The 62,059-nt window shown below is 32.5% G+C and overlaps 3 protein-coding genes, 1 long non-coding RNA gene and 1 pseudogene across 4 annotated transcripts; 3 read left to right on the top strand and 2 right to left on the bottom strand.

The window, feature by feature from the left end:
* Positions 1-1,363: 1,363 nt before the first annotated feature.
* Positions 1,364-32,888, bottom strand: LOC134681307 (noelin-like). Its single transcript, XM_063540876.1, has 2 exons — positions 31,991-32,888; positions 1,364-3,044 (listed from the first exon to the last, which is right to left on the bottom strand). The coding sequence occupies exons 1-2, from the start codon at positions 32,640-32,642 to the stop codon at positions 2,194-2,196; spliced, it is 1,503 nt and encodes a 500-aa protein (XP_063396946.1). The 5' UTR covers positions 32,643-32,888; the 3' UTR covers positions 1,364-2,193.
* On the top strand, positions 24,292-26,028 carry LOC134681308 (uncharacterized). The gene is made up of 2 exons (XR_010100604.1): positions 24,292-24,377; positions 24,928-26,028. It is a non-coding gene; the product is annotated as an uncharacterized LOC134681308 (long non-coding RNA).
* A 10,321-nt stretch (positions 32,889-43,209) lies between the features above and the next one.
* LOC134681306 (uncharacterized) lies at positions 43,210-47,231 on the bottom strand. The gene is made up of 2 exons (XM_063540875.1): positions 47,190-47,231; positions 43,210-45,102 (listed from the first exon to the last, which is right to left on the bottom strand). Exons 1-2 carry the CDS (start codon positions 47,198-47,200, stop codon positions 43,413-43,415), a joined length of 1,701 nt encoding a protein of 566 aa, XP_063396945.1. The 5' UTR covers positions 47,201-47,231; the 3' UTR covers positions 43,210-43,412.
* Positions 47,232-53,604: 6,373 nt separating this feature from the next.
* Positions 53,605-54,677, top strand: LOC134682074 (CAP-Gly domain-containing linker protein 1-like; annotated as a pseudogene).
* Positions 54,678-55,508: 831 nt separating this feature from the next.
* Positions 55,509-58,370, top strand: LOC134682073 (uncharacterized). The gene is made up of 2 exons (XM_063541677.1): positions 55,509-56,859; positions 58,246-58,370. The coding sequence occupies exon 1, from the start codon at positions 55,519-55,521 to the stop codon at positions 56,542-56,544; it is 1,026 nt and encodes a 341-aa protein (XP_063397747.1). The 5' UTR covers positions 55,509-55,518; the 3' UTR covers positions 56,545-56,859; positions 58,246-58,370.
* The last annotated feature ends 3,689 nt before the right edge of the window (positions 58,371-62,059 follow it).

The raw sequence follows: 62,059 nt of genomic DNA, 5'->3' as shown, positions 1-62,059 counted from the left end.
AAATATTAAACGGAGAGCTGATATTTGTCCTTGCATTTGCGTTTCCGGTTTTTACTATAATTTTAGTTTTTGTATTACTAGTAGTATAGGAATTCGCAACCTTTCTTTGATATTTCGAATTTTAAATGTTTTGGTCTTGACCATTACTGGAGGGACACTAATGGTCAAAATGCACATCTTGCTCTTATTATGGCGCCCTTCTAGTTGTTCTCAGATTGCTAATATCGTTACTCTACTTGGGTCAAGATGTGCAAGTCGTAGTCGGCAGTGGTAGACTTTTCCTATCTAGCATTTCATTTTTGTATCACTAAACTTGAACAAAGGTCTACAGAAAAAAAAACCATTATTTTATATTATATTGCGTTCTACACTTGTTATGTCATAACAATGAATCATTATTAGAAACATGGCTATCAATGCTACTCGTTTAGCAGCTTGGACGTTTTCACGTATGTAGTTGAATATTTTTGGAGCACGAAATGATATTAGTTTTTTGCATTCATTTATCAACTTCATGTAGTTTCTACACTTTACACCTTTATTACACGACGGGTGCCACATGTGGAGCAGGATCTGCTTACCCTTCCTGAGCATCTGAGATCGACCCTAGTTTTTGGTGGGGTTCGTGTTGTTTATTCTTTGGTTGTCTATGTTGTGTCATGTGTACTATTGTTTGTCTTTTTCATTTTTAGCCATGACGTTGTCAGTTTGTTTTAGATTTATGAGTTTGACTGTCCCTTTGCTACCTTTCGTCCCTCTTTTACATGTCCTCTGCTCTTCAAATTAGGATAAATTGGTAAGTTCAGTTTCTTGTTATAAATTAAAACATGTTTACACTATTGTTTCAGATAAGGGTGAAGGTTTGGTAACATTAAAACGTTTAAAACCGGTGCAATTGTTTGCAACTGTCCTATATCAGAAATTTAATGTTCAGTATTTGTCGTTTGTTGCTGTGGTTCATGAGTGTTTCTCGTTTTTCGTTTTTTTTTTCATGTAGATAAGATCGATGGTTTTTCCGTTTGAATGGTTTAACACTAGTATTTTTTGGGGCCCTTTATAGCTTATTATTCGGCGTCACAGTGAGCCAAGGCTCCGTGTCGAATATCGTACCTTGACCTATCATGAGTATGGTTTACTTTTGTAAATTGTGACTTGGATGGAGAGTAATCTCATTGTCACTCATACCACATCTTCTTATATCTATCACTATCACTGCACAATTAATTCTTTGTTGACAAACTATTTTTGAGTTCTAAAATTTGTGGTGCATTTGTTATATTGATCCGCTAGTGGTGCATGTTATGTTTTCCGTGTGAAGTACAAATACAGTATTTATTTTCCCTTTTAATATCAAAACTTTATCAAATAATGCAACAAGTTGAATATCAATTAAAGATAAATATATACAAATTCGAATAGTAATTAATAATGCGTGAAATATAAACAAATATGAATTATCATCTGGGAAATAAATGAAAAAGACTAGCAACAATAATCCATTATTATACAAATATATATATAAAAAAAGAATTCAATCGACAATACTAAACGATGTTTATCAAACCCAATTCCGTACCCTTTACTGAATCTATACTACATGAGGGTATTATGGAATAGGGAGATTCTCCAATTAATTCTTTTTGTAAGCTATTTTCAAAAATTTTGCCCATTATTCTCTTTTCTTTTATTGTATACCTAATTATTCTCTGTTTTACACTATATCACCGAATTACTTATTCTCTATCCCTTGTATTTTATCACGCCATTATTCTTTATCCCCCCTTATATTTTAATTATTGGACAAGTATTCAGTACTTTTGATCCATTTTTTTTTCGTCCAGACCCTCCTAATAAAGTGATTAGTACAAATTATTGATAAATTGTTTGACTAACGCGAAATATTTCCAACAGTTGATTGGAGTGAAATATGTAATAACAATGATGGACAAAAACGTTTTCTTTTGATATATTCAATTGTGGAACAATAATAAACAAGATAATTTGATATCATGTACAATAAAAGGAAGTGCTCCTTCCAATTTCGTTCTATTACTTTAAATAAATATCAACTTCATACCAATTACATTCCTAACACGTGAAAACTCCATCGGCAAAACAATTGTTCGTGTTCAACACTGTTTATAGTTTTCCTTTCAAAGAATAATCTACAAAAACGTAAAACTCTTTCGGGAATCAATTTCTTTTCCTTTTCTTTCGAGAATTTCGTCGTTTAACGCGGTTTGCACCTACTTGAAACGGGTAATAAGATTTAGAAGACACAGAATAAACTTCCACACGACCATGATTCCAAGCATAAAGCTTCTTCTGAATTGGATTGTAGTCCAACATGTAGTTCTTAGCAAATTTATCATCAATAGTGTTTGGAAATATTATTTCATTGTCTTTTAGAACCTTGCTACCGCCGTTGTTTGTATTAAATGAATATTTGATAAAAGTCGGGATATTTTCGTACGAATCTGTTGCATACATAACTCCGCAAATCATAAATGCATTTCCAACTTTTGTTTTCGGTATATTCGTAACCCACGTCTCCAAAATCTCTAGTGTGTCGTCATTAAGTTTTACTATAACAATATTTCCGTTGGAATATGTCGTAGCGTAAATTACCCATAATCCTTTTTCGTCTACGGCAAAATCAATGTCTGAAAATTTCCCACTCTGGTATGGGTATTTGTTATGGACGCCTGCGTTGTCCAAGGCTACTTCTTTCTCCCACTTTTTCTGAAGTAGGTTAAATTTAACAATTTTGTTGCTCATTCCCTTATGACAATATAAAGAGTTTTTATAAACCACATGTCCTGTTCCTTCGCAAAAGAACGGGAGTTTGTGCGTTCCTTTTTCGACGTCATATTTAAGTAATTCCAAAGATTTGTATTGGAAGATTTCGTTGATGTCACTGTAACCATAAGTTACCCATATTTGTCCACCTGGTATCGGGTCTACTGCAAAGCTGCCTTGTGCTATCCCAACAGGAATTTCGATGTTATCGCTTCTGATTGATACCAGTTCTTGTGGACAGAAATCTACGAAAATAAATTTGATGTATTACGCCATGATAATACATGTAAGAAAAAAAAAGAACTAAATAACTCATCAATAATTCCAAGCTTATAACTTTGAACGGCGGATGTGCGTTACTTCTAATTTCTTCTTTATATTAAAAAAAAATCTGTTTTCTTCGAATTTCGAAGGGTAATTGAAATTAGAAAGATAGTAACATACTTCACGAGTCGAAAAGATGACGCGCTCTTTAAAGATTCGTTGTTACAACCGTGTACGTACTTACACTAACACTATTTTGTTTGTACTTATTTGCATAGAAAAAAAATGTACAAATTATTTTTAATTTCTTTTGCAAAAATTCTCACAAGATTGTTTCCAACTGTAACGGTGAAAGTAAAAACTAACGAACAACTGCGCCATGAGCACTTGATATTTTTATAAATTTCCTGTCTACAAAAGTTTGAATTTTTCGAAATCCGAAGGATTTTCTTATCCCAGGCATAGACTACCTTAGCTGTATTTGGCACAACATTTTGGAATTTTGGGTCCTCAATGCTCTGTACTTGTTTGGCTTTAAAATTATTTTGATATGAGCGTCACTGATGAGTCTTATGAAGACGAAACGCGCGTCTGGCGTATTAAATTATAAGCCTGGTACCTTTGATAACTATTGATGTCCCGTCCCATTTTCAAAGAATAAAGTTCAATGACTTTTCAATGTCATATCAGAAATTCATGAAAAAATGAATGGAGGTTATCTTAATAGATATAAACAAGTCACCAAAGTTTCATGATAACTGCTCAAAGCATTGTTCAAAACCTGAAAAATCCCCTTATAGATAAATAAAATCGCAAAACTCCAATATGTAAAATCTAAAATGAAACAAATTTCAAAGGGAGCTTATGTTATTAGATATAAACAATTCACCAAAAATCCACGAAAAACTGCTGAAAGCATTTTTGAATTATTGTCGGAAAACTGCCCCCCCCTTTTTCAATTATCAATTTATAAATCGGAAACACAGAATCTTAAATTTATCAAAATCGAAAGGGAGCTCATGTCAATAGATAAACAATTCACCAAAGTTTCAGGGCAATTGGGTCAAGTGTTTTTGAGTTATTTTCCGACATGTTGACGACGGATATACGGACGGACGGACATTGGTATACCATAATACGTCCCGTAAACAGGCGTATAAAACAAATAAATATCGAGCTTTTTACCAAATCTACAACAGAAATTGAGGCCAGGGAAATTATCTTACATTGGCCGAGTTCATTTGAAACTCTCGAGTTAACTTTACTTACTCGGGTTTCAACAATACGATTTTACTTGAACCACTCGAGTTAACCCCGCGTTCCTGGTTCAAACCCTCGTTGAGCCAGGGTTAAACTCGAGAAACTCTTGAATGACGTCAAACCAATGAGAATATTTTATTGTTTATGCTTGATCAGGGCCTTACCCTAGAGTTACAAAATGTACTTAGATTTGTTTCGAATATCAACTCTGGTGCGTTCACGTGATAATCTATTAACTCTGAAGTCGATTGTAGAGTTTCAAGTGAACTCGGCCATTGAGTATTAAAAACAGCCTAAATATATCGTATAATTACGACTGTAATGACCTAAAAACAGAGGTTGGTCATTTTGTTTTTATTTGCAGTGAAAAAAAATCTGTGCACATTTTTGAGACTTCACATTCAATAACAAAAATAATCAACAGATTTTTACTGTGTAGCATTAAATTTTCTCTGTTTTCATTTTTTATGAGTAAATGAATAGCTCCATTGTTAAACATATGTCTGTATTTTCTAAATAAAGAATCAAAAAGGTCGTCACAAGTATTAATGTAAAAGAATGTATGGCGGCATCAGTAGGGAATAAAATTATAACATCGAATACAAACATAATTATTTTATGTTCGATAACGCAAATTTAAAGTATGTAAAGCGGGGGAAAGAATAAGTGAGAATACATATAACAAGACAGCAACACACCGACACAAAAAATGAAAATATATCTACAGGTCAATGTTCATGCATGCGAAACAAGAGCATAACCCATAATGCACCCACATTTTAACAGGGCTCACATATTTTGTCATTCTTGTTATATTTATATTTTACTTTAAAGTCATAAGAAACCTCAAATTAAAAAAAAATATGTTTATGTTTTTTTATAACTCAATGGATAGTTTTCATTATAAAACTTATGTACATATACTTTTTTCTGATGAAAATTCTTTAATATATTCATATTTAAAAGAAGATTACTTTATCTTAATTCCAGGAAGCAATTCCCCCCGACATATTTTCCGTATGCAAAGTGACCTCAGTATGACCCATCCCGTAAAAATCCGATGATCGCAATACGCATGGATGTCCTTGAAATAAACTATTTTAAATTCTCCCTCATGAGTTCGTCCGAATTTAAAACATTTCTATACTAAATACATGGCTAAATAAGAGACAAGTCATAATTTAGGTTTGTTTGCTCGCAGTAACTTTCTTATTTTCTCAGCGAAACAACATTTAATATCTTGTAAACATTTTACAAATTACAAAAATATACCACAATTCCATCTATATACATTCACAATGTCCTTTAAATACATATCAATACAAACATAACTGTAATATATTATGCAGAGCTTAACGTTAACTTCGTCTATCAAAGTTACTCGAGCACATCGATAATAATCAAACGTAATCAGGACTTATATATGCCTATAAAACCCCACCCGTACTACCGCCCTCGAAATACACTGGGGTAAAGCTGATGACCGTAACTGCATTCACGGTCATCCCAAGATGTCGGATGAAAAATTAGGTCAGTTTTTTTATTGTCTGTTAAGGTGTTTCTACATCATTTTCTTTACAAAGCATACTTTGATACGATGTAAATTTATAAAAGATTCACACGGAAGTCACAAATCTCTACCGAGGAACGTGTATAAAACGGGAATTTGGATTTGAAAAATTCGCAAGGATGACCGTAAATCGTAATCGAGATGACCGTAACAGGATTAGCGATTCATAACAAGGCTGGCCGTAATTGGTTAAAAGATAACCGTAAATTGTTAAGGATGACCGTAACTTTTAAAGGATGACCGTCAATTCTTAGAAATATTCATATTTGTATTCATAACTGTATGTCGAGTTTGTCTCAATAGGGGTTCGTTTAGCGGTTATAAATACGTTTTATCAATTTCTTTTCAACCATTTGCCGCATTTAGAGTTTATGACAATGATAGTAAATTGCATTTTTCTCGTAAATAGTTAGATATTTAAAGAATGACTGTAATATTTTTTTTCTGTCTATAAAGAAATAACATAAAAAAAAAATATATTTATTGATAACAACGATAAAATTGGAATACAAATCAAATATTTTATTTTTCCAATCAGGGTCCCAAAGCGGGCATTTATACAATTACCAATAATGAATGTATATGCAACAAACATTGAAAATTATATAACGTGACAGATATTATAATAGACAAATGACAATAAATTTGTGCATCTGTATAGGAGACACCAATTTAAGGGACGGTGCTGTAGAATATACTGTTGATTGCGATAGGCAATAACAGCAATCCTCCTCGTGTCAGAAGCAGATGAATACAAATAAATAGAGAAACTGAATCCTGTCACTTAATTTTTTTTTTAAATAACAACAATAACTAAATCTGCTATATTTGCAGTGTTTAACTAAGAATATACACAACTCTTTTCATACAGTTGAGTTCTCACAAGACAGCAGCCGTAGCAATTTCTCTTGGGAATTTTTAAAAGTTAATGAAATTGGAACATGATTCAGATGTGATATAAATAGTTTCTGTCTTCGTTATATTTTGTGCAATAAAAGAGAAAATGAACTTCATTTTCAATATTACCAGAATTACATTGCTGACATACGGTCTAAGGTTTGGAAGAGTACTACCCTGGTGTCGTTCTATTTTAATCTGCGAATGGTGAGATGACACTCTCAATTTTGTTAATGATCTTCTACGCTAAAATTTTGTTAAGATATTTATATAGATACTTTTCGAAACCATAATTATCCTTAACTGTCACATAAGTGCGGAGCTCTCCTTCTGATTTCTTGATCAGTTGATCCTTCCAAAATTTGTATGCACGTCTCTTTCAATATTTTCCTAATGGTATTATTTGAAATATTTTTCCCATCATTTAGATTTTCAAAACCAGGAAGAGTTTTTTTTAAATGTGTTGGAGAAAGCTATACCATGACGATTTATACTGAGAATATAGAGATTTGAATGATGGTATGCATCTTGTAATAAAGAAAATTATTCTTATTTTTTAGTCTAAGCCAATATTTCAAAACAGACCTCACTAATTAAAAGTACAGTGGAAACCGACCAAGTTAAAATAAGGCTGCACAATTTGTGTTTTTATTTGTGCCGACCAGAATGAATTTACAAAATTTACTGTGTAGCTTTTCACAAGTTAAATTTGAATACATTTTATCCATGCAAATTAGTTGGTTTCCATATCTAAATTTTGCCATCAAGGAATTGAATGAGCTCCAAATTTCACTTCCATATAGAGGAATAAGCTTAATAGCATGCTCAAAAACATGCATACAGTACTAGTTTTTAAGGATTTAGAGATAATATGCCTATTAATATTTACATGGTCTAGAGATTTTTCCAAATAGTTGGGAAGGTCATTGATGAAAATCTTAAACAGGTTAGGACTTATGTTATCTCCTTGTATAACTCCAAACTGTGTAGGGAAGAATATAATACAAATTGACAGCGATGCGACGAAAAGTTGAAGGAAAAAAAACATGGGTTAAGCATAAGATTATCCAGCGGAATCAGATTAAAATCTTAACATCTGCCTTGAAATATACAAACAGTCCATTGAAAAGACTGGATCTGATGGAACTGCAAAATTTATTCGGCATTCAGTTGGTTTGACGGAGATTAAACCTTCCGTAACAAATGAAAAGCAATATGTTCAGTAAATATTCCATCAGATAAGGATTTCAATACGGAAATGAAGTCTTCGTATCGCCCTATCTCTTTTAGTTTTGCTTCAATATTTGGAAATAGTTCATAAATATAAAAAACGATGTGGTATAATTGCTAATTAGACAACTCTCCAAAAGACAATTCTCCACTGGAGACCAAAATGACACAAAAATCAACAACTATAGGTCACCGGACGGTCTTCATCAATGAGCAAAGTACACACCGCATAGTCAGTATAAAAGGCCCCCTAAATAACAATGTAAAAGAAATTCAAACGAGAAAAACTAACGACCTTATAAAGTTAATTTCTAATTCTGTTGGACACCCTTCTTGGACATAATCGCCACTGACTTTAAAATTGGAGGAACATCTTTTGAATGCTATAGTTAGTTCTTCTAAATTTATAATTTGGTTTTCACTTGCATAATTTAGATTTTTTACAGGTGCCCTCCAATAATATATATGCAACACTATCGTGCAAAGCAGGTGCAACATATATACACCTGTTTCCTTGGGTTATAAGTTACAGGCAGGTTAAAATGTATTGTTTACAAGATAGCCCATGTTCAAAGCTAGCAAGATTCCTCTTTCATTCGGATACGATTTAATACAGTTGGTGAACTATGTATTTGAAGCAAGTCTTATTTTCTTCTACCTATAGGATAATGCAGTCTTATAAATACGTTTTATACCAACACAATAAATTACTTGATACAAAAAAGGTAATACAAATACGGATATCTGATAGAATCGATGGTCATCCTTATAAATTACGGTCATCCTTTACAAATTACGGTCATCTTTTACCAATCACGGTCATCCTTGTTTTATGTTACGGTCATCTTGAAAATATTTTACTTACGATTTACGGTCATCTTAGCGATTTTTTCAAATGCAATTTCCTGTTTCATACACATTTCTCGGTAGTAATATGTGATTTCCGTGTGATTCTTTTATACATTTACATCGTACCAATGTATGCTTTGTAAAGAAAATGCTTTAGAAACACTTAAACAGACAATGCAAATACTGACCTAATTTTTCATCCGACATCTTGGGATGACCGTGAATGCAGTTACGGTCATCAGCTTTACCCCAGTGAAATATTCGTGCAGAAAACAACAGTAACATCAGACCACTTCTGTTTTACATACTAGCCAAACTTGTACCACAAGTCTAAAGATAGAAATAGAATAGGGAAATTCCAAATATAACGGAATAGAAATAAATTTAAATTCTCCCTCATGAATTCGTCCGAATTTAAAACATTTCTATACTAAATACATGGCTAAATAAGAGACAAGTCATAATTTAGGTTTGTTTGCTCGCAGTAACTTCGATAAAACAAAGGAATAAATAATTTGAGAACTATATGCCAAGATTCAAGGAAACAGCCATTTGAGATTTTAAATTGTCTTTAATATACCCATCTTTGGATTTATCAGAAGCCCATCTACCGTGGACTTTAAGTAACCTATCAGAGACTCCTCTATTAGCCCCCGTAGAAGCGCCACCACTTCTCAAACTATGAAGCCCAAACTTAAGCTTATCTAAACCAATATCTGATAAACTCTCTAACAAAATTTCTCTCGCTCTGGTATAGGACAATGGACTATTTATATTACATAATTTATAAACATCTTTCGATTTCATAAAAGACAGTGCTCTGAAAACATAGCTATCAGAATTTTTACTCAATTCAGCTAAATTGATATACTTATTTAACCAAAAAACTGGACATAAATCTATACCTGTTGCAGCTATAACAACAGAATTACCCCTTCTGTATAAATCAGTTTTGCTTTTATCAATGCGAATTTTAACATGACTGACTTGAAACTCAATATTATTCATCTTAATGTTAGCCAATTCACTATATCTCAAAAATCCAGAAAATCCTAACAGAAATAATACTACTACACGCAATTTTTTGAGATTATTATAATCTCCGAACTTTAAAACAATTTTCCTTAATATATCTGGCGTAATAGGTTCTTTTTTTGTTTATAGGTTTACTTAGCAATCTCCTTCCTCCTTCATAAATAAGACCAAGGAATTAGTCTGAACAAGGATTATGTTTGAAATTAAAGTCATGAAACCATTTTATTGAATAAAAACTTGCATCTAAAATCGCAACACTGGATCCCTGTTGAATGAGTCCACCTATATACATAGAAATCGTAGTAGTTGTCGCTGGTAAACACTCAAGTGAACATGAAACACACCATTTTTCAAACTTTTTAAAATAGCACTTGTATTTCTTAATTGTAGAATTTGATCTAGACGATTCGACAAAAGAGGGTAAATCTCGTATGATACTGGCAAATCTTGAATCATTGGCATAACACTCAAATTGTTTCCATTGATCTGTAAGATAAATATAATAATGAATACCAAGTAATAACTATAAACAAAGTAAATATAATTAACATTACTACTATAAATGAATGCGGCATTTCCCTCGCAAACAACCCAGTGCGGCATTTCCCTCGCAAACAAATGAATGCGGCATTTCCCTCGCAAACAAATGAGTGCGGCATTTTCCTCGCAAACAAATGAATGCGGCATTTTCCTCGCACACTTACTGTGGCATTCAACCTCACAGTATTTAAAAAAGTCATATACTTATATATATACAGTAGCATTAACCCTCACTGTATTCATAAACAATTAATCAACAATGTTAACAATGACATATCTAATTGTTGCAGTTAAAACATCACAATGTTAAATTTAACGTTGTTTCGAATATAGTCTCATATCTGATAACTGCGGCAAATAACCATCGCAGAAAACTAAAAACAGAGAGCAGAATAAAAAAGGAAAAAACCAATTTTCCTCTTTTTTCACTCTAATTTCTGACAAGTGCAATTAGAGGCCAAAATAGGATCAGAACGTAATAAATTTATTCTATAACCCTTGTATTTGAGATAAAATCATGAAAAACAAAGACAATTTTGTAAAATTAGTATTTATTTGATACATTTCAAAATAAATTTATACTGTATTCTACACTTTACTGTCCATTTTCATTCAACTCTCCGTAAATGATGCAACTTAGAATAAATTTATTCTAAATGCATGATGCTTTCTGTATATAATCATTTATAAAATAAATTTATTATAAAGAACCTTGATATCTATTATCAGTTCGAGAAAATCATAGAATAAATTTATTCTACATTTAATGTCATTTATGATTATAACAATATTTAAAATAGATTTGTTTTAAAAGTCCAGTAATCTGTATAGTGAGGCTGTGATACAGAATAAATTTACTCTACATTTAATGTCATTTATGATTATAATAATATATAAAATAAATTTATTTTAAAAGTAAAGTAATCTGTATGGTGAGGTTGAGACACAGAATAAATTTATTCTATGTTCAATGTGATTTTTGTCTTGTATAATAATATATAAAATAAATTTATTCTGAAAGTAAAGTAAGAAAGTAATCTGTAAGGTGAGGTTGAGACACAGAATAAATTTATTCTATGTTCAATGTGATTTTTGTCTTGTATAATAATATATAAAATAAAATTGTTTTGAAATAAAGTAATCTGTATGGTGAGGCTGTGACACAGAATAAATTTATTCTATGTTCAATGTGATTTTTGTCTTGTATAATAATATATAAAATAAATCTATTTCGAGGTAAAGTTATCTGTATGGTGAGGCTGAGACACAGAATAAATTTATTCTACATCCATATGAATTTTGTTCTATATAAAAATAATCTTAAAAGTATTACATGATACAAAATTAAAATAATTTAAAAGAAAATTCCAACGGTCTTATTTATTACAGACAAACTGATACAATAAATTGCTTTGCCAAACGAAACTGGATACGACTGCAGAGGTCAACTCCTTTAAAGACGGTGTGCACAAAGTTGATGGCAACTGTAAAATGCGCTTTTTTAAAAGCTTTAAGCATATTATATGTATATGTAATTTTAATATTTTTTTTAAGAAGATTTGTTTTTCATGATTAAATGATGAATGCATGTCATAAGAATCCACATTACTAGTAAGGCAAATTAATATTTAATCTATAAAGCATGAAACGGACACATAGAAAACGTCAAAAAATCGGTATAACTTGTAACATTAAATTAGCATAAATAGAGTTTTGACCTAAAACTTATACAAATTTAACATTGTATCCCACATTTTCGTAAAATAGAATTGTATAGATTCAGACTGACATTTTATGAAATTTACCGCAAAAAAATCAAAAACGACCATAGTAGATATGCTTGGAATGATTTGTAAGAAGTAATAATTTGAAAGGACGAATAATCAAAATGGAAGAATCGGTAAGAAAAATATGTTATTGCTATCTTTTGATTTTCAAAATAACTTTGTATTAGAAATGTGGAAAACCAGAGGTTTAATAAAATCTGCAACATTTGAATGATTGGATGGTCCAGACTGAACACCTGAATTTTTTAAATGTCCAGCTATTATGTTACAATCTAAAAGGGATCCACGACATCCATTTCTGAAAAGGATCCACGACATCGTAGCTAATTATTTCCATTATACTGCGTTTGTGGACTCAGCTTTTTGCACGCCGTCTAAGCAGTTGGGACAAAAATTAACACAATTTTCGTGCATGATACAGGTCTGAATTTGGATTGTAATTAATTATTTGATGCAATATAGGTTTCTGACACAGATTAACGGTAGCCAAAGAACTTAGAATCTTTTATATCATTTGAATAATATTTAATTTTTGGCTTTTGTGCAAAACACTATGCTGTTGCGAATTGCCCCCCCCCCCCAAAAAAAAAATTAAAATAAATAAATTTACCTCTTTTTTATGCATTTGTGCAGAACACTATGCTGTTGCTATTTGAACCCTCACTCCAGAAAAAATATACCCTTGCCCCTCTTTTTTTTGGCAAAATGATTTTTCAAATTTCATTTTCAATTTCTGAAATCTGTAATGAGTGAAAATTACCCCCCCCCCCCCTCAAAAATAATCTTTTCACCTACCCCCTCTTTTTAAAAAAAATCCTTTAAGATATCATAATGGTCATAATCTCAATTTAAATGACCTATTGAATTTGCAACCATCACTACCCATTTACAAACAATATAAAAGTCTTAAAATAGAAAATGACATACATAATCACGGCTAACATCAATATTCCTTAATCATAGTAACTTCAAAAAATAAATTGACAGCCAATCCCCACAGCATTTCTTTATACATACTGTAAAAACAGTGTACGATGGAAATCCGAATTTAACCTTGTAATTGTCCATTAACCAGGAAACCTTCTTTTGTTATCATGTGATGGCATACAAACAGTTCAAAAATACATCTAAGTCGTTTTTGTTTGCTTATAATATAATCCTGAACATTTTTGTTCAATGTTTTGTCACTGGTCATCTGTTAGAATAATTTGGGGTTGTTTTCTTTTCACACGAGAGACAACTTGAAGCTTCGTTATAATTCAGCTGGTACTAATCGTTAAGTAATCTGATCTTTTAGTGACATACAGATCTGTAGTTGGAATTATTCATCTTCAAACTCTTCTGAACTTTTCGAACAATCATCTTTGTAAATGTTAAATTCCCAAATACATGTTTCCATTATTCCGTTCAACCAAAGCTATCTGAAAGATCAAATAAAAAAATGCAGTTCATACAAAACAAAATGGAAAATGTGTCTATGGGCTACAAATGATCCTGCTCGTAAATATGCACGTGTCAACTTCCACATTGAGATACATGTACAGGATTCAAGTAATTAAGACTGTTTTGTGATTTTAACATTCGGTTGAGGCAAACTAATTAAAAGTTAATGGACAGAAACGAAAAATTCAGCATTTTGTATGTTTATAAATGGCCTTAACTCAAGAACGGTAGAAGTTAGGCCACTCTATTTTAATCTTGATCTGTGTTTTATGGTAATATGCAGTGAAACGTCGCACGATACTGGTGTCACCTAACGTTACACACTCAAAGACGTAAGACAAAATAAAAACGTTGGAATGCATGTTGTTCAGATGGCTTTTTACAATAAATTTTAAAGGATTGAATTATTCCCTAAGAAAGGATTTTTTTTCTTAGATAAAATATGTTAAGCTTTAGTTTTATTAAAAATAAAAAAGTAACTTGAATTGAAACCATTTAATTATATACATTTCAATTATAAGGGCAATCGATTTTTTTTATGGATAAACTATGCACTGCAAATGCATTATTTTTTGCACTCCAGAATGTCAAGGCAAAAGGACTACGGCATATCTAGCATGGCATTTCTGCACAAATATATGCAAAGGAATTAGCGAGAACAATTATTATAGCTGTTTTTTTTTTCTATCAATTTGTATTATAGCGGATCCGACTATTATAGTCTGGAAAACACTTCAGTTCCGCGAGGAAATCAAGCTCTCTTCCCACCCCTTCTTTGTGAATCGGAAGAGCTTCAAAATAAAACATTAATTTTAAAGTTTTCTTATTAAGCAACAAAATAAAGTAGCCGTATTCCAAATCGTCTGTGAAAACCGCAATCATGACAATTAGACGGAACGTTATAAGCATATTTTATAAAATAACGTCAAAATTGTATGTGGGGACAATGTGTCGGACATTTTAGTTTTATCTGATATCTGGTATCTTAGATTTAATTTATGGGAATTTGATATCAAAATAGAGATAAAATTGGGTACTTTTATCCATTATAAAAAAAATTATGTAGCGAATGACACTGTATTAAATAAACATCATGAAAACACAGAAAACGTAACCCTATCTTTAATTTGGTTTGAAGGGGACAAAATGTCGGACATTGTTAATCAACTCGAATAAAAAGAATTTGCTTCAAAAATTCCTGATTATTGCATGATGCGAAAGTGTGATCTTTGTACAAAATACTAGTATAAGAATTATTTACTTTCGACATGGGGATTGCTCTGGAATTCCCTTTCTGGGACAATTTAAAAAAAATTACGACAACCTTTCTTGCATGGGACACATAATTTGTATCATCTTGATCCCTTTTTCTTATATTGCCGTCTTTTCAAAAGAGAAAAATCGACATTACGTCATAAACCACTTATAAATTGCTTGTGCTAGACAATCTTTTATATCGTTTGGTAAAAAGATTATATGTTTTTTATACGGTATTCAGAATTTCACAAAACTAAAAGTGTAACGCGGGACAAGGAAATCATATTGCAAAATAAAGGTTTTATTGAGTTTTAATTAATGAAAATGGTCTGTTACATATACAAAATTGCAATAATCTGAAAGAAGAGTTTAAAAGCTTTAAAATGATATACAACACTTTATAATATCATAGTTTATGTTTAAAAATTAACAAGATGAATGTGTCTTGTCCGTGATTTCACCAAAGTAACACCAGTAGCGTGCGACGTTTCATTGTATATACGATTTTTTACATTTGCTTGAGGCAAACTTAAGTTACAGAACAGAAGCGAAACATCCAGCTATTTTTATGTTTATAAATGGGCATAACTCAGGATGGTTAAAGTCTTGCAACATCTTACACTAACCTTATCAAAAACGAACTGTAACTTGTAAAGTAAGCAAATGTTCCAGAGAGATGTACAAGGACTGAAGGAGCAGCCAGATCTCATCGCCGTATAAATAAGATGTGCAAATGATTGTACAACTGCACATCACATATATCAGGCCCTCGCTCTAAAATTCATAATATATTCCTTTTCATAGAGTAACCGATTCTTTGCACGCATTCTTAAAATAATGACTTTTAATTCACTAATAACTATTCCGACCGAACTTCAATTGTCATAATAAGAATTATATTTAAAACAGCACTTTCAAAACCTTTTGCAATGAGATAAGAAAGAACACTTTTCAAAAACAATTATGATTCTTAATTTCAGCATTCTGAGATACTTCTTTCTAGCCAGTTAAAAGTTTAATCTTTTAAATTACCTCTAAATATTTTCCTCAAAATATATCCGTCCCTAATGTTCTCTGTGGTTGTAGTAACTTCTGCCATTTTATCTGCCTTTTAAACTTTTGTGTTTCTTTAAACAAATTCATTTTGATAGAAGTGTCTGGTGACTTATAAAGAACAGCGTATTATATTTTGACTGAAATGGTCATGTTATCCATGAAGATGCAGACTTTTTGTCAATTATTCTGTGTGCCAAACAGATTCCATAAGAGTGTGAGTACAGTTCTTTAGGTACTTATGAAAATGTTCAAAACTGTTTTTTTTACATAAAATAATCTCTTGCTCGTTTATTCGTTTTTCGCAATGGTGTGTTATTTTTTTCATAGACTTATGAGTATAAATATCCTTTGGATTCAGTGGCGGATCCAGTTAGGGTTCTGTGCTTTGAACACCTTTTTTTTTTACGATCATTGGTTTTAAATTGGAACAAATGTTTAGAACCCTCTTTTAAAAATGATTGGTTCCGCCCATGGGTATCTTTCACTTTTTGCTAAAATAATAGGTACATTTTCCATCTTTCTATGCAACAATTCCATAGCTAGTGTGTCCAAACAGCTGTTCTAAGACTAAGCGTAAAGAAAGTTTTTAATTTTTTCAATGTTTAAAGATTACTTCAACTTTCACCAGTAGGAAATAATAATGAGATTACCAATTAGAAACATTATTAATATCATAATAATTAAACTTAAGATAATAAATAATATTTATCTAATAATTTTACGTTCAAACTTATGTTCGCATGTTTTCAGATACCATCTCCAATATAAAAAAAAAACACATCATGAAAAAATTAACTTGTTATGTGTTCCTCTTCTACTAGCTTCAAAATGTATCCAAAATCAAGAATGTGGAACATACTCTATCTGACATAATCATTTGGTATTAAACTGATGCAATTAGTGTCTCGAGCTCTTTTATGCCCGTCTTGAAAATAAAAAAAACTAAATATAAAATAAACAACTCTGCTAATGCTCAGGTTAGTTGTCATATTATACAACATACTTAATAATATAGAAACCAATGGAGATAACAAAGAATTTCTTTTGTCATACAAAACACTGTCAAAAACCCAAACATACTATCCACACTGATCTGTGTCCACACTTGTAGTATATAAATTTATCTTTGTGATAAAACAAATTGTCAGAGTAATATAGTCAAATTTAGTTAAAGCATTAAGCTTTGCTCCATGATACACCTCTTTCTTTAATGATATGATTATCGTTATCATAATCAGTTTTGGAGTTCCATAAATGTTTTAATCCAAATTGTACTTGTTTATATTGTCTAGTATGCATTGAGCATATATGTCGGGTATCCATGACGGGACCCTAGTATCATTTACCCCCACCCCTCACCCCACCTCTAGTAAACTGAGCAAAACTAACCTCCAATTTCTTGAACTGTGATGAATGTTTCATAAACGAAACTGGAAAACTATCCCGTCTATGTTTAACTTGTCTTTCCTCCTGTTGATGTCCACTGTCTGTCATCTTCGTTGCACATACCAAGTGATCATAATATACAAAATTACAGATCAGTGTCATATAAACTGGTCCGCCGTTCCATCTATAGCTTCGCACCGTCAGTGTAGCGATAAGTGAACACAACAGGGGTCCAGTTTAAGTGTCCTACGTCTTGTCATTAATTATCTTGTGTTTCCATTTGAAGACTTCTCGGCATGTGGTAACACTAGGGTGCTTACAGTCAACGTACGCGTGCATTACATAAAATTGATAAGGCTTTTAAGGCGCGTTTGTTGTAATTAGTAATAATTATTTTACAACTTCTGATAGATATGCGGCACTTGTTTGCTAACATTAAACAAATCGAAGGTTGCAAATTATTTGAATCTGTGTCATTTCATAGAGGTTATTAATGTATTGTCATTTTATATCTTTCAAATAAAATAATATGTTAAAAATGGACAACTACAAATTATAATGGTCTGGATGGATGGTCCATCGATTTTGTATTCTTTAATTTTTAAAACATTTTTTCTATTCTAATATTATAATTTTGCTCATTATTCTCTATTTGATCATCTTTTATTTTCTATTCTTTATATTTTTTTTGTATATGCTATATTTTTTGTCCTTTATTCTGCGTTTCCCAATCGCGTTATTTGATATTCTGTCAACTCCAACAAGACCCTCAAGTATTATTACCGATAAAATAGTCGTTTGAGAATGTGTATCATTTTGTCTTATCCTTTCTTTTATTTGTTTTAAAAGATTGGAAAGAAGGTATATATGTATGGGTGCTGCTGATTTTATGGACACTTAAGGGTGACTTGGGAATAGAATTGTCTTCATCCGCCAAAATAGAAAAAAATGTAAAACCCGTATAAAAAGTTTACCGAACTTCATCCTGGTCTCGAGATCCTGGTATACCCTTTATTACAGGTATTCCCCATGGTATGTATTGTTTTAAAATAGCTTTTCGTTCCGTGCATGTATGCATGAACTATTTGACACTGCACGTTCTGCAACCACCAATCTGTCAATCAATCGATTTTATAGAAAAGATGTAGCATATCTTACATCAAAACAATGTATAACGCCACCCGTTCATCTTTTTCTACAAAATGATATATGTGCAGATCACACTGCTGACATTACTAGACCAGGCCACATGTATATGACACTTCATCTATACCTGAGGCTGTTGATGGGGGTTTACAGAATAGAGAATAATGAACAAAAAATAGAAAGAATAGTATCGGAAGTATTGGAACAGAATATAAACAAACAGGAACATAAATTGTACGGCTCTAATTAGAAATGATTACAGTTCAAACACAGCTGCATCATACATTAAAGTTAACGGTCAATCAGACAGTCTGCTAAAGTTTACGAAAACAATAAATCTACAAATACTTAACACGCTAGGCCAAAGCAAATCAATCTAGGCAATTAAATACCGATCTTAGATAAGAAATAAATGTGCAAGTTTCACCCTATGACAGTTTTCAGATAAAAAAAAAAAAAGACGATTTTTAAGTTTGCTGAACATGTTGTGGCTAAAATTATGTGCATATTCAGGACTTGAACAAAATAACAATAAATACAGTAGATAAAGGTTCGTAATGGAATGTCTTTATTGACTTTGTCTTGTGTAAAAAGCTCTCTTGAAATCCCAGCGGGTTTAAGCAACTTTAAAGTAAGTGCTTTGGTACTTTTGTAGTTTATATAATTTTTTTTACTTAATTCGCCATTTATTATTTTATAATTTACATATGAAACAATAACCCGGATAAATCATTCCAGAAACATGATAGTGCTTACATTTTATAAGAGGATAACAAAATTAGAGAATTGCATTTATTTAGATTGATATCCATGATGGAGCAAAGTTTCAACCACTTTTTTATGTCCCTTTTTATCATAAGATATTCGCGTCATTATTTATATAAAGAATGATGAGGATGACGATAAAACGATGTCTGATGTCCAGTGGTAACTATTACAACATACATACACACAGCATAACAACATGATTTATGTTATTAACACGTTTTGTACTAGACAAACTGAGTCAGATGTTTTGACGCATTTTTCAGCAGATACAAATAACTTTGTAAGACGTGTTATTCTAACTTCAATCGTACCAGTATTCAAATGCTTTCATTACTTATAAACGAATGTTTTCTTAACCTTCATTATTTGTTTGACAAAAGCAATGTTACATGTAATATCATGGAAAAAACATTGTTTTTAACGGAAAGCTGGAACAAGAAGCTAAGTCAACAGTGTTATATTCCGGACGTCAACACAAAAAAACCAGCATGCAAATATATATATGGGGGATAAGTATACCATTTTTTACACATCAGACTGTACTAGTGATATCATAACTTTGGATACACCAAACAAGGTACTTTATATATGAGTAACAGGCAATGTACGCCCTCTATTTTATAGAACTAATTCATAACTATTTGTTTCATTTGTATTCATCCGTCAAATGTGTGTGTTCTGCAAGGTTCAGCAGTTCTTACCCTTTCATTTGATACATGTATTTATATAACTTACCAAAAATTATTCTGCATATAATATAGTTTGATTTAAATACGTAAGAACTACTAATTTTTTTAAATACGTACTTCTTTCCTTTTTGAACGCGCCCAAAATGGTTGGTGTAACATCTTACGAAGTCTGTTCAATTTTTTGGGCAAACTATTTCGCTCTGGCTGTTGCTAGTGGTCGTCTTACACGTGCAGTGTTGTGAGATACTTTTCGTTCCACGTTGAAGGTTTAATGTGACTTTCAGCAATTACAGCGCTGTTCCTTTGCTTAATTTTTTAATGTGTTTTTTTTTAATGTGGTTATATATTCATTTTCTGTCACGGATTGATACCCAATATTCTTTTGTTTTTCTATGGAAAAAATGTTCCTTTACAAAAAAAAAATATTGGTAAATTCCAAACTTCGATTTTTTTTAATAATGTAAATGATTTTTAATTTTAACAAGGAGGTTATTATGAGATATTCTAACCTAACTGAACGAAAAAGAGAATTGTAATATAAAATCTTACGATTCTAAAGTTTCTTCGAACAAGATCTGTTATCATATGCTAATTATCCATATCATATTTTAATGACCACATACTGTGGCCATCGTGATCATATAAACCCTAATAAATTATAAACATTCGAATGTAAAATTTCGCACGATAGATAATGACAAACAAACGACGGAAATTACATAATAAATCCACAGCGTGTATCTTAATATATTTGTCAGTACATGGATAACCCGAATAATCCATTCGTTATATTACGATCACTCCGATCACTCCATTAACCATTTCATCGAGAAAAGTAGTGGATAGGGGCTCTGAATTATTCGATTTAGTACATGGAGGAAAGATATTCAAAGATTAGGAGCGACGATTCAATTTCCATTTGTGTATTGTATTTGTCGTGGTTGAAACGGCACCAGGAACATATCAGGATAGACAACAAAAGTCTGTAAGTATCTAGTTTATGTCTTTATAAATATTAACATAGATATTATAATAGATATAGGAAGATGTGGTGTGAGTGCCAATGAGACAACTCTCCATCCAAATAACAATTTAAAAAGTAAACCATTATAGGTTAAAGTACGGCCTTCAACACGGAGCCTTGGCTCACACCGAACAACAAGCTATTAAGGGCCCCAAAATTACTAGTGTAAAACCATTCAAACGGGAAAACCAACGGTCTAATCTATATAAACAAAATGAGAAACACGTATATTTTACATAAACAAACGACAACTACTGTACATCAGATTCCTGACTTAGGACAGGTGCAAACATTTGCAGCGGGATTAAACGTTTTAATGGATCCAAACCTTATAAGCCTTTCATGCCTTCTGTTGACAAATTTTCTTAACTATGCACTATTTTAGTAGACCACCGATGTCCTTTTTGAACTAAAAGAACCTCTTTGAAAAGACACACCTCAGTCGAATCTTTCTTCTCAAATGAATGCCTGAATGGTCATCAAATTTATACTTGTTATGGGCAGGCATTTTCGAATAATTTAAAAAAAAAATGTATTAATTCTGACTGCAAAATTAAGGAATTTTAAATGGTAAATAATATACATTGTATCTCGAGGGAAATGTACACACTTAGACAACAGTGAATTTTTCATAAATATTATATAATGGTAAAAGTGTAGCATACACATGATATATATCATGTGTACTAACGATTAAACTCTGGAAGAAATATAGTCAAGCATGAATACAAATTAATGGGTCCTATTTGGAAAAAATAAATTTTCTCAGAAAGGTATCTCTTTCTTCAGAGGTTTTTATGAAACGTTCATGTCTGTTGTGCAGTGATGTTTTTTTCTTTCTCCGACGCCTGTATGCGAGACATAGTAGGTATTGCAACCCAGCGGCACCGGCGACGATGGTGTACACTCTTTGTTTGAAGCATTATATTTCATAGGTTAGACAATCTAAATGTTTCATACGATATGTTACGAAATTTCCGTCTGTCATATATCAATGTCCCGGCAACCTCATTTTCATGGTTCAGTAACTGCTTGATACATTTTGTTTTGTTAAATAAAAAACTCACTTATTATGAGTAATATGATAACTATGTTTGGTATATGGGTTCCTAGCAACATTTACATGTTCGTCAGCTAGGTACATGTAGGGTGAACCTGACCTGGACCTTATTCCATGGATCATTTATCAAAGATAAAGTTCCTTAAGCAAGACTGTATCTAGATACTATAACTAGTCAGTCATCTATATTTGCTGTATTGATTATTGAAATGATTGTAAGCTGTACATATCCACCCGATAGGTTCCGTCTGACCTTGGCCTCAATTTCATAGTTCATTGGCCTATGTATGGTGTTGTGGTTTGGTCTATTTCTCAGATGCCTTAAGCAGTAGGGTACCAATATAATGTGTATCATGTATGGAATCATTGTCAGCTGGAAATGTCCGTCTGACAGGTCTCAATTGACTTCGACCTCATTTTTATGGTTCATTGGACAATTTTTAGTTGTGTGGTTGGGTCAATTTTTCGGGCATTATAAGCAATAGGTCAATAACATGTAGTGTATGGAACAACCATGACAACTGTGGTGTCATGTCTATTTGTCGGGGTAACATGACCTTAACCTAATTGTTTGACGATAAGATGTTGTATTAAGATCTGATTCTCAGGAACTATTAGCAACACCAGAACACACCCACAAAATCGCGGTCATATACAGCTTGTGAACTGGGATGATTTTTTGTATTAAAAAGATATTATGTATGGAGAATTTCATAAAAGTATTAAAAGCCCTCTCCCTTTTTTCAAAGTCTGATATTTGTTTCCTTTCTGTTAAATTCAATATTTTTTGTGTCTCTGGTCTCAGACCAGAATTACTCTTCTCCTTTGCTACAATGCATCTTTTGGTAAAATTTGCACCGCTCCAAACATGTATTAATTGTAACTGCTTATATATAGACCATATAAGTCTAATAAAGTATGCTTCTAGGACAATCCATTAGTGCTTTTTCTTATGAGGGCATTATTAACATGCCAATGGTAGGATATGAATCTTGTATATATGACTGACCAAGGAGGTTATATTAGATATAACCTCCTTGGACTGACCGACTAAAGCTAATTTTAGGCTTAAAAACACGAAATCCCGAGATGCAGAATTTAAAGAAATTCATATCCCGAAATCGAAAAATATATTTCCGGATCCCATAAGGGTCAATCCCAAAATCCCGAGGTTCCGAAAAAGTCCTGATTCCCTCTTATCCCTACCCTACTTTCTTTTTGCCAACTCACTACTTTCAATTTCAACAATAAGTTTTATGCCCCATCTTTTGGCATTGTGTTTTCTAGTCTGCGAATCTGTGCGTGCGTTCGTTTGTTCGTCCTTCCGTCTGTCCCACTGCAGGTTAAGGTTTTTGGTCGAGGCATGATGAATAATTTATCGTGGTGGAAGGAAGAGAAGCGACACACAAAATGAGGTCTTCTCGTTTAATAGTATTCATGACAACAATCATACATTGTAGTTGTGCATTGCTAATGTTAAGTATACGTGATGTTTGTAGTAAAACCTCCATACTAAAGACTTTCAACATGATTTGAATGATAAGTAAGAAAAAGGCGAGACATTTGCACTCATATTTGGGTAATAAAATGTGTAAAATGTTGACAAAAGTACATGTACCTAAATTTCAATATATTTTTGTATCAGAGTGCCGAAGGAGCATCTTTAACATTTTGACAGGAAAATGGATATTTTGTTGAATGGGGGAATGTGTTGGGTACATTACTCATACTTTTGCCTGAGGAAGCTGCTGTTCTTTTTGAAACATGTCTTACTTGTTTTCTGGTATGTTGAATGGGGTAGGTAAAAGTATTGTCAACACAAGTCCTGTGTGTTGTTTAAAACTTAAATGAACCCTGTTTTTTAATTGTAATGTGTGTCTTCAGTTCGCTGTCTCCTAGGCATGAACCATTCATCTGTTTTAAGACTCTATGATTGATTGATTGATTGATTGCTCATGACTGGCTGAATGTCCAGTGGCAAATATTACATGCATATTCAGGAAGTTGGGAACGATTCATGCCAATCCTGATAAAAAAATAAAGAAATATGCCTGAAGAAAATTAATAACAGAGTAAGTGTTCCTGCATTTTAACTTCAAATATGACAGTTCTTGTCCATTCGTTTTTGATGCGTTTTGTTTTTTGATTTTGCCATGTGATTATGGACTTTCCAAATTGATTTTCCTCTGAGTTCAGTATTTTTGTGATTTTACTTTTTTCTTGTAGAGTGAGAAAAATTTTATATGCAACACCAGCAAAAAAGATTAGATTGTTATTCAGTCCTGACTTATACAGTGTTTCTGAAGATGGAGATTAGGTATGTAATAATGAGTTTTTAATTTGATAGAGTGTTGACTTTTAAATTGTAGAAGTTTAATGTGTTACTGTACGTTAATCCCTTTATTGTATAAAAATTCAACAACTGCTGTTCAAGTGTAGCTCGAATAATTCAAGCCCTTTCTGTGTCCGATTTTCTCCAACACGAGGTTAATGTAGCCTTCGTAGATCAGCGGAATATAACTGAATTATTCGGGTTAGTTCAAGTGCATAGCATAGCCATCTTTATCTTGCTGTATCCAGAGGCAATATATATATATATATAAGAAGATGTGGTATGGGTGCCAATGAGACAACTCTCCATCCAAGTCACAATTTATAAAAGTAAATCATCAAAGGTCAAAGTACGGACTTCAACACTGAGCAAGACTGTTATTAATGACAATTAAAAGAGTGAATAATATTATATAAACAAAATAGACACCATAAATAAAAGAAAGACAGACAGTTTCTTCATCAAATATAATAAATTTTGGTATGATAACTAAAAATGTTTGAAATTGTTTTGAATTTGTCGTTACTTCTTTCAGATCAGGCCTATCCAGAAGCAAGAAAAAGAACAACTCATAGCACGTTCATCTACAGAGAAAGACATGTTTAAAAAAACAGATTTATTTTCAATTTTAGAAAAACCTGTTGAACTTTTACTATTTCTTATCTGTTTATTTTACATTTATATGTTGATATTTTTTTTTAAATTGCTGCACAGTTTTTCTATTCAGTCCCATATAACAAAAATAGTCAGATCGCAACTTCAAATAAAATACATTTTTATGAATGTTATATGTCATTAAATAGACATGAAAGATAGAAAATTATATAGGAACACATTTTTTATGACCTAAATGTATTGTCAAGGTAAATTTATTATGTGAACATATCAAATATTATAAAAAATACTGCTGGTTTAAAATAAAATTATTCTATGTAGCCTAATGTATTCATACAGATCAGTGTATTTTTTCCTAAACAAATTTTACATATTTTTATAACCAGAATAAATTTATTCTGTGTCTCAACCTTTTAAGTTAACACAACTACAGTACTATCAAAATAGATTTATTTTATATATCATAATACTTTTAATCCACATTGAATGTAGAATAAATTTATTCTGTGTCGCCTCCTTAATATGATAACTGTACTTTCAGAATAAATTTATTTTATATATTATTATACAAGACAAAAATCACATTGAACATAGAATAAATTTATTCTGTGTCTCAACCTCACCATACAGATTACTTTACTTTCAAAATAAATTTATTTTATATATTATTATAATCATAAATGACATTAAATGTAGAATACATTTATTCTGTATCACAGCCTCAGCATACAGATTACTGGACTTTCAAAATAAATTTATTTTAAATATTGTTATAATCATTAATTACATTAAATGTAGAATAAATTTATTCTATGATTTTCTCGAACTGATAATAGATATCAAGGCTCTTTATAATAAATTTATTTTATAAATGATTATATACAGAAAGCACCATGCATTTAGAATAAATTTATTCTAAGTTGCATCATTTACGGAGAGTTGAATGAAAATGGACAGTAAAGTGTAGAATTCAGTATAAATTTATTTTGAAATGTATCAAATAAATACTAATAAAACATAATTGTCTTTGTTTTTCATGATTTTTTCTTAAATACATGGGTTATAGAATAAATTTATTACGTTCTGGTCTTATTTTGGCCTCTAATTGCACTTGTCAGAAATTAGAGTGAAAAAAGAGGAAAATTGGTTTTTTCCTTTTTTATTCTGCTCTCTGTTTAAATCAACTACAGTCTGTATACAACATTCAATGTATAAATCTCAATACTTCGAGAAATCCAACAACAAAACATATACATTACTGGTAAAAGGTCTCTGTGCAAATATACTCTTTTCTTGTGAACCTTTTGTAAAAAAGTTCATAGGTTTTACATACTCTCTAAAGTCTATAACAAAAGATTTAAATCTGTCTGAAAACCTATTCACTAAGATAGGCCAAAATAACGCTGATGGCCATTTAGGTACAACTAAAGTGCCTTTAGCTTTACATAATCGCATGTGATTTAAACACTTGCTAACTAAACAAACTGGTGGAACTAACCAGTTATTATGAGCAGACCAATCATATGCGAAAGCATCAACCCCGGAAGTATCCGGTGAATAATATCTAGAGTTAAAATAGTCTACTTTTTTGTTTTTCGAATCTGCAAAACGATCGCATGTGAATGGTCCCCATAATTTATCAAAATATATAAAAATTTGATAGGAAACACCCCAATCGTCATAATCAAAAATTTTGCTCCGATAATCTGCATAAGTATTTTTATCTCTAGGTATCCATTCAACATCCAAGAAAATATTATGTGACAAACAAATATGAAATAAGCTTAAAGCAATGTCTTGTAATTCTACTTTCATGCTACCCTTTTTAACAATATGTACTACATTTTGGTTATCTGTATAAAGTTTAACAAATTTTCCTGTTAAATCAGATTTAAAAGAAGAAATATTCTTTTCTACAGTTTTCAATTCTCTCCATGTAGAACTTTTGCTTCTTTCATGACCATCAAACATAAAATGTACAATTTTGTTATCATTCATTATAAACCCTGCTCCGGCATACTGACTAGCGTCAGTGAAAATTACACGCTGTGGTATTCTATTTATAGGTACAATGCGTTGGAAAGATAATGACTCGCATTCAAAATACCAAAATTTTAGTTCCTTCAAAATGTTGTCATTTATAGGGATGTCATCGTCCCATGCAGATCTACAACAGACTAACATATGCATATGCTTCGTCATCATTTGACAAACGTTACCAAGAGCAGGAATCATAGAAATGATTTTTCCACATATTTTAGCAATACATCTATAAGTCAAAATAGTTTTGCCATCTACTACGCTCGATATTACCAGCTTTAAAGCAAATAATTTTTTAAACGATATTTCTAAAGTACAATCTTTAAAGTTCCAAACAAAACCTAACCAATCAATATTTTGTACTGGTTCCCAGACACTCTTTTCTGTATTAGCAATAAAACCGGAAAGCAGTAAATCATTTTTTACTGTTTTCGATAATTCAAAACATGTATCAAAATTTTCTGCTGTACCCATACCATCATCTAAATAAACCACCATGGGAAATCCTAAAGATCTCCAGTATTTAACTAACACACGTACTGTCTTGGTAAATATATGACCAGCTGATGAAAGTCCAAAAGGCAAAACCGAAAAAGTAAAATAACGCACTGTATCGCCATATTGCCAAGAAAATCCTAAATATTTTTGATGATCAGGGTGAATTTCTATATGGTGATAACCAGACTTTAAATCAAATTTAAATCCAAAATCGCTAAAATTTACAAATGTCATAGCTTCTTTAACCCCTTCAAATTTAACTTTTTGTTTCTCGACAAATTTATTAACATGTCTCAAATCTAAGACTAATCTTTCTTTACCCGTACTATTTACCGACACAGTAAGTGGATTAACGACAAATGGTCGATTTACTTCTTTTATACATTCTTTAGTTAAAAGTTCTTCAATAGAATTTTCTACAAATTCTGAGTGTTTTAACGCGGATCTATTATTACTTAGAAAAATAGCCGGTGGTTCACTCAGAAAAGGAATTCTATAACCAAAATTAATAACATTCATAATAAAATCATTAGCGTTAAGTACATTTTTCCAAAACAATGCATGTTTTCTTAAATTTCCTTTCACATTTATAAGATTTTGACCAGATTTTTTCTCATACTTGTTAACAAATTGAAAACAATACTCAACTTCATCTATGTCTGTATCTGTTTTGTTACTGGGTCTTTCCTGTGTTCTGTTCCTGGAACTTTGTTGCACCAACTGTCGCTGTAGGAATCCTTTTTTCGGGGCAGTTCCTTGCAAAGTGCCCGGGCTGGTTACAATAGAAACACTTGTAACTTTCTGACTTGCCTGCTTTGGAGAACTCGGTATCACTGACTTGGCCAAGGCCACGAAAAAAACTCCTAGAATTGAATTCTCCTTTTCTGGAATCACTATTGGAAGATTCTGGTTTACTGTACGGCTTGGAACTTCTTTTACGAGAAGCCCTGGGAATAGCAGCACGCAAATCACTAGCATCTTCTTTATTGTCGGCCAACGGACTATCCAAGTATTCTTTAACCGTGTCCCATCCATGCTTGTCGGCTATCTTTAGAATTTTGTTACGCTTACGGATGATTTCCTTTTTCTGGGAAATGATTTCACTAACTTCGGAAGCGTTTCCAAGCTTTATACAACTTTCAACGACAGCAAGCCTCTCCAGACGCTCGGTATTAAACGAATATTGCACTTTAATTCCCTCACTATGGAAAACAAATTCTGGTTGATCGACACCGGTTGCTTTAACACTTTTTCCTAAACGAGCTTCGAAATGATTAATCAAGGAATGTTTTTGCTTCTCTAAAGCATTGTTTAAAGCTGACGTAAAAAGCGAAATAGCCCCGTCCGTACTTAACTCTGTTTCGTTACTATTTTCAGCATGTTGAGTAGTAGCACGGCGTTCATCATGGTCGGAGCCTTCCTCGGACATATTATGCAGAGCTTAACGTTAACTTCGTCTATCAAAGTTACTCGAGCACATCGATAATAATCAAACGTAATCAGGACTTATATATGCCTATAAAACCCCACCCGTACTACCGCCCTCGAAATATTCGTGCAGAAAACAACAGTAACATCAGACCACTTCTGATTTACATACTAGCCAAACTTGTACCACAAGTCTAAAGATAGAAATAGAATAGGGAAATTCCAAATATAACGGAATAGAAATAAATATCTGAATTTACATGTTAAACACGTGATCAATTTCCGTGCTTTTTTGTTGATTTTTTGTTGATTGTTACAGGTGACAATCGTTAAACTTCGGCTTCAAAACACGAACTTTAATTACCTGCCATATTTTCACAACAACACTGACCGATTGAAAAAAAAATTGACGATTATACGAAATTTATGCGAAAAAAATGATAAATTCGTGCACAGAAGACTAAGTTAATGATGTTTGTATGCATTGGTTCAAGAATTGAAAGAACATTATTTTTCACCGGTCACTCGTTTCTTATGACTTTAAATTTAAATGTGTATACAAGCACATTTTAAACAGAAATCGACCTCAATCAAGACTCATTTATTTTCATTCTGGATTATTTACTCTACATTTGAATGGGCAGTCGATTTGAACGGTGCATAACGTTTGCGCGCATTACCATTACATTTGCGGTCAGCTTTTGATTACATTTGCGCGCATTTTTTTGACAGGTAAACTCAGGTAAAATACAGATAAAAATACTTATTTATTTATTAATTTGTTCAATTATTTACAAGTATCAGTACCCCTTCAGTTAGTCTAAGTCGCATAAGGCAGGAAAAAGGAGATAAAGCCGAATATTTTTTTTGATTTTCGGATACAATTTAATAAGTCAAAGGTGTATGGAAATTTGACATAGCCCATTTAATTAACTTGATTAAGCTATAACGAGGTTTAAGATAGGTTTTAGAATTCAATATGAACAATATATAATTTGAATTAACAAACTATTTTCAAAATTAATAATTGATAGTCATATCTATTATGAAAATACCCCAAAAATATCGTCATTTATAATTTGATATCTCTTTATTTGTATTTTTACCCGAGATTACCTGTAAAAGAATGCGCGCAAATGTAATCAAAAGCTGTGCGCAAACGTTAAATATTTTAATACCCAAATGCGCGCAAACGAAGGGCGCCCGATTTGAAGGGGAACATTGCTAGTCTGTTTTGAATTTTATGAACGTACTTTGGTTACTATTATCATTTTTACTTTTATTCAAATGAATAGTTGCTAAAATTGATATTTCGCTCAATATATCAAAGTTTAAACACCATATACATTGCGTTTAAAAATAGCTTATTTAATAAAGAAACTCATATATACATCCCTGGCCTCACTTTCTGAAATTAAAAGTCAAACTAGCATTTTGATAACGCTTTTTGATTGATTATATATGTTACAGGCATTTTCTAAATTAAGGCATTTTGTAAAATGACTGAATTTTCAGGCAATTTAGAAAATGCCTAACCTTGACAGGCATTATACAAAATGACTAAAAATACCTAGTCATTTTGTAAGATGACTGAAATTTTGAAGCAAAATTCCACAAATTGCCTGTTGAGTTTCAGGCAATTTGTAGAAGGAGGATATCATTGAGATGCAAATGTCACAAGTTGACAAAAACACAATATCTTCCAAAGAAAATAACTAATCTATTCTCCAAAAACCATATCGGAAGGTTTTTTTTTGCCTTATGATAGGTTCTTTTAGTGAAACTACATTAAGTACTTACTCACTCTGAATTTCAGATACCAACATTGAATCAATGATTTTTTTGTCAAAATGGCAGAAAGACAAATTGTTCTGTCAATAGAATAAAATGTACAATCAAATTTTTAGAAAATCTAGATTAAATATACTTAAGTGAAACATGAAATAGAGAAAAAAATCGTTTTTATTTGACCGATTGTTGATTTTTTTTCGCAAATATGTCATGCATTTTTAAAACGTGCACAATTTGGTTATAATTCATATAGATTATTTCTACAGTGGACCTAGATTAAGAACTGAAATTTAGACTGCAGATTGAAATTGAAATGAAGGTATTTTAGACTGGACCAGAAAATACCCCTTCAGAACAGCCATATCGTTCTAAACGCATTGTCCGATCGTCTGAAAATGTCGGGGCTGGTATATCTTAACCTGATGAACTTTTTAAACCCCATGTCAGATTTGATCTAAATGCAGTTTAGAGATATATTAAGCAAAAAACTATTCACCCATATGTTCCATTTAAAGCTATGTTGGCAATGCTGTTTGACAATCAGGGATTAATGTGACAGTTTTTTAAAACAAAATACTCTAAATAAATGACAATTTTGGCAAAGTTTGGATGAATTTGACCTAGTAGTTCTATAACAGAACATGTTTGTAAAAATTAACAGATGAAGACGGAAGACATCCAACGAGACGAGAATAGGTTACTTGACTCATTTGACTAGGAGAGCTAAAAATCGACATAGAAAACACATAACAGTGTGCTTCTGTGAATTAATTGCATGTATTCAGTAAAGTGTATTCTTGATTGTTTAAGCTCTTCTTTTTTTATTAAGTAATTATCATAAATTGGTGTTCAAATCTTTCAATTGTTTTTCTTAACATTCTATTCTATAAAAACATTTTATTCTATAAAAATAATTTCAGGTATTTTGTAAAATGCCTTTCAATTTTTCCAGGCATTTTGTAAAATGCCTAGAAAGTTTAGTCATTATGTATAATGACTGAATCTTGCAGGCATTTTAGAAAATGACTAAAGTTTTCAGGCATTTTACAAAATGCCTAAATTTAGAAAATGCCTGTAACATATATATCAAACAACTTTTGCACATCTGTTGCCAGGCAATTTAACAAACAAAATAACTTTACAGCGGTCTTATTTTTAAGTAGGCAATTAACAGTACTTTCAATTGTATTTAAAAGGCGGTATATATTAATTAGGTTGCTACTTACCAGTTTTACGTTCTATTTTAGTGACATTTGCCTTTGCCAAGCTTGCCAAAATAAGTAAAACATCCTCTTGAACTTTATCATTCATAGCTAACTGACTACGGACTGATTTTTGCGCTGCTGTAGCAACGGATGACATCATCTCAACCATTTCTTTCATTTCGGCATTTAGCGCCAACATGGCGTGTTGGAGGTACGTGTACTGATTCTGTAAAGCTGCCACCATTGATTCTCTCATTAATGTAGACGTCGGCGGATACTGTTTTATATTTGTAAGATCATTCCTTAAGTCACTGTCCCCGGACGCTAACGTCGCCGTTATATTTTCTAATGTCCCCATACGTGTTCCTATGGTAGATTTCATACGCTTTAAAAGTCTCGCGGCATCTTTCAACTTTTTGGTAGATTTACTATTAAAACGATCCGGAAGTTGATTTTTCCCGTTATCGTCTGCTTCGAACCACAAATGGTCATCCGGGTCTTGAATAAGACTAATTGCACCATCTTTTTCTTTGATTGTTAGAGACACATTTTTTGAACATGATACGTAGATTAAATTATGTTCCATATCAAATTCGTATGTACAGTCGTCATTTTTCACAGGAACAACAGCAAAAACCGAACAAAATAGAGTGAATATGAAAATTCGTCGCATTTTTAGTATTTACAATATTCCCTGTTAACGAATTGGTGCTTACATTGTTCGTTCACTATCAGTACAATGATAATGCGTTGGTAACTTTGTAGAATTGATTTTACTTAGATATTGTTTCAGTTTCCACTTTTTGTTTGATTCTGACATTACCCAAAGTAAACCAAATTGTTTTTAGGCCACTTAATTTCATAACTGTTGAGGTAATTCACTTTAAGCGCCAGAACAATTACATAAATTGAAGCATATGGATTTTTGCAATTATGAATACAATTCTACTTGAAAATATCTGTCAGAGCGATTAATATCCAAATAAATTGTTCAGCCAGGAGAGTGCAACTGGGATTTAAATTATTCATTTATCTAATTAAGTTTACCAGTATGAGTATACTAGACAATGGAGAAGGTAAATACAATTGACGAAAATCGATGTCTGCTTTTAACAAAGTACGCAGTTTTACGGAAGAGTTGAGATACAAACAGTACTAATATTTTCGAACGTAAAATTATGCCACTTTAAAAGCTATATAATGTAAACATTTCCGGTCTGCATGGGTTTGTATGCATATTGACGTAATGTGTTTGATGGCTGATGTGTGGATGTTTAACGTCCAGTGACAAATATTACAAACATACACGATCAGGAGGAGGAAATGGTAATGTGATATGATTAAAAACCCTGCTTTGTACTAGAACGACACACAGAGTTTGAAGTTTAACATTCTAGTTTAAAAAGTAATAGTCAGAAGGGAGACGTGTAACCTTCCGGAAACATAATTCTGACTCTGAAGCGACCAGACATTGCTCTGTCTTAAAAATGCCACATAGAACAGCGTATACCATTTGAAGTCTTTGTTTTGACCATGCCGCGGTTCGAACCCATGACCTCTAGCACTCGAGGCGAGCTCTAGCCGATCAAAACGGTGAATCTTTGAAAATAAAGGTTTCAGAATTACCGAGTTGACGGTATTTTTTTTGGGGGGGGGGGGGGGGGGAGGGGGTGCATGTTTTGTTTTAGTATTTTTAAGGAGAGCTTGGTTTTAAGAAAATGTTTTAGTTTTTAAATTTTCTTTTCTTTTTTTTTATAAGAAGGCGAAGGCTGAAAAAAAATTACAGAACACTTTTACCTCATTATCTTTTTACGTCATCACTATTTATCAAACCGTGATAGGTAGGAATTCTTAGCACTTAAGTAATGACACATACAGTAAGCGTCAAATGAAATGTAATAAAGATATTAACACTATTTTCACACAAAGTGAAAGATATATACAATGTGTTCACATAAAATTGAGAATGGAAATGGGGAATGTGTCAAAGAGACAACAACCCGACCAAATGAAAAAACAACAGCAGAAGGTCACCAACAGGTCTTCAATGTAGCGAGAAATTCCCGCACCCTGAGGCGTCCTTCAGCTGGCCCCTAAACAAATATATACTAGTTCAGTGATAATGAACGCCATACTAATTTCCAAATTGTACACAAGAAACTAATATAAAAATAATACAAGACTAACAAAGGCCAGAGGCTCCTGACTTGGGACAGGCGCAAAAATGCTGCGGGGTTAAACATGTTTGTGAGATCTCAACCCTCCCCCTATACCTCTAACCAATGTAGAAAAATAAACGCATAACAATACGCACATTAAAATTCAGTTCAAGAGAAGTCCGAGTCTGATGTCAGAAGATGTAACCAAAGAAAATAAACAAAATGACAATAATACATAAATAACAACAGACTACTAGCAGTTAACTGACATGCCAGCTCCAGACGTCTATTAAACTGACTGAAAGATTATGATTTCATCATATGAACATCAGGCACAATCCTTCCTGTTAGGGGTTTAGTATCATACCATCATAACATATATGAGAAGAACATAACCCGTGTCATGCCACAACTGTTTTAGAATAAATGTGTTTAGTTCCGATGCAAAGACCGTATCAGTGACTCAATATTAACGCCAAAATATGCAATCTTTAATGACTTGACAACAGTATCGTAATTATATCCCTTCTAAGTAAGTCTATTCAAAGGTTTTGTTAGTTTCTGAGGTGAATACTGACACCTTTGTGCTTTATAAAGAATATTTCCATAAAAAATTGGATGTGAAATACCTGAACGTATAAGAAGTCTGCATGTTGAGCTATATTTACGAATGATGTCCTTATACCGATGATAAAATTTAGTAAATGTTTTGACTAGTTTGTGATATCGAAAACCCTGGTGGAATAATTTTTCAGTAATACATAAATTTCTCTCGTTAAAATCTAAAACATTGTTACATACACGAGCGAATCGTACACGTTGAGATATATAAGCACCGTAAGATGGTGACAAGGGTACGTCACCATCTAAAAATGGATAATTAAAATGAAAAATGAAAAATCATCCCTTTTATCATAAATTTTAGTATTCAGCTTTCCGTTAGTGATATAGATATCAAGATCGAGTAAAGGGCAGTGGTCATTGTTAGTATTAGCTTTATTTAAAGTAAGTTCAACAGGATAAATTTCATTAATATACATACTGAAGTCGTCATTATTGAGAGCCAAAATATCATCCAAATACCTAAAAGTATTATTAATTTGTTTATCAGATGTTGTTTCAATGGGTCTTTGCTTATTTTTGTCATACATTGTAACTCATAATAATACAAAAACAGGTCCGCAATAAGTGGTGCACAGTTAGTGCTCATTGGAACTCCGATAATCTGACGATATACGGAATCCCCAAAGCGAACAAAAATGTTATCTAGTAAAAATTCAAAGGCATATATAGTATCAAAGCATGTCCAATTAACATAGTTTTTTTGTATATTGCTACTAAAAAATGACCTAAAAGAGTTTGAACATATATATTCACATTCTGATTTTCTCAATGCCCATTTAATTAGGTGTGTGAATTTTTTCTTAATGAGAATGTGAGGCAATGTGGTATACAGGGTAGAAAAATCAAAACTCTGAACAGACTCAAAATCACCAATATAAGCATGCAATTTATCAAGTACTTCCAACGAGTTCTTGAAACTCCAAAAGTAATTTATTTCACTATTTTCGATGGCCTTATTTGAACAATTCATTATCAGGTTTTTAATTTTACCAAGTGTGCTGGTAAGAAGAATAGACAATTTAGTAGTTGAACAATAGCTTGAAGACGAAATAAATCTATATTTGTAAGGTTTGTTTTGTAGCTTCGGAAGCCAATATACATAGTTGGGACTTTCATTGTATTTGGCTCTGCTTGTAAAGCGGTAGCTAAAAGTTTATGCTTGTTACAGATTTCGTTTTCTGAAAATGGAGTCAGTTGGAATGTTGGTGAATTGGTGATTTCCTTTTTCAGAACCTCAATGTAAAATTTACGTCAAACAATAATAATATTATTAGCAGCTTTATTTTTAAATTGGGTTATGAAATATCTTCATTAGCAAAGACCAAAAACGTAACACAAAGAAAGAAAGAAAGAAAGAAAGAAAGACACACAGACAGACAGACAGACAGACAGACACCCAAATTTTTTTCGAAATAATGTATTGCATTTATTAGTTCTCTGACCCAATGTTTTGAACTTCCACATATATAAGTTTTTAAAATGTCAATGAATAATTTGTAGGGTTCAGATGGGTAATTGTCTTCAGGAATACAACATGATGATGTATAAATATGCTTAGCTGTGTTATTTATGAGAGGCTGGATGGGGTTTACGAAGAGAAAAGAATAATCCAATAACTACAGAAAAATATTATATGCAAACAAAATAAAGAATAGAGAAAAATAAACCAAAAGAATGGAGAAAAATAGGGTGCTGATTAAATGAAGAATAGAGAACGAACAATGAGCAAAAATATAAAGAATAGAGAAAAATTTCCTAAAAAATAATAAATGTAAAGACTTTAGACATGACGAATCAAGACCCTCATTTATTTGTTTTAAAAACACATTGGACATTTAAGGTAGTCTCGATCATCCAGTCGCTTTATTTTTCAAAGTAGAGCGTCTGGATGACATGTGATATAAAAATGGTAATTTATGACATTCGGAATAGTATCGGATTTTTTAGCTTGTATTTAAAGATAATGTCCAAGACGAATAACCAAGAAGTTGGTTATTGACTTCGGAAGAAATTATATTACGATAATACTATTGAAAAGCCCGAGTGTACCGATTGTTGTTTAAAGCTATTTATATTTTTTTTGTGACGACATACAAGTCGTGGAAAACACCAGACAGCATGGCTTCCATCACCGCGAAGGAAAATAACAGCACATCAAACTTTGGTAAGATGATATAACAACACAAACTGTTACATACATTTTAATACTAGTACAACCTGAAACATCGAGTAGTTATATTCTTTCATGCATGTCCGTGCTGCGCAAACAAGTTAATACTTATATACAATAAATGACAATTTTTGTATTAACCTGTTAACTGGGACCACTCGAACAGTCGTATACGCTATTAATACATTTTGTGGTTGATTAGTAGTATCTTTAACTTTATAAATACTTTATTGAAAAGTGCTATGAAATGTGAACTTCATCCAGGATAAGTTTGTTGTATCTGTCTGCAGTGTATAATGGAGTTCGCATGTTGATATGTGAAAAAAAAAGGAGGGAGGAAGAATGCGCAATGTTGTACACATTCAAAGGAGGGAACGCAATCCAAAACCATTAGTAGAAGAAAACCAAACAAAGTATATCTAGAAGATGCCAATTTGAACATGCACCAAATGGTCAAAATGATTTATGCTCGATTTTTTTTATAAAACAAATGCATTTAGCTTTTACAAACATATAAGATGTGGGACACGTTGTTATAAAAAGTAATTTAAATATACTGTTGGTAAACAAAGTCTGGACTGGTCAACTGGACAATACTTTTTTTGCACTTTTAAAAGGCATTTTTTCCACACTCAAAAAAAATCATAAAAGAATACATGCAATTTTGTCGGTGAATATATACCAATTGGCCTTCTTAACCTTGAAATAAAACCATGGCATGAGGAAAATACTGAAAATTCGATTTTATGCAAAACAATAGATCCAGCATCACTGAATGAAAGGGGGTGTCAATGAGGCAACAACCGGTGATCCCAGTGACATACATTACCCAAAGTAGACATCTACATGATTAAGAGGTCATAATGTAGACTAAAACAAAAATTGAGAATAAAAGTACCAAAAGGTCAACATTATACAAATAAGAAGATGTGATATGAATACCAATGAGACAGTTATCCACCCCAAGCTCAAACAAGGTAGATGTGAGCAATTATTGGCAACTGTATGGCCTTCAATAATGATAAAAATTCATGCATGATTTTGATAGAGAATACAAACAGGGAATGTGTCAAAAAGACATCAATCCAATGCCACCAATGTTTTGTGTCATCAACACAGCGAGATAATCTCGCATTTCGTAGCGGGATTCAGCTTGCACCAAGACATTTTAAAATGTATATTTACATATAATATTTTTTCCTAACATTTTGTTTTCATATATGCTATGCTGGTGAATAATAATAATAAAAAATAATATGATTTTAACAATTACTTTCTTTTGTAGACAAACCAATGAAGATTTCTGGACACAGATATTATATGTAAAATGTGAAGAATTAAAAAAAAATCTATAATACTTGAATTTTCATTGTATCATAAACAGCTCCAATTTTATAAAAAAAAAAAGATTCAAAGATTTGTTTTAATTACTGAAGCTGCCAGCAATCATATAAACATTATTCTTGACAGCAACCATAAAGCAAAAAAAGGTACACAGACATTCACGTTAGCATTGTATCTCATTTACATGTCTGACCCTTCTCAATTATTTATATGGTGTGGAGTTTTCTTAATATTAAAGGCCGAGCAGTGATTATATTTACGAACATCCATGTCATTTGAACTATGCTATGTTGTTGCCTCAACTGCAATCATACCAATCTCCTTATTTTATATAAAAGTTCACATGTACAGGAGAATTTTTGTGAAGCTGCCCTTTAATACACGATGGATATTGGAATCGAACTCGTATTACGTGTGAACTCAGTATAATAGTTTGTAGTAGGAGAATACACTTTTCAGGGTTTTTTTTTACAAGTTATCATGCAGTATTTGATAAATCCCATTCCATCTTGTCCATGTGATTGATACAAACATGAATTCAAAGAGTATTAAATTGGGTTTCATGAATGGCTGGTTAACTTATGTATTTCTTCAGGGACACGGAGACTGGCAAAGTGGTATTGTGTGCATGAAGATTGGTCCCGAAATGTTTTTCCCCAAAAGGATTAGGCGATATAGATTATTGTGAAACATTTAGACTATTCTGTTGTTTGCAATTTTAAGATCAATTAATTTTGTAAATAAAAATTGAGTTGGCTCATTGTATGATCTCACTGATCTGCCAGTACATGTAATAAGTTGTTATGGAGGATTTTCTACATTGAAATCTAAGTATTTGTATGAGTTGTTTTTTCTTTCCATAAACGTAACTTGATGTGTGCTTTTCGAGTAAGGTAAGTGCGTCAGATATCTGAAAGATTATATAAAAAGGAAAGCATAGATTATAACAAGGATTTGCAGAAATAAGAATAACGAGACAAAACTAAGAAAAAAGGGGGGAAAATAAAGAATACAGACTAATGTGGGTTCAATATAGATCAATATACCGACTGTAGGTTGCTTAACGTCAAGTGGCAAATATTTCATAGAATAGAGAGAAAATGCTAAAATACAAAAATTTAGAAAAATGGCATTTTATAGAGAATATTAAACGTGGTGTGTTATAATATACAAATAGATTGGTTTTTGGGTTGCTTGGTTATCGTCTTGTGGTAAATAATGGTAATGTTCAGGACGGAAAAACGACAATAAATATAAAGATGAGGTCCTACCTAGATTATAGGCCGTTCGGGATACTGTGTTACATGTCGGAGAAACTGTAACTCATAAAAAAATTAGGGTATATTGTATGGCTTTATGTACAACGGTCCACCTGTACGGATCCATGGGCTCTCTAAAAAAAATTAGCGCACAGCGGAGCGTGGTATCCCCTATGTACACAAACAGTGGCGGATCCAGACCTTGTTATAAGGAGGGCACTCTACAGTCATGCTACATTGTTTCCCTATATAATCAACCAAATTTTTCCCACGAAAAAAAATCCTGTCTTAATTCTTAATTTTTTTTACATGTGTCACAAAATTCAGGAAAAAAGACCACCGCTAATTACATTTTTTGGTCGTTCTTTTAAAATTGCCAATCTGCAAGTTTGGCAAAATAGGGTCAACTACAAAATGTCAGTTTTAATAATCACATAACTTTTAAACATGTAACGTTACACTGTTTACCGTTTGTATTTTTAAATATAATGGGGATAACGGAAGTGCTATTTATAGAAATGTTCTATATTTAATTATTTGTTACGCCCCCTATAAATATCTGACCAGTCCGGTTAATCACCCCAGACGCTATATTTGAATATGCGTCTGGGTTATCGAGACTACATTTAAGGAAGCTCGCTTTTCACGTTTTGGAATTATGGTAAGGTTTTTGAAATCATCTGGTTTTATCCATTTAAATGCCTCAACCAATTTTGCCCTGTGTCCCTCATTTTTCTTTTTATTGTTCTTTTACATGTATAATGATAAGCTAAAATTGAGAATGGAAAAGCTGTCTGTTAGAGACTTATAAAATTCTAATTATTCTCAATTAGTTTTTGAGGATTTAACTTGTCAATGATAAAGCTATGAAAAGTCAAGAGAGAACATTATCCCACCAGAATTTTAATGGCTATTATCTCGAAAACAAACACGGTGACCAATATATTTTTTTTTGCTCTTTTGATTCATTCATTAATCCTCTAACAATATATGCTAGTGTTTTGAAAAGTAATTTATTTGAAACTGACTCTCTTAAACAAAATACAAAATAAATTGATGCGAGTAAGTTATGAATAACATTATTAATGGTTTAAGTTTCTTTAGTCCTAAAATCATTCTCCCGGTTTATTATATAATTTATTATATTTTAAATGTTATTTGTTCATAATGATGCACAATGAAACCAGTGTAACGAAAATCGGTCACAGCTAATTTATCTTGACGTTAAATGCCAGTTTTCTTTTCCTATTAATTGTGTTTATATGTGTTTATAAGTTTCTTCAAAGTCGGAGCACCATCTGTTACTTAAAACACCCCTAAAGTTGGTATAATCTTTATTTTCAACCCTCGAGACAGAGAAACTTTGTCAGTTATATGTGAACCCTTGAAGTGATAACATCAGGGATTATTTTCCAACTGGTAAGTAGAGTGGATTCCGTGATTTCAAAGAATATTCAAATAGTGTTCGAATTTATATGTGGATATTGCAATAGTGATTGTGATACAATGTATAAAGTGAATCTGATATATATATCAGTGGTTATTGTATTAATGAGAATTCAAGGTGTATTCTTGTTGGTGTTGCAAGTTGTACTATGTGGAAGTGTGAATACTTCATAGATTTGTATTAGTGAGAATACAAGTTGTTTACTTTCTGGTGTTGCAAATTGTGGAAGCAATTTAGTGAAAGTGCACTGTGTTAAACCTTACGGTAAGTAACTAGTTGGATAATATTCATTGTGTGGGACCTCAAAGGAATAGTTAATGCGTGAGTAAAGCTGTGTTTATATATATATATATTCCTTGTGCATTGAGGGATTTGTGCAAGTGTAAATGTGTCATTGTGTTATTGCGGTTAATTGCAGATTAACAAGGTGATATTAAGTATTGGTGGACGTTGTAAATAGAAGTTGTATATATGTGATTTTGTGTTCATACGTTTTGTGTGATACGTACTTGATGCATGTTGCAAAGTAATCTGTTGGTGACATTGTGTAATAACGGGCCTTATGCATGTTGCATAGTAATATGTTAGTGACATTGTGAATCAATCGGTCTGATACATGTTGCAAAGTGATTGCATAGTGACATTGTGTTTATATATTCTGTTAGATACAGTGTGTGTATGCATTGTGAATGAGTTTCTTCACCTTGCATTTTGATTTATGTGCATTGTACTGTGTATATAGTTTTTGTTATGAATCAATTTAAGGATGTGTTAATTGTTTTGAAAAGGACAACTGTTTGTGGTGAAAAAATTAGTTGAACACTTGAAATCCTGATTTATTCAGATACGGATCCATTGATCGCCCGGTTACTCGTTACACCAGTATCACACGGCTAAAGAAATTTTTAAAAGAAAAAGATTAACAGAAAACGAAAGTATAAAATGAAATATGTGTTTTTTTTTTTTTACATCTGATAGACAAAGAGATTGATCGTAGGTTACTTAACTTCCAGTGGCAAGTATTTCATGTATATTCAAAACAAAGACAAATTGATAATAAATCCAAATATTTTCTTCATAGTAGGAAAGGAATGAAGGGCTGTAAAATGACGAACTTGCTTTTGTTCTCTTAATATGAAGCAGATTTCATACACAATTTTCTCCATAACACGAAGAATGAGCATTTTGAAGAGGTCTTTATTTTCATTTTATTATATATTGATGATGTCATTCAATAACCTACAGTTCAGTGAGTGCCTGCATTTAATAAAGTGAACTTAAGAATAAAGATGCTACTGAAACTAGAAGGTTTTCTTCATAGCTTTATCCCTCCCGTGGTATTGACACAGGTGAAGGACTTCAAACTAAAATTTATGGCTCGTGACTTCAATTTTCCTATTTTCAACTTCCACTTTCTCATCAGTAACATACCCTCTGTCTTATCTCCTTTCACACTTTACCAACTTCATTAACAGAAGTGTGTTCCCGATACAAAAACTGCTCCAACAGAATAACCGACATTTCACAAGTTTTACGGTCACCATGACAAATATGTTGACAGATATGAAATGTTAACGACTCAACTCTATGGAGAGAAGTTTTCGGACGAATCTTTAAATATAGTACAGTTCATAAGTTTTCCTATTCCTGATTGTGATCGTTCTAGAGAATTGATTCACATAACGGTGATGCATGAATAACAGGAGACGTTTTTGCAGTCGACGTCCGTTTCTTTTAAAAAAACCTTTTGGTGAACTAACTAATAAATGAAGACAATGAAACACAGATTTTTTGCTCTCATTATCCGTGGCCGCATGTCACAAATAACTTTGGATTAAAAGCAGTAATATTGAAATACGGAATGTGTAATGAGTGCAACTGAGACAACTATCAAGTGACAATGGGTCGCCGTACATCTGTCAACAATTAGCAAATCTCATAAAGTATAGCAAGTTATAAAGAGCTTCAACATGACAAAATTGGAAACAATTGAGGTAAAGTTCGAGTAGATAAATGTTATAAGCATACTGAAGTCCAAATCGTAAAACGTTTATCAGTTTTCATTATAGAATAACGAAAATTAAGGCCTTAAGAATCAAAACCATACACTGTGATTCAGTAATGTTTAGTACACTAAATACATAAATATTCAATAAGAGGGGCTGAATAAATCTACATCACTAAGAGTTATACATGGTATACTTGATCTTCAAAACGAACCAAAATAAAACCAAGTTTGACACTTTTTTTTATAACTTTTTAATTAATTCTCGCTACTTCTATGTATTTTGTAAGTTTGATTGCTGTAGAGGAATAACATGTATCACGACTTAATCATATGTAGAAACGCAAAAGTCTGAGCGTATAAACATCGAATTTATCAGACTTCAAAACATTTTCATCTGTTTATTTAGAAAGAGCATATTGCACGTGCACCAAGTCAACAATTTGATACATCATAAAGAAATGCCTGATATCTTTTGTTCGCAATTAGTAGCTTGTTATTTGTTCGATCAAAGAACAAAGCTTGTGGATTTTTAATACCATCTTTCTCTAAAAGCAACACCCTGTGTTTGTTTCCGTCTGGTGAAATAACAACGACATTGTGAGAATGAAAGCCTGATACATAAACACGTCCGTGATTGTCTACCGCAATACCTTGTGCACATTGCAGAAATGGTTTGAGTTCTGATTTCCATTTTAGTTTCCCTTGAAGATCACAGCATACTACTGAATCATCATCGTTTATATAATAAAGTTGATCTGACCATATTGCAATGCTGCAATTTGAAGGCAAGGTATCATTAACAAGATGTGTCACTGACTCGTCATCTAAACTTACAACACATAATCCACTGTCATATCCATTATAGAACAATTGTCCATCTTTGTGAACTATTCCATAAACCGATGACCCGCATTGAATCATTTTTTCAGTTTTTCTGTCTTTCATATTTATTGTCGTGATTGACTTTTCAATGCCAGATGTTACAACAAGTTTTTGACTGTCCTCTATAAAGTGTATATGAGATGTATACGATCCTGGATGTAATGTAAAATCTAACGACCCGTCGGTTTTCATCACATTTATTTGCCCACTAAAATAGCAGGAAAAAATCATTCTGCCATCCGGTAATAAGGAGCAACCAGTAATATTTTCTCCAATTGTTTTAATCGTCTGTCTTAAAGTTAGTTTAAGATCATCAACGGTAGGAACATGTGTGGTAGGCACTATTATCTGTGCTTGTTTGTTCTTCCGTATTATTAGTGTTGTATTACTTGACCTGGTATCTAAGATAATGGTTCCCATCTTGTTTAGAGCGGTAGGTAGATTTTCGAAAGTGTTTTCTTTTTCAAAAGAAAGGGTAACATTGTTCGTTTTGTCTTCTTTTAACATGGATTCTATGAATTGTTCGTTTTTTGATACGTCTTGTTGGATGTGTTTCATAGCCACGAATGTCTGGAGGTCTGAAGCATGCTGTTTTATTTTATCGAAATTGGTCAGGTATTCTGTTATCTCCATTTCTTTCTCTTGTATGGATGATATTAAACAGCTGATTTTCTTGTTTTCCTTTTCCTCAGCGGCATACAACTCTTTCAGCAGACTTTCCTGCAGTTTATCGAGATGATCGTTAATCAATATTCGTGTCTCCTTAATTTCCAATTCAATTTTGGTCTTGTTCTCCTTCAGACTTTGAATGTTGTCTTGTCGACCTTTTCTTATTCTCTGTAAATTTTCCGAGACCTCCACAAGCATTTGTTCAATCTCTAAGAATGCATTTGAAGACTTAACATTTTGGATGACGTCATCTATCGCGTTTAACCCACCGCATTGATCATGTGATTCAACAACGCATCGTCTACAGCAAGGACTATCGTGTTTCTTACAAAATATTTGGTATTTTTCATTGTGCTTTGGACAATTATGAGTAATTTCCAGTATATTGGCAGGAAGCTTCTGGTATTCGGAGATTTGTACACAACTATGGTCTCTGGAAACCTTTGAAGCTGCATGATGCTCTTGGCACTCCTTGCAAAGACCTTCGTCGCATTCCGAACACCAGACTACCGAGGGTTTGTTGATGTTGCGGTATTCGCATACTCCACATACGATCAACTTACTCGACATGCTGCAAAATAGAATAGTGATAAGTTTTATCTCATGTGTAATAGCTTTCATTTTGTTTTGATAATTATAAATAAAGGTATACAGATGTCTCGTCAATAATGAGCCCTATTTTTAACCAAATAAAATGTTATTTAGATTGAGGGGGAGTGGAATTTAAGACTTATCTTTCCATCTCGTTTTGTTAAAATAACACTTAATTAATTTAATATATATAAATGGTTTTATGTATACATCCCTGGTTTGTGATCGTTCTCAATGAAGGTTCAAAATGTACATGCGCAAAGAGAATCAGATGCACGAAATTTGTTATTTTTATTTAATGAAACAATAATATAAAATAGTGGAAAATCCTAAATTCTATAGCAATAGATATCTTTTTCGAAACTGAACGTTTCTAGAACAATACTCTACAAATGCTAATGCTTATGTTACAATAACTTTCTTTCCTAATTTACAAATTAGCCCTTATTTGTCACAAAAATTACTGCAAGTTAAAAAGTTATCATATATATTTGTTAATTACTGAAAGGTATCGAAGGTATAAGGTATTAAGAAAAACAAAGCGATTTTGGACATAGAACAAGTTACCATGGTAACAAATCATGACCTTATTTGCATATATTGTAAAATTTAGTGATTTTCCTTTAAACTATTTTTTTTTTATATATATTTAATATTGAAAAAGTATGTCCACACCCAAGAAATAATTTTTATATTTGGTGAGATTTTGTCAATAGTTATAATAAAGCTTCTGTTAATTAATATTGTTGTTTCTTGACTGCACACGATGTTTCCACAACAGAAATAAAGAAAGTAAACTGAATTAATTCTGTATTGTTTATCGTTTTTATGAAATATTTCATATTATGACGTAATTGTGACGTCATCATATAAAAATCTAAATATTTCGTGACCCTGATTATGTGCCAATTTGAAAAATATATCAAACATTTTATTTTCTTGGGCCAAAACCAAGCCTTAATGTCCCTACGCAAGCTTGCCATTAAAACATATGAGACAGTTAATCATCGCCCATTCGCCTTGTCTAAGGAAGAACTAATTTACATGGATGGCGGTCATACACCCCGACATTTCATTAACCAATTTTGAAATGTAAAAAGGATTTCTAACAACAAAACTCATTACAGCGTTGGCGAAATTCACGATAAAATTAAATTAACATTACCTCCTTAATGTACACACAATACATAAAGTCAAATAAGAAATCTGATGATGTTGGATGTAATAAACTTTCCATTTATTATAAACCTTACTTAAGTTCAGTTTATAAACTGAAATGATTATGAAATTGTGACATACATCTTTTTTTAAACAAATAAGGGAACCACCATTTAGCTTGAAGGGATTGTTGTTGTTACGCAAATCGCGAAATTATTTGTCAAGCAAAATGCATTTGTATTTTAAAGTAAATGATAAAATATCTAAATCACAAAAATATTGCCTCTAAGAAATTACTGTTTAAAACCTATAGTATAAGATTCATTAATATTCTGATAAGAATTGTACATGTGAGAGGTCGGACAAGACCGGATGGACAGACACACAGACTAACGATCCGACGGACAGACGGACGGATGCCCGTTACTTCTATGTTCCAAGCATCGTTTTGGGAAAGGAAAACAATTGGCACAGAAATATATATTGTATTGAAACAACCACTAGATCTTTAATTAATGTATTATGAGTGTATTATATTACAACAGAACCAATATTCCATGTCAGGAATTCCCTGTATATTGCTTTCTTTTATTGTTTGATTCAGAAATAATCTGCATTTTGGTTGATTTATTGTTAATTGTTCAACATCAGGAAGTAAATATTTTGCATTCAAATTGATATACATGTGGGTTAAACATGTGTCTCATCATGATCAAACTTAAGCAAACTAAAATAAAAGGTTAATGCAAACAGAAAACGAAAGTAGAATGAGAAAATAAACGATTCACCATAATTCTAGTATTTCAAATCTCTTAGTTTGATAAAATGATGTAAATACGACATAATTACGCACCAACAGTGTTATTATTAAGTGTTGTAAATGTAAAAACAATGTTATACGGTTATTACCTGAGATTCATTAAATCAGTACATCTAGCAGTGGACGATAAGTTGTCATGTGATCACTATGAGTCATAGATTATTTATAAAGTTATCGCGGTTTATTTAAACGTATTAATTACTTACGGAGACAAGAATGTTTTTAAAATTTTTGTATGGTCCCTGATGAAAACATTTTTTTATCAAAACGTGTATATTTTCTATTGCTATATATACAATATATACACGTAATATGATCAGAAGCCAGTAAATTCAGTGGTTGTCGTTTATTACTGTGTTACATATTTGTTTTTCGTTTATTTGTTTGCATGAACGAGGCCGTTAGTTTTCTTGTTTGAATTGTTTTACATTGTCTTATGGGGGCCTTTTATAGCTGACCATGCGGTATTGGCTTTGCTCATTGTTGAATGCCGTACGGATACCTATAGTTGTTAATGTCTGTGTCATTTTGGTCTTTTGTGGATAGTTGTCTCATTAGCAATCATACCACATCTTCTTTTTTATATAGACAGAAATGATATAGGAGTGTATGAATGGTGTGTCACTCGTTTCTATTTTTTTTTTACTTTTCTAAATCTATTTTGCCTATTTTTTCTCATTTTTTATTCATCATACCACTCTCCTTTCTCTTTTGTTTTGGAGGAGGGAAGGGAAAGGGGTTTCCTTATTTGTTGGGCTTTAATTCTGTACTATTTTTTTTACTTTTATTCCCTATTTCATCAACACCGTTCCGACCTTCATGTAGAAAACCAATGACACAAATAACCAAACTACATCAATGCCTGCTATAAAGTTTAACTGTTTTCATGTTCTCTTGAATTCTATAATTATCTAGCTTCATCTTTATTTGTTTTTATGTTTTTGAAATGTAATTTTAAACTTACAACATATATGTCTTTGTGTTATATATGTGAGCTGTTCTGCCATCAGACTCGAATTTATTTTTTAACCGTGTTTTAATTCACTATGCATATTGCTGTGTGATTTGGTCTTCATTGCCTATATATATACGGGGAAATTAAAGATCTTGCAAAACATATTTAACCCCGCGGCATTTTTGCACCTGTCTCTAATCAGGAGACTCTAGCCTTTGTTAGTCTTTAATTTTTTATTTTAGTTCATATATATATTGTGGAGTTTAGTATGACGTCCATTATCACTGTACTGATTTATTTTTCTTTACGGGCCAACTGAAGCACGACTCCGGGTGCGGGATTTTCACACTGCATTGGAGACCCATTGGTTGTCTTCATCTGTTTTTTGCTTTATGGTCATGTTGTTGTCTCGTTGACTTATTCACCTTTCCATTCTCAATGTATGCTATTATATTTAGTTTTTGAGAATGATGCAATAATTCTTTTTTTATATTTGAGCATTTTGTGCTAAAACATATAATATAGATAAAAGAAGATGTGGTGTAAGGGCCAATGAGACAACTCGCCATTCAAATCACACTTTGTAAAAGTAAAACATTATAAATCAAAGTACTGTCTTCAATATCGAACCTTGGTTCGCACAGAACGGCAAGCTATAAGGCCCCCTAAAATGAGGTGTGTAAAACCATTTAAACGGGAAAACTAACAGTCTAAGATATATAAAAAAAAGACGAGAAATGAGAACATTTATGACCAACATCAACTGAACATCCGGTTCCTGACTTCGGACATTATGTATACATATGTGAGTGGTCGGTAAGTTGATGAGCTAAAAAAATTGTTTAACACGTCATCCGAAATTTCATTCATTGTTGTTGTTTAATTTCCAGTGGCAAATATATCATAAAATTGAGAATGGAAATGGGGAATGTATCAAAGAGACAATAACCCGACCAAATAAAAAAACAACAGCAGAAGGTCAACAACAGGTCTTCAATGTATCGAGAAATTCCCGCACCCGGAGGCGTCCTTCAGCTGGCCCCTAAACAAATATATACTAGTTTAGTGATAATGAACGCCATATTAGTTTCCAAATTGTACACAAGAAACTAAAATAAAAAAAATGCATGGTCAGTTTGAGACTTAATTTACCATGCATACCAATAAGGAACTTTGAAATTTCTGTAAAGTAGGTTTTTAATCTTGGGATGGTTGGGAAATCCGGTCTGCAAACTGAAACTAAAATGAGACATAGATCATGCTGAATAGGAACAGACGTGTTGGTGACCTTCTGTTGTTGTCTGTTCAATGGTCGGGTTGTTGTCTCTTTGACACATCTCCATTTCCATTCTTATTATTATTTATCTCAAATATATTTATTTCTATGATAATGTTGCTTAACAACCCATAGAATGCTATAATGTTATTTCAGCTTGAGTGACGAGGTGAAAGGCATATGCACGAAAAATAATAGCAACATTAATCCGAATAATAAAAGATAAACACACTGCTAAATGAAAATAATGTAACCTTTCGTATTGCTTTTCCGTATTTAATATCATCGGAAACACATAAACTCAAATATGTTGAGGCCAGGGATTTAGATAAACGTTGGAACATTGTGGGCAGTATGAACAACAGTGACCTGTAAATAAAATAAATTTATCGAATTGCAATATGCTTGTTAAAGGTCAAATGACAAACATTAAATGCTTATTTAGATTTAATTATAAACCTTTTCACAGTTCACCAAATGACACAGCAATTAATAGCTTTAGGTCACCAATACCGCATTCAACCAACAGTAAAGCCCATTCCGAACATGGGACCAGAACATACATAAATGATGAGGGTTTAAACATACATGCATGTTAAAGAGGGGCAAAGGATACTTTTTGGCTCTCAATAATGACGACTTCAGTATGTATACTAAAGAAATGTATCCTGTTAAACTTACTTTAAATAAAGATAATACTAACAATGACCACTGCCCTTTCCTCGATCTTGATATCTATATCACGAACGGAAAGCTTAATACTAAAATTTATGATAAAAGAGATGATTTTTCATTTCCTATCGTTGATTATCCATTATTAGATGGTGACTTTCACTTGTCACAAACATGTACGATTCGCTCGTGTAGTAACAATGTTTTAGATTTTAACGAGAGAAATTTTATGTATTACTGAAAAATTATTACACCATGGTTTTCGATATCACAAACTAGTCAAAACATTTACTAAATTCTATCATCGGTATAAGGACATCATCCACCCGCAAAGTGGAAAGGGATTAATATAAGTTGCAAAACTTGTTTCCCAATCCACTATAAACAAATATGTTTAAACTAAACTAAGGACATCATTCGTAAATATAGCTCAACATGCAAACTTCTTATACGTTTAGGTAGTTCACATTCATTTTTTTATGGAAATATTCTTTATAAAGCACAAAAATGTCAGTATTCACCGCAGAAACTAACAAAACCTTTAAATAGACTTATTAAGAAGGGATATAGTTACGATACTGTTGTCAGGTCATTAAATATTGCATATTGTGGCGTTAATATTGATTCATTTATAGGGTCTTTGCATCGGAAATAAACACTTTTTTTCAAAAACTAGTTGTTGGCATGGCACGGGCGGGTTATGTTCCTCTCATATATATTTTTATGGTATGATACTGAACCACGAACGGGAAGGATTGTGCCTGATATTCATATGATGAAATCATAATCTTTCACTCAGTTTCAGAAGTCTGAAGTTGGCATGTCAGTTAACTGCTAGTAGTCTATTGTTATTTATGTATAATTGTCATTTTGTTTATTTTCTTTGGTTACATCTTCTGACATCAGACTCGGACTTCTCTTGAATTGAATTTTAAATGTACGTTTTATTATGCGTTTACTTTTCTACATTGGCTAGATGTATAGGGGGAAGGTTGAAATCTCAAAAACATGTTTCACCCCGCCGCATTTTTTCGCCTGTCCCAAGTCAGGAACCTCTGGCCTTCGTTAGTCTTGCAATATCTTAATTTTAGTTTCAGGTGTACAATTTGGAAATTAGTAGGCGTTCATAATCACTGAACTAGAATATATGTGTTTAAGAGCCAGCTGAAGGACGCCGCCGGGTGCGGGAATTTCTCGTTACATTGAAGACCTGTTAGTGACCTTCTGCTGTTGTTTTTTTTCTATGGTCGGGTTGTTCTCTCGTTGATACATTCCCCATTTCCATTCTCAATTTTAGAGTGATAGTCAAACTCATAGTTCAAAAATAAATGACCACGCCATGTCTTGAATAGAAAAAGTCAAACAGACAAATAATGGAACACTGTACACAACATACAAAACTAAAGACTAAGCAACACGAACCTAACCACAAATGGGGTGATATCGCTCAACATACAGCACCAGGTTTGTTCCTCATAATATTAAAAACCCAGTTAATTCTGATTCGGTAGGTCACAGTCGTGAAAAGGGAAGGGGATTGTAGTTCCGACATCAGGAACACATTTGATATCATCATATTTCTGACTTCGTACAGGACATTTTAAGTAATCATGATGGTTTGAACCTTGTTTAACGGCTAAGCCGAACTTTAAGCGTCGTATGAAATGTATTAAATCTACAACAAAAACAAAATAAATTAAAAAAAGAGCTCATCCTGGGCTTTTTGTGTAGGTATTTAGGGTACAGCTTCTGATTTTGTGCCATAGATAGATTCACCATATCTCATATTTGTGTTTTTCTATTATAGTATATGTTCACATGTTAGCCAATTTAGAGCAATTCTTGAAACTTTATTTATCACTCACTTGTTTACATAATTCAAACAATTTCAGATTTCTTATTTCCCATTTCAAATTTCCAAATACAATATCGATGTACCCCCAAACCATTGCAAACACACGTTTAATAAAAGTTAACAATTGACATTCCACAACATATACTAATTTCGATTGTTATTTAGTATTTCGGACAGAAAAGATATGTCTACACTTTATCGTGTGAAATCTCAAAGCATAACACAACTGAACAAATCCGAACAAAATATACAATAAAACATATTAAAAAAGAAAGATCGACAGACGTATAAATGACAGAAGACAAACTTATCTCAAAAAAGAAATTTGGAGTTCATGTTTTGATTAAAATGTTTTTAAAAAGATAAAATATTTTTGAAACGGAATTTTAACATAAACTCAACGATTTCTTGGCATCAGATTGACAAGAACGATACTAAAAATTCAAATTCCAAAACTATAAAAGTCCAAATATAACCAGAGAAGACAGGCAAATGTAACAAAGAATGGAGATATAAAGGGGTTGATAACTACAGAAACACGGACAAACCCAAGAACTTGTTTTGTAAAAATACTGTCATGTGGAAGAGACAAACCGTCCAAAAACATTACACAGAAAACTAGATTGAGCGACATAAGGCTCATCAATATTCGTTAATCCCCTCTGTGACTAGATAAATGCATGAGATAACCTACATTTGACATTTGGGAACTTGTTGGCTTCATTATAAACAGTAAAAGACAGTTATCCGGTCATGAAAATCATCTTTGACGATTTTGAATCTTTATCTTTATGAACACATATTGAAGGAGCTTACGTTTTTCAATACATAAAATTGAGATGGAAATGGGGAGTGTCAAAGAGACAAAAACCCGACCATAGAAAAAACAACAGCAAAAGGTCACCAATAGGTCTTCAATGTAGCGAGAAATTCCCGCACCCGGAGTCGTCCTTCAGCTTGCCCCTTAACAAATATATATTAGTTCAGTGATAATGAACGCCATACTAATTTTCAAATTGTTTACAAGAAACTGAAATTTAAATAACACAAGACTATCAACGGCCAGACACTCCTGACTTAGCTTGGAACAGGCGCAAAAATCCGGTGGGGTTAAACATGTTTGTGAGATCTCAACCATCCCCTATACCTCTAGCCAATGTAGAAAGTAACCGCATAACAATACGCACATTAAAATCAGTTCCAGTCCTAGTCTGATGTCAAAAATGTAACCAACGAAAATAAAGAAAATGACAATAATACATAAATAAAAATATACGACTAGCAGTCAACTGACATGCCAGCTCCAGACTTCGATTTCTCAATCAAACTCAGTGTTTGCAGGTAAATATGCCAGATAACATGTACATGTATAATGCATGTGCTAAGTGTCAAGTGCATATATAGCATGAAGGATTATGAAACAAAATGTGTATTATATGCAGTTATTCATCTATCCTAAACAAATAAGGCTGTGCTCACATTGACCTAAATTCGGTGTTGTGTTAGTGTAACTCACACGTAAACTCAACACAATTGCGTTCCCATTGATAAAACTCAATGTTTACATGTAGTTTAAATATATATTTATTAATAGTACGGGAGCACATGTATTTGTTTTGGTAAAACACGTGTGTTTGTTTATTATTTACATCAACACGTGTTTTTTAGAATTCCTGTAATGTTTACAATATATTCCATTGGACAATATTTTGTCGCATTGCGACTTAAAAACAGGTATTCTAGGTATCGTATGATTTTGGCCCGTGTTTCTCGTGCTTGTTGTTTGATATAAATTAATGGAATTTATAATGTCATCATTCGAAGTTCTGCCTTACGCTGGATAGCATACGCCGTACTACTGCATTGCCTGTATTAACACTATGACAGACCACCGTTCCGAAGACGAAGACGAATTGTTACTACACGAGTCCTCAACTCCTTCCGTTCTTAACAGAGAATCTGCACCTTCTAGTTTTCCAGTACTAGTACCGTCGACAGCAAACCAACAAAGAGCACCACAGCCACAGATAAGTGACGGCACATTTCAACTGTTTACGTCGTACTTTGATTCCAAGATTTCAGCACTGAAGAACGAGTTAGTGACGGGCAACGACTCCCTAGCCACCAAGTTGAAGAAGGAAGCTATGGTGAAACTAAAGAGCGAAGGTAACCATATCCAGTTTAATTTCAATTCTGAAGTCCTTTCTGACCTACACAAGCTGCAAAAACGTCTTTCGCAGGAAGATTTCGTTTCTATCAATTTAATTTCTGGACTTATCTTAAAGTTAAACAAACGTAATAAACTAATCAGAATAGCCGATAAATCTCCCGCTGGTTGGACCACAGTTCGTGAGTACGAGAGTGACGAAATAGCATCAGATTCCGATGATGAGAAAAGACTACGTCAAGCTGAAAGCAGAGCACTCAAAACCTTTGACGAGAAGAAGAGCCGTACAAAACCTACACTAAGCCTTCAGCTACTGTTTCCAGACCTCCTACTAATTCTACAGATATGTCTCATCAACAGTACAACCAGCCCTTTCGGAGGAACAGTCGCCGTGAGGCGACTTCCTATGACATGTGCTATGAATGCCACCAGTTTGGTCACTGGAGGACAAACTGTCCCAATAGAAGCAACAAGCAATTTACAAGAAACAACCCAGCCACATAAGATAAAAGATAAGTATCTTAATTTAGTAGATGAATATTTGTTACATGGGCACATGAATATACTTTTCGAACACGTTAAGTATTTTGATAAAGTTGATTTTTCAAAATTGGCCAAAGGCGTCAAAAGTAGTTTATCAAAAAAATGTAGCATTTTGGGAGCACATTGGAGCAAGCAAATTTATTATTGATACTATAAAATCAGGGTATATGATTCCTTTTGTGAGTTTAACACCCCCTATGAAATTCCGCAATAATAAATCTGCAGTTGATAATACTGATTTTGTAAACGAAGCTGTTCTCGAACTTTCGAATAACGGATGCGTACACGAAGTACCATTCCAGCCTTTTGTAGTAAATCCATTGAGTGTTGCCATTCAAAAATCAGGGAAAAAGAGATTGATATTGGATCTATCTGAATTAAATGTATACGTCTTGAAAAATAAAATAAAATTCGAAGATTGGAAAGTCGCTCAGCAATTTTTTAAGAAAGATATATACCTGATAAAATTTGATTTAAGATCTGGATATTTTCATTTGGATATCTGCAAAGAGCAACAAACATATTTAGGTTTCTCTTGGAACGGAAAGTTTTATTGTTTTTCAGTTTAAGCTTTTGGTTTAAGTTCAGCGCCTTACATTTTTACAAAATGTTTACGACCTATGGTTAAATACTGGCGTGAAAATGGTGTAGATATAGTGCTTTATCTAGATGATGGTTTAGTTATGTCAGAAGGTTATTCAGAATGTCAAAATATATCTGAATTCATAAAGTCCTCATTAGAATTAGCTGGGTTTTTGATAAATGAACAAAAATCTATCTTTGATACAGTTCAACGCTTGGAATGGCTCGGATTAATTTGGGATTCGGTAAACTTTAGTTTAGCAGTGTCCGAACGTAGATTAAATGATGCAAAAGAATCGCTTGACGATATTTTGAAAAATTTTCCCATTATTAGTGCTCGTCAGTTAGCACAGTTCACAGGCAGAATTATGTCTATGTCCCCAGTTATGGGAAATGTCACGAGCCTGATGACGAGGCATTTATATTTTGCAATTGAGAACAGAAAGTCATGGGATAGTATTTTAGATATTGCTTATACTGAGTGTGTATTAGCAGAGTTGAGATTTTGGTCAGACAGTTTGACAAATCTTAATCAGAAGAAATTTGTGAATGACACCTTACCGAACATAGTGGTGTATTCAGATGCTAGTAATGTAGCCGCAGGTGCTTTTACTGTAGAAGTGAATGAAAAAGTTTTTCATTCCACATGGAGCGAATATGAGAAAACCATGAGTTCAACTTGGCGAGAACTAAGGGCTATTCAATTAGCTTTGTATTCATTTAAATCTGTTTTAAAAAATAGTACTGTTAAATGGCACACAGATAATCAAAACTGTGTAAAAATAATCAATAGAGGTAGCACAAAAATGCACTTACAGTGTTTCGCATATGACATTTTTAAATTTTGTTCGAATGAACGAGTCATTGTACAACCAATATGGGTACCTAGATCAGAAAATAGTAGAGCTGATTTTTTGTCTAAAATGATCGATATAGATGACTGGCAAACATCGCCAGAGTTTTTCGAATTCATGGATAATCTATGGGGTCCTTATACCGTTGATAGATTTGCAAATTTTGCTAATACAAAATTGAAGCGATTTAATTCAAAATTTTGGAATCCCGGGAGTGAAGCTATTGATGCTTTTACACAAAATTGGAAAAATGAAAATAATTGGATAGTACCTCCAATTGATTTAGTTTCTAAAAGTATAAACCATTTAATACTCTGTAAAGCAGAAGGTACCCTGATAGTACCAAAATGGCCGTCCTCATCGTTTTGGACTTTATTATTTAGAAAAAACATGGAATTTCGTCATTATGTATTGGAGGTCATTGAATTTTCAAGTGAGCAATGCATATTTCTTCAAGGGAACAACAAGAATTCCATTTTTGGCTCAAAGAAATTTAATTCTGATGTTTTAGCAGTTAGGCTAAGGACAATATGTAAATAACTGTTTTTGTTTTTCTGTGATATACACATGAAACACGTTGACAAGGCTATAGAAAGATAGCGAGGTCTTCTTTAGAAATCTGACAAGGCTATAGTACAGAGCAAGGTCAGAAATGATTATTTATGAAATGCATTTGCCATGTATATATTTTTTTATTTACTATTTGTTTGAATTTTTACATTTTTCAGATATTTTCAGCGTTGGTAGGTGGTCATCGGACACTCTTACACAACACCAGCACTTACAAAATTTAGCAAAGTGTCTTCCTGAGTTTTGTCTACAATCCAGAGCTGAAAATACGCGAAAGAAGTACAGGTACGCCTTTAATAATTTCTGTAGATGGTGTAATTCGTTTAATATTAACTCTTTACCAGCATCAGACTACGATGTTTCGTTATACCTGATTCATTTATGTATAAAACATAAATCTGCATCTATTGTTGAAGGAGCTTTCTATGCAATTAGTTGGTCACATAAACTAGCCGGTTTTGCCGATCCTTGTAATTCTTTTTTATGTACCTCTATTAAAGAGGGAGTTCATAGGTCAATCGGGCACTACATTGTAAAAAAGAAGGAGCCTATTACACCTAAAATTCTGTACCAGATTGTACAAAAATACGGTAACAAATTCAGCACTTTAAATCATAGAAGAATCGCTTGTATGTGTCTTACAAGTTATGCAGGATTTTTAAGATTTTCCGAACTTGTTAATTTGAAAAGATCAGATATACAGTTTTATTCTACTTATGTGTCTTTATTTATCGAGTAAGACTGATCAACACAGAGAAGGTAGTAGAGTACTGATTGCGAAGACTAGTTCTATAACATGTCCGGTATCTATGTTACACACGTATTTATTACAAGCTAACATAGCAATCGATTCTAATGAATTCATTTTTAGAGCAGTATCTTTTCGTAAGAAAACCAACACTTATGCTTTAAGGGGAAATGCTCCTCTATCTTATACAAGGGCGAGAGAGTTGTTGTTAGACGCTCTTGGATCATTAGGTCTAGAAAAATCTAATTTTGGTCTTCACAGTTTGAGAGCAGGTGGTGCGACGGCTGCAGCATCTGCTGGTATAAATGACAGGTTATTCAAGAAACATGGAAGATGGGCTTCTGAAACTGCAAAAGATGGGTATGTTCAGGAAAACATATCAGAAAAATTAACAGTTTCTAAAAACCTTGGCATATGACCCCCCTTTTTTCTTTCTTTGTCACTTTCGAAAGTATGCTACCCTCACAAGGAGAGCTCATTTCTGATACATGTGTTGAGTTTTATTGTATAAATAATTTATGTTCGTTTAAGTCTGGCGAATTAGAACATAAATATATTTATTAATAGTACGGGAGCACATGTATTTGTTTTGGTAAAACACGTGTGTTTGTTTATTATTTACATCAACACGTGTTTTTTAGAATACCTGTAATGTTTACAATATATTCCATTGGACAATATTTTGTCGCATTGCGACTTAAAAACAGGTATTCTAGGTATCGTATGATTTTGGCCCGTGTTTCTCGTGCTTGTTGTTTGATATAAATTAATGGAATTTATAATGTCATCATTCGAAGTTCTGCCTTACGCTGGATAGCATACGCCGTACTACTGCATTGCCTGTATTACCCCCCCCCCCCAAACCACTATCAACAAGACTATATATTGTTTTTCATGTTGAACTTGTATTTCTTGTTTTGTAGATTGGTGTATAGGTGTATATATTTTGCATTTATTATGGATGGCTGACTGTGACTGAGCCAGTATGACTGTTGTTTAGTGTCTCAATAATGAGAATAAGCAGTAGTGTGCTTGAATGGCTTTTGAAGCGAACTGTTTGATTTGATACATTCGTTAATAAAATTAGTATGCTACCCTCACAAGGAGAGCTCATTTCTGATACATGTGTTGAGTTTTATTATATAAATAATTTATGTTCCTTTAAGTCTGGCGAATTAGAACATAACATGTTTTACCTACACACAGTCGATAGTCAATGTAGGCCTTGTGTAGGTTAAGTGTACACAAAACTAGGCATTTAGGACAGTAGTTTTATCGTGTATATATTTAAGGAGGAAACTATTTTTGGGTAAAATTGATATTTTTTTCATAATTTTATTTTACAGATTTTATTTGTTAAAAAAATTAACGTACTTTATTAACCCCTAATTAAGAATCAAAGCAGCATCATTGCCGAACCCTTAAGGCAGCAACCAATTGATTTTCGAGGGGGGAGGCTATTATAGTTGAGTATAAAACATAAAGGCAAGGGGGTGGGGTGGTGAGCTATGGATTTTGTTTTGGAAACAAAAAATGTTCTCAGTTTTTGGCCCTGAAAAAAAATTGTTTGTTTCACCCTCAGCTGCCACTATATATAATGCTAAAATTGATTTCGACTTTTCACCAAAATTTGTCCTGAAAAAAAAATCAATAGCTCACGCCCCCTCTCCCTCCACAAAAAATGTAAATAGTTGCTGCCTAATTCATTTGAAAAGGTCTTCCCGAATCGACTTGACGTACACAGAAATATTCGCCACTGGTCTTTACTCAAAAAATGTTTCAATTATAAATAAATGCACGACTAAAAAAAGGGTGAGGTAAATGCTATTTTTGTCTAGTATCTCAGATCCGTTAAATAACACGTAAAATAAATTAAAAAAAACGTTACTCTTTTCCTTTACCAAATACTCCTTGGGGGAAGAAATACCATTTGAAACGAACAGAAAAGATAAAAATGTAGTGATTCCTAATATCTCAATTCTTTTTTTTTTTTGGCTGTAAGCACGCTGTTGCATCTAACGTTTTATAATGCGTTATTGAGACATCTTTAGTATATTCAAACTACTGCAAATTATAAAAATGGCTTTCATAAAGTAGCAACCACTTAACTTAAAAAAAGGGGGAGGGTTATTTTTTTTATCTGAGTCTGCGTACATTTTTTTTCGATGCTGGTGATCAACTACTTTTTTTCAATATTTAACACTATAATGTATGGGGAGACTCTTGATTCAGAATAAAAAAAAATTATCATCTGTATGACAATTTTTTATCTTATCAAATTGGGGATCGGAATATTTCCATTCCCATCCCCCACCCCCTTTTGAAGTCAAATAGTTGTTCCCTTACCGCTAGAAAAAAAATTCCAAATTCAGTAATGGACATTTAAATGACATATGTTTACTCTACACGGCGTTTGGTGTGAACACGGCCTAAGTTGCTTATACATGTACTGCAATAGTATCTTTTTCACCACGTTAATGGCATTATGGTTCCATTTGTTTATATCACAACAGCATTTGTATTTATACTGTACATGCAGATAGTGTAAAAAAAACTACTCTGAAACAATGAGCAGAAACTGAAAAATTAAACAAAACATGTACTCTAATATATATATACATGAATGATACATGTATATTTATCTAATAGTGATATAATAGTGGTTTTTTTTCCTCAACTGTTCAGCCTCATTGCTTGTTGAAATGGTTGAGCTTCTAAGTATTGACAGTTTTTTATGAACTTTTACTTTTGAAGATACCGTGGAGTAAGAATTACCTTGGTATCACATTCATATGTATCTTTTTTTTTTGTTACAGTATCGAGAAAAACAGAGTGATTGTTTTGGTCAGCGTTGCAAGAACTGGCATGTGACAGCTTGCATCATGGGAGATCCTAATGGAAAATTGTGTGTAAGTTAGATACAATCTCTTATGTCTGAGATTTTTATTTCATGTACATTAATTATAACCCACGGATTAAAGTTCTGTAGAATATAACGTTTTTGACTTTAATGTGCATCAGTCCTGATTGTCATCACAACTCCTCTGAAACCATGCAATCAACAGAATTTCATGAAAATCTGTAGATAACAAGAACACAATATGTAGATGTGCTTATCGACAGAAAATTATGATACAAATTTTTTTTCTTTCATATCTATATTATATAAAAAATGACGATTAGATTTTTATAGATAAGTAAGTTCTAATAAAACATCTGAAAGAATTAAAATAAAAGTTATACAATCGACTTTGAATGCGTTAAATATGTGCACACCGTGGCCATGTACTATGTTATTGTTTCAATTCATCAAACATTTGAATGTGGAAGATCAATAAATGATGTAGAAAAATCTGTAAGCACATAAAGACAAGGATGAAGATTTTAAAATTTGCAAATCAAAAACCAAAACAAAATTGCAGAGATTTCTCTAACAGTGACTTGCAGGGTAGGATGCATATGTTTTATTGAGTCCTATGTTTAATTACTTCTATATTTGTTGACCATCTAGACAACTAGGTGTGGCTTATTATTTCTTTTATGTATTTTGAATTTACATGTGAATAGAAACATTACTTCCCATAACATGCAAAATAACTCTTCAAATTGTATGTACAAATTATACTTATGGTTATTTTCATTTAGCATATAACCTTTACTCATTACTTTGAATGCGTGAAACAAAGATATGGCATCAATTCTAGATAACAGTCTTTCCACTGTTAAACTACAAGTTCCAAATATAAGAGAAGCTTTCGTCAGGTATTTATCATACATACACCTTAAAAGTAGAAGTGTTGTACTTTTGTTTATAACACGATGGAAGTCACATGTGAAGCCGGATCTGCTTTTCCATCCATAGCTGATGAAATAACAACGGTTTGTTGTGGGGTTTGTGGTTTTTAGACTTATCTTTTCTATATTAAATGTTTTGCTCTTAGACATTTTGGGGAAGGGGGGGGGACAAATCAGCATATATCAGCTTGTAATTTTGTCTTTGACATATAAGTTTGGCAGTTGTTGAACATATGTTTGATGTGTTTGAGCTTTTGGTTTTGCCATTTGTTTACGAACTTTCCGTTTCGAATTTTCCTCAGAGTAATTATTTTTGTGATTTTACTTGTTTGAAAATATCCTTGATACCTCGTTTGTATCGAAAACTCTCTTGAATTTAATTTTGATATTTATTTTGAAATTAAGTAATCGGATGTTCGTGTTTATACTTAATTTTAGTCCACATCTAATATATTAAGTATATAATTCAGAAATTATGTGGAAAAGCTAATTTGATAAAAGCTAAGAGCGTAATGAAACCGACTCTTCGAAGTTTCTTCATAAGTCAATAGAAATCATTTGCTTACGTCCACTTAATTAGAACATTGTGGATAGTTGTCTCATAGACAATCATACCTCATCACCTTTTTTTTTTATATTCTCCTTTTTCTTTAAATGTTGATAAACCTTGTATCTTCAAAAGTCGAGTATACCTAGTGAGAGGTAATATGGAAGCGTGCTTTGAGTGCAGAGAAATCATGTGATGTTATATTTTGTAACATATGAATCAATTTGACCTTTTAATTTTCACACTAAAATGAGGTATTTCCTACTCGGATGGCGACAATGCAAAAAAATACACAACTCATTAACTAGAAAATAAATATATTTCGTTGTTTTCATTGCTTTACCCGAACCTTAGAATTCCGCTTGAGATTTGATTATTTTTATTCGTTTAAATGT

This window comes from Mytilus trossulus, chromosome 8, assembly GCF_036588685.1.
Source record: "Mytilus trossulus isolate FHL-02 chromosome 8, PNRI_Mtr1.1.1.hap1, whole genome shotgun sequence".
NCBI classification, from domain to species: Eukaryota; Metazoa; Mollusca; class Bivalvia; order Mytilida; family Mytilidae; genus Mytilus; species Mytilus trossulus.
The sequence above is the reverse complement of the archived record's forward strand: the minus strand, read 5'-3'. Positions and strand labels throughout refer to the sequence as shown.

Excerpts from the sequence above, each read along its gene's own strand:
- LOC134681307 (XM_063540876.1), bottom strand. The coding sequence starts at position 32,642 with ATGCGACGAATTTTCATATTCACTCTATTTTGTTCGGTTTTTGCTGTT. Across the intron at positions 3,045-31,990 it reads TAAAATAGAACGTAAAACTG|ATTTCTGTCCACAAGAACTG; the intron begins GTAAGTAGCAAC and ends TTATTTTCGTAG.
- LOC134682073 (XM_063541677.1), top strand. The coding sequence starts at position 55,519 with ATGTCTATGTCCCCAGTTATGGGAAATGTCACGAGCCTGATGACGAGG.